This window comes from Triticum aestivum, chromosome 4D (assembly GCF_018294505.1).
Source record: "Triticum aestivum cultivar Chinese Spring chromosome 4D, IWGSC CS RefSeq v2.1, whole genome shotgun sequence".
In the NCBI taxonomy this organism is placed as follows: Eukaryota; Viridiplantae; Streptophyta; class Magnoliopsida; order Poales; family Poaceae; genus Triticum; species Triticum aestivum.
The window spans coordinates 158601629-158667310 of NC_057805.1; the positions used below are offsets into that span (position 1 = coordinate 158601629).

Genomic DNA, 65682 nt, shown 5'->3' on the forward strand with positions numbered 1-65682 from the left:
CATATTGGACGACCCAGATGAAGCTAATGGGCTTAATTCCGATAGGCCGTAAAGGGTCGTGTGTTAGCGGGTCGTAAATGGGCTATATACAAATAAGCCGTTAACAGGCTTTCCGTGGGCCGGCCCGTTACCTTTTGACCAAGACAAACAGGCCGGCCTTTTCACCGGAATGAGCCTCTGTTGGGTCGTGCCACGTGTCAACGTATGATAGGCGCCTCTTTTCCAATGAATGGATGACATCTGTCCCAATGGTGAGCCAACACGTGTTTCCTCCGGCCAATGAGAATTTTACACGTGGAAAATCCTCATTGGTCTAGGTTGTTAGCGGGTTATCGGATCCAAAACCGGACCCGTTAGCTTAACGGCGACCCGTCACGGTGGATGCCAGGTGTCGGTCACCCTTGACGAAAGCACATCCATGACGCGCCATTTATCATCATGGAAGTGGACACTTCCGTGATGATAATTTTGGTAATGTCATGGAACACTTCTATGACAGCACAGGTATGACTATCTTGATTCTGTCATAAAATCGTCATGGATGTGCATGCATGACAGAAAACGTGACCTACTGTGACAAACATGTATCATCATGGAAGTGTATTTTTTTTGTAGTGCAGGCACTGAAAATCATTGATACATTCCGGCTTAGAAAGAGAGGTAATAGCCTCAATTTTCTCTGGGTTAGCTTCGATGCCCTGCTCTAACAGCCAGGAAACCAAGAAATTTGCCTTTGGGCAAGCCGAAAACACACTTGGCCGGGTTAAGCATCATCTTGTACACCATCAGATTATCAAAGGTCTCCTTCAGATCCTCAAGAAAGGTTTGTTTCTTCCTTGACTTAACCACTATGTCATCCACATTGGCATGAACATTCCGTCCAATCTGCTTATGAAAGTAGTTCTGAACACAACGCTGATAAATCGCCTGGGCACTCTTGAGCCCAAAAGGCATAGACACATAACAAAAAGCTCCAAAGGGGACGATAAAAGTTGTATTTTCCTGATCTTCCACTGCCATCTTGATCTGATAATAACCAGAATAAGCATCCAGAAAACACAAACTCTCACAACCCGTCGTGGCATCCACAATCTGGTCAATACGGGAGAGAGCAAAAGGATCATTTGGACAAGCCTTGTTGAGATCTATGTAATCCACACACATACGCCAAATGCCATTTTTCTTGAGCACTAGCACATGATTATCCAACCACTGAGGATGAAAAACTTCAATGATTAACCCGGTAGCTAGGATCCGGGCCACTTCTTCTCCAATAGCCTTACGCCTCTCCTCGTTAAAGCAACGGAGGAACTGTCGAACAGGCTTCATCTTAGGATCCACATTAAGGAGGTGAAAAGGACATGTACCTAGGGTAGGGTCCCAGGCCTGACCTACATACCCTACCCAAGGTCATTACATACAAGACTCCTAGACCTACAAAGTTCGAAAGGAGGGGCCGACTAGAATGACAGCAGCGTACAAGTCACTCGGACTCAGGATCCACTCAGTAACCTCTACACCACTCGACCGTCCTTTCTCACTCAGAGTACCAAGAGTCACTCGAAGATAGAAGACCTAGAGCCACCTAGGGATGTAAACGGTCGGGCAATCAGTTCCTTGCCATAAAGATCATCAAATATAGGCGTTACCAGTAATGCTAGCACCTTTTACTTATCCATCGAACCCTTGGGTAACTGGGCATTCATAAGGAGCCACAGAATCTATATAAGCCGCCCCTCCACTCCTGCACAAGGGTTCGCACCCCTGTAATTCAACACACCAGATAACAAAGCTCCCGCAGCACCGAGATGTAGGGTCTTTACCTCTTCTGAGAGGGGCCTCAACTCGTAAATCCGAGTGTACAACCTCGCCATAGCTAGGCTCTGCCCTTATATACGTACCCCTAGCCTCTACTGTCATATCTTTTCCCACGACAGTTGGCGTCCACCGTGGGGCAGGCGTCGAAGCGACTTCTGGCGTGGTTGCGTTCTTCAAACTTCTTCATCATGGTTTCCGGCGGTGGACTGTCCCTGGGCCGCGAGATCCATCTCGGCACTCTCAGGTTTGTCGCTGACGACTCGGCATGGCTCCAAGAAGCCCCTGTGGACGTAGAGGCACTCCCAATTCATAGGGAGGCGCACTTCCCTGCAAGTTCTTGTGGTGTCCTCCTCCGACACTCATCAACTCAATATCAGTTGGCTCTGGTGGCATGTTCCCTCCCCATTGCTCACTGCCGCAAGCGATCCAGTTGCTCTCGGCGGTGAGTGAGACACGCAATGGCTCGTCAGCCCTCCACTCCGCAGATCGCGGAAATCAAGCTGGATGCGTCCCTCTACGGCTTGTTTGATCCACTGGTTGATCACTCTGATGCACCTTCTGAGTGTGAGAGCAACGACCCGGCGGCGGAAGTCCTCGTGATTGCCTCCTAGCTTAGCCCACCAGGATTTCCCTGTGGTGGTGGTGAGAGTGGTGGTTCGTCGCATGTCAACGACGAGTATTACCCACAGGCCCTCACTGAGTAACAGAGGGAAGAACTGCTATGCAGGAATGAGCAGGTCCTTCAGACTCCCATCGCTGGCGCGACGGCCGAGGCCCAGGCTTTGGAGGTTGTGGGCATGGCCACTCTGGTCGAGCGTACGCGTCTGGAGGAGCTTCAGAAGTCACTCGAAAACTGCACTCGCAGGCAACCCCCAAGTTCCACTCAACAGCAGTGGCAACTGTTCCCGGATGGATCACAAAATGAGTATCAGGTATTCCGCACTCTGATCCAAAATGTTGCGGCTGCTACGCGGATTGCAGATTCCATCCAGCCATCCCTATTCGAAGATGGAGAAGGTTTTTGGCAGATCCGAGCATTGCTCAGAGTGGCTAGGGAAAAGAATTCAGGCATTTCCCAGTCACACAACAGAATTCACAGCAGATCTGTAAGGGCGGACACAGTCCAGTCGGCTGACAGCCCAAGATCGCCTCCGCAACGCGAAGATCGCGGTTATCACCAGGATCAGTACCTGGATCAAAGCCGCGGTCAGTTTGCTCCTCGTCAGCATCATGATGACCGCCGTCATGTGCCAACGCCCCCTCCGAGGAGTGGATCATATGCACCCCAGCGGTACGACGACAGGCGCCCATACAGCATTGAGCGGAGAGAGCCAATCGATCCTGGATTAAATGCAAGGTCAGTCCTCGTGTAAAATCTAGTTGACAGAAGCAGAGCTCAACGAGACGGTTTGGATAGAGATCAACCGAGTGGAAGTGGCATGTTTATCTTTGGGCCTGAGTGTTTCAGCAGGGCCATATGGGCTTCTGAGATACCACCCAACTTCAGGTTGGTCATGACACATCTCCGTCGTATCTACTTTTCCAAACACTTTTGCCCTTCTTTTGGACTCTAACTTGCATGATTTGAATGGAACTAACCCGGACTGATGCTGTTTTCAGCAGACTTTCCATGGTGTTATTTATGTGCAGAAACAAAAGTTCTCGGAATGACCTGAAACTCGACGGAACATATTTTTGGAAAATATTAAAAATACTGGAAGAAGAATCCATGTCAGGGGGCCCACACCCTGTCCGTGAGGGTGGGGGCGCGCCCCCTACCTCGTGGGCCCCCTGACACTCCACCGACCTCAACTCCAACTCCATATATCCATGTTCGGGGAGAAAAAAAATCAAAGAAAAAGATTCATCGCATTTTACGATACGGAGCCGCCGCCAAGCCCTAAAACCTCTCGGGAGGGCAGATCTAGAGTCTGTTCAGGGCTCCGGAGAGGGGGATTCTTCATCGTCGTCATCATCAACCATCCTCCATCACCAATTTCATGATGCTCACCGCCGTGCGTGAGTAATTCCATCGTAGGCTTGCTGGACGGTGATGGGTTGGATGAGATCTATCATGTAATCGAGTTAGTTTTGTTAGGGTTTGATCCCTAGTATCCACTATGTTCTGAGATTGATGTTGCTATGACTTTGCTATACTTAATGCTTGTCACTAGGGCCCGAGTGCCATGATTTCAGATCTGAACCTATTATGTTTTCATGAATATATGTGAGTTCTTGATCCTATCTTGCAAGTCCATAGTCACCTACTATGTGTTATGATCCGGCAACCCCGAAGTGACAATAATCGGGACCACTCCCGGTGATGACCATAGTTTGAGGAGTTCATGTATTCACTATGTGTTAATGCTTTGGTCCGGTACTCTATTAAAAGGAGGCCTTAATATCCCATAGTTTCCATTAGGACCCCGCTGCCATGGGAGGGTAGGACAAAAGATGTCATGCAAGTTCTTTTCCATAAGCACGTCTGACTATATTCGGAATACATGCCTACATTATATTGATGAATTGGAGCTAGTTCTGTGTCACCCTATGTTATGATTGTTACATGATGAACCGCATCCGGCATAATTCTCCATCACCGATCCAATGCCTACGAGCTTTTCACATATTGTTCTTCGCTTATTTACTTTTTCCGTTGCTACTGTTACAATCACCACAAAACCCAAAAATATTACTTTGCTACCGTTACCGTTACTTCCATATTACTTTGCTACTAAATACTTTGCTGTAGATACTAAGTTATCCAGGTGTGGTTGAATTGACAACTCAACTGCTAATACTTGATAATATTCTTTGGCTCCCCTTGTGTCGAATCAATAAATTTGGGTTGAATACTCTACCCTCGAAAACTGTTGCGATCCCCTATACTTGTGGGTTATCAAGACTATTTTCTGGCGCCGTTGCCGGGGAGCATAGCTCTATTCTTTGAGTCACTTGGGATTTATATCTGGTGGTCACTATGAAGAACCTGAAAGATGAGAAAACAAAAATTTATCCCTCAACTACGAGGGGAGGTAAGGAACTGCCATCTAGCTCTGCACTTGATTCACCTTCTGTTTTGAGTAAGCTTGCGACACCTAAACCTGCTTCTGCTATTCATTCTGATATGTCGCATGTTATTGATGATGCCACTTCTGCTATGCATGATACTTATGATGAAACTACTTCTATGCTTGATACTACTGTGCCACTTGGTGAATTTCTTGATGAACAACTTGCTAGGGCTAGAGAGAATGAAATTATTTAAACTGATAATATTGAAGATAGTGATGATGAAGACTCTCCCCCTAATAAATATGAATTACCTGTTGTGCCTGAGGGTTATGTTCTGGATGAAGAATCTGCTAGAGCTATTTTAGCTTGCCATGATAGAAGTAATCTTAAGAAGTTATTAGCTAAATGGAGGCAGCAATCTCTTAATGCCAGAATGAAACATGACCCTACTTTTGTTACTTCACCTATCTGTGTTACTGATAAGGATTATGAACTCTATGTTGATCCTGATATAATTACTTTGGTTGAATCTGATCCTTTTTATGGCTATGAATCTGAAACTGTTGTGGCACATCATACTACACTAAATGATATAGCCACCCTATTCACTAATGATGAGAAATCTCGCTATCTTTATATCCTTAAAATATTTCCCTTCTCATTAAAGGGTGATGCTAAGATATGGTTTAATTCTCTTGATCCTGGTTGTGTGCGTAGTCCCCAGGATATGATTTATTACTTCTCTGCTAAATATTTCCCTGCTCATAAGAAACAAGCTGCTTTAAGGGATATATATAATTTTGTGCAAATTGAAGAAGAGAGTCTCCCACAAGCTTGGGGAAGGCTTCTCCAATTACTTAATGGTTTGCCTGATCATCCTCTTAAGAAAAATGAAATACTTGATATCTTTTATAATGGACTAACCGATGCTTCCAGAGATTACCTGGATAGTTGTGCTGGTTCTGTTTTCAGGGAAAGAACACCGGATGAAGCTGAAATTCTATTGAATAATATGTTGACAAATGAAAATAATTGGACACTTCCTGAGCCAATTCCCGAGCCTATTCCTAAACCAACTCCGAAGAAAAGAGGTGTTCTATTTCTCAGTCCTGAAGATATGCAAGAGGCAAAGAAATCTATGAAAGAAAAAGGTATAAAAGCTGAAGATGTTAAGAATTTACCTCCTATTGAAGAAATACATGGTCTTAATTTACCGCTTGTTGAAGAAACATATGATCTTAATCCATCACCTATTAAAGAAACTCATGGTCTTGATAACCCGACACAGGTAGTAAAGGTAATTTCTCTCTATAGATTTGATAAAGCTGAAATCCCTCCTACTAAGTTTGCTAGCCAATGTTTGGATGAATTTGATAACTTTATGGTTAAGCAAGAAGATTTCAATGCTTATTTTGGCAGACAGTTAAAACAAAATTCTTATATGATTGAACACTTGGGTGATTATATGTCTAGAGTTAAAGGTGAACTTAAACTCATTAGTAAAGATGCTTCTATGGTTACCACTCAAGTAGAACAAGTACTTAAAGCTCAGAATGATTTGATCAATGAATTGAATAGTAAGAATAATGACTATGCTGTTAGAGTGGCTACTAGAACAGGTAAAATGACTCAGGAACCTTTGTATCCTGAAGGCCACCCTAGGAGAATTGAACAAGATTCTCAGAGAAATAATATAGATGCACCTAGTCCTTCTAAAAAGAAGAAAAAGAAAATGATAGGACTTTGCATGCTTCTAGTGAACCTATTGCTGAACCACCTGAGAATCCAAATGATATCTCTATTTCCGATGCTAAAACACGATCTGGTAATGAACATGAACCTAGTGATAATATTAATGATGATGTTCATGATAATGCTCAACCTAGTAATGATAATGATATAGAAATTGAACCAATTGTTGATCTTGATAACCCACAATCAAAGAATCAACGTTATGATAAGAGAGACTTTGTTGCTAGGAAACACGGTAAAGAAAGGGAGCCATGGGTTCAGAAACCCATGCCTTTTCCTCCCAAACCATCCAAGAAAAAGGATGATCAGGATTTTGAGTGCTCTGCTGAAATGATTAGACCTATCTTTTTGCGTATGCGATTAACTGATATGCTCAAAATGAATCCTTATGCTAAGTATATGAAAGATATTGTCACAAATAAAAGAAAAGATACCGGAAGCTGAAATTTCCACCATGCTTGCTAATTATACTTTTAGGGGTGGAATACCAAAGAAACTTGGAGATCCAGGAGTACCAACTATACCATGCTCCATTAAAAGAAACTATGTTAAAACTGCTATATGTGATCTTGGAGCCGGTGTTAGTGTTATGCCTCTCTCTTTATATCATAGACTTGATTTGAATAAGTTGACACCTACTGAAATATCTTTGCAAATGGCTGATAAATCCACTGCTATACCTGTCGGTATTTGTGAGGATGTGCCTGTTGTGGTTGCAAACGTTACTATTTTAACAGACTTTATTATTCTTGATATTCCTGAGGACGATAGTATGTCTATTATTCTTGGAAGACCCTTTTTTAATACTGCAGGGGCTGTTATTGATTGCAACAAAGGCAATGTCACTTTTCATGTTAATGGCAATGAGCATACGGTACACTTTCCGAGGAAACAACCTCAAGTTCATAGTATCAACTCTATTGGAAAAATCCCATCGATTATTTTTGGAGGTTTTGAATTTCCTCTTCCTACTGTCAAGAAGAAATATGATATTATTATTTTTGGGGATGTGCATATCCCCGTTGAGGTAACATAGTGTTATTCGAAATTTCTCCGGTTCCATGTTATTCAGAAAGAGTTTGTTAACAAGACTTGATCCACCTTGTTGGTGGATTCCTTTTGATGAGCATGAGATGGATGAAACTAGAAAGCACAACCTTCTGTACCCTTCTTTTACTTTCTGTTATTTAGTTGAAATAAAGTAAAAATAATATTTTTCTGTCTGTTTTCTGATTTATCCGTGCAATATAAAAATACCCCAAAAATAAAAGTTCTCCAAATGCCCTGAAAATGGAATATGATTTTTTCTGGAATATTTGAGAATATTTGGAACTGAGAACATAGCAGGGGGAGCAAGCACCTGGCCACGAGGGTCCAGGGCGCGCCCACCCCTACAGTGCGCCCCCTGCCTCGTCGGCCCATGGTGGCCAGCCTACACTTATTCCTGCACCCACACACTTCTTCTTCCTCCCCAAAAAAATCACCATCCAGCTCAAGCACGAGTTCTAGCTCATTTTGCTCCGATTTTCGATCTCCTTGCCCAAAGCATCTCTCACAAAACTACTTTGGGTGATTGTTCCTTGGTATGTGACTCCTCCATTGGTCCAATTAGTTTTCGTTCTAGTGCTTTATTCATTGCAAATTTGTGCTGCCTAGGTGACCATGTTCTTGAGCTTGCATGTCAAATTTATATGGTTCCAAGTAGTTCTAATGCATGATATAGTCTCTAGGCACTTGTAGGAGTAGTTGCTATCAATTTTGTTGAGCTTGGTTCACTTTTGTTTGAAGTTACTAAAAAATTTCAGAAATTTTTCAAAGGATAAAATATGCTTAGGAAAATGTACCAAGGTGGTTCTTCAAGGAAGCAAGGACCCAGGCTTGCAAGGCGTGATGCTGACGATGAGCCACCAAGGGACGCTCCAGTGCGGCCTTGTGAATGGCCTTCAGAAAACTTTATGGATCGAGCGGGAATCAAGGAAGAATTTAACGCATATTTGCGTAACGCTGATCTTGTGAGCTTCGAGCAAGAAAAGTGCCGCCAGTACCACTATCTCACTAGTTCCTTTGTGAGGAGGTTTGAATTGTCATCTTCACGTAATTCTCCAACTGTCCTGTTTGATCTTTATGAAAAATCTTATACGATGGACTTAGAGGATTTTACCTTTGCTTGTAAACTTCCACAATTGGGTAGTGCTAGTGAACCTCGCAAATCTGAATCTAGAAATTTTCTTGCTAGTATAACTGTGGGGGAATCTAGAGGTATAGCACAAGCTACCATAGGGAGCATTCATTTTCCTGCTATACATTATTTTGCTCTCTTCATAGGTAGGTGCATAAATGGTAAAGATGAAGCATGTCATATGTGTGTCCCCGACCTCAGTATTCTTAGGAGTGCTGTGCTAGGAGACAAATCTTATAATTTGGGAGCCATTCTTGCACGTAGGTTGCGTCATAATAGATTTAATGGAGATTTCTTTGGCGGAATTTATGCAACCCGCTTAGCTGATTTTCTTGGTGTAACCATACGTAATGATGATATTCAATTGCCTCCTACTTATTTAGACTTTAATGCTATGGTTCACCACCAGTTTGTCGAGAGGAATGAATCACCTCTTCGGTATCGCTTATTCTTTGACAGACGTCGTGCTGTCCATATTACTCTCCCAGCTCCTGCCTTCTTTGATTACCAGGCAAAAGGAAGACATTTTATTACCAGAGAGGAGGCATATGAGTACGAGAGGAGGGCGGAGGCAGCTCGTAGCCACGCTGCAGCCCAGGAGGCAATAACCGCTGCATCGCAATACGACCCCAGCTACAACTATGGATATCCGCTAGGCCATCCGTGGCAATAAACCAACTTAGGCCAAAAGCCTAAGCTTGGGGGAGTACGTATTTCCCACCAACATTACATTTATGTTCACACACTCATTGCTAGATGTAGGTGCTCGTACTTTTTCAGTGTAATATCCATGCTAGTTTATTTTCATTTTTCTTGCTTTCTTCTTGTGTGTTTGAAAAATCTTAAGAAAAACCAAAAAAATAGTAGTAGCTTTTTAGCTAGTTTATTTTCTTGCTGTAGTAGTAATAATTAAAAAGAAAACATAAAAAGATTTCCCGTTCTTCTTTTGCTTGTTGGGAGCTTTCCCGTGTAAATAGTTTTATTTCTTTTCTTTTCTTTGGGGGTCGATTGGAGAAGACCATAATGAAATTGCTGAAGTGACTCTTATATGCATCATTATTGATTTAACGAAGAGCCCATATTGCCTTGTCTTCTCCTATTTATTGAATGCTCGCAGATTCTAGCTTAGTCCAATGCACGTGCACTCTCATTATTTTCACATCGTTCGGTCGTGCAAGTGAAAGGAAATTATGATGATATATGATGGACTGACTGAGATGCGAGAAGCTGGTATGAACTCGACCTCTCTTGTTTTTGTAAATATGATTAGTTCATCGTTCTTGATTCAGCCTATTATGGATAAACATGTTTGCCATGACAATTAGAGATCATAGTTGCTCGTGCCATGCTTGATTAGCTATGAGTTATAATGGTTTACCTTGCGTGCCAATATGCTATTAAAATGGTTGTGATGTGGTATAGTTGGGTGATATCCTCCTTTGAATGATTTAAGTGACTCGACTTGGCACATGTTCACACATGTAGTTGAAACAAATCAACATAGCCTTCACGATATTTATGTTCATGGTGGATTATATCCTACTCATGCTTGCACTCAATGTTTATTAATTTTAATGCATGTTCATGACTGTTGTCGCTCTCTAGTTGGTCGCTTCCCAGTCTTTTGCTAGCCTTCACTTGTACTAAGCGGGAATACTGCATGTGCATATAATTCCTTAAACCCCAAAGTTATTCCACATGAGTCCACTATACCTTCCTATATGCGGTATCTACCTGCCATTCCAAGTAAATTTGTATGTGCCAAACTCTAAATCTTCAAATGAAATTCTGTTTGCTCGAATAGCTCATGTATCAACTAGGGCTGTCCGTATCTTCCATGCTAGGCGGGTTATTCTCAAGAGGAGTGGACTCCGCTCCTCACTCACGAGAAAATGGCTGGTCACCGGGATGCCCAGTCCCATGCTTTATGCAAATCAAATCAAAATAATTGCAAACAAAACTCCCCCTGAGACTGTTGCTAGTTGAGGCACTCGTTGTTTCGAGCAAGCCATGGATTGATGCTTGTTGGTGGAGGGGGAGTATAAACTTTACCATTCTATTTGGGAACCGCCTATAATGTGTGTAGCATGGAAGATATTGCCATCTCTTGTTTGTTATGTTGACAATGAAAGTATGCCGCTCAAAATATTATTTATCTCTATTTCAAAACTGAGCTCTGGCACTTCCCTCTGCGAAGGGCCTATCTATTTACTTTTATGTTGAGTCATCACTCTCTTATTAAAAAGCACCAGCTTGAGAGCGCTGCTGTCATTTGCATCCATTACTGTTAATTTATATTGGGTATGACTGGATCTCTTTTACCATGAATTACAATGTCTAGTCAGTCCTTGATCTTCAAAGGTGCTCTACATTTATGTTTTGCGGTCTCAGAAAGGGCTAGCGAGATACCATCTTATTATATCATATTATGATTGTTTTGAGAAAGTGTTGTCATCCGAGATTTATTATTATTGCTCGCTAGTTGATTATGCCATTGATATGAGTAAACATGAGACCTAAGTGTTATTGCGAATGTGGTTAGTCATAATCATTGCTGAAAACTTGAATGCTGGCTTTACATATTTACAACAACAAGAGCAAACAGAGTTTGTAAAAGTTTTTCTTTATCACTTTCAGTTTATCAACTGAATTGCTTGACGACAAGCAAAGGTTTAAGCTTGGGGGAGTTGTTACGTCTCCGTCGTATCTACTTTTCCAAACACTTTTGCCCTTGTTTTTTACTCTAACTTGCATGATTTGAATGGAAGTAACCTGGACTGAAGCTGTTTTCAGCAGACTTTCCATGGTGTTATTTATGTGCAGAAACAAAAGTTTTCGGAATGACCTGAAACTCTACGGAACATATTTTTGGAAAATATTAAAAATACTGGAAGAAGAATCCACGTCAGGGGCCCCACACCCTGTCCACGAGGGTGGGGGGGCGCCCCCTGCCTCGTGGGCCCCTGACGCTCCACGGACCTCAATTCCAACTCCATATATTCATGTTCGGGGAGAAAAAAATCAGAGAAAAAGATTCATCGTGTTTTACGATACGGAGCCGCCGCCGAGCCCTAAAACCTCTCGGGAGGGCTGATCTAGAGTCCGTTCGGGGCTCCGGAGAGGGGGATTCCTCGCCGTCGTCATCATCAACCATCCTCCATCACCAATTTCATGATGCTCACCGCCGTGCGTGAGTAATTCCATCGTAGGCTTGCTGGACGGTGATGGGTTGGATGAGATCTATCATGTAATCGAGTTAGCTTTGTTAGGGTTTGATCCCTAGTATCCACTATGTTCTGAGATTGATGTTGCTACGACTTTCTATGCTTAATGCTTGTCACTAGGGCCCGAGTGCCATGATTTCAGATCTGAACCTATTATGTTTTCATGAATATATGTGAGTTCTTGATCCTATATTGCAAGTCTATAGTCACCTAATATGTGTTATGATCCGGCAACCCCGAAGTGACAATAATCGGGACCACTCCCGGTGATGACCATAGTTTGAGGAGTTCATGTATTCACTATGTGTTAATGCTTTGGTCCGGTACTCTATTAAAAGGAGGCCTTAATATCCCTTAGTTTCCATTAGGACCCCGCTGCCACGGGAGGGTAGGACAAAAGATTTCATGCAAGTTCTTTTCCATAAGCACGTATGACTATATTCGGAATACATGCCTACATTATATTGATGAATTGGAGCTAGTTCTGTGTCACCCTATGTTATGATTGTTACATGATGAACCGCATCCGGCATAATTCTCCATCACGGATCCAATGCCTACGAGCTTTTCACATATTGTTCTTCGCTTATTTACTTTTTCCGTTGCTACTGTTACAATCACCACAAAACCCAAAAATATTACTTTGCTACCGTTACCGTTACTTCCATACTACTTTGCTACTAAATAATTTGCGGCAGATACTAAGTTATCCAGGTGTGGTTGAATTGACAACTCAACTGCTAATACTTGAGAATATTCTTTGGCTCCCCTTGTGTCGAATCAATAAATTTGGGTTGAATACTCTACCCTCGAAAACTGTTGCGATCCCCTATACTTGTGGGTTATCAGGCAACAGGGGTGAACAAGTTCACTTGCGAGTCGAAGCCAGATACATGGTTAGAAGATTACTGAGTGCCTGTGCAGATTGGCGGAGGCAATGATTATGTTGCCATGAAACATTTGCCCTTGATGCTAGAAGGATCTGCCCGGGCATGGTTTAACCAGTTGGCTCTTGCTAGAATATACTGTTGGGAAGACTTGGCTAGAGTGTTCATTATAACATTCGAAGGAACTTGCAAGCATCTTGCTGGGCTGACTGAATTGCAGCACTGCGTTCAAAAGCTGAATGAAACTTCGAGAGAATACATAAAGCATTGTACCAGGCTTCACCATGTGGTGGAGAATGTTAGAGAGCATCAAGCGGTTGGTGCCTTCAAAAAAGGTGTCAGGTATAGAGAAGTCATCCTGAAATTTGGCCGATCTGGAACAAGAACCGAATGATGGAGATTGCCACTCGGTACGTGAATGGAGAAGAAGAAGATCGTGTCCACAGCGGCAAGGGAAAAGCTAATGAGCATGACCCCAACAGCACTAATCCCAGTCGGAAACTGAAGCTCAAAGCTGAAGCTACTAGTCAAGCAGAAGCAGGCGCCGTGGCTGCACAAGGCAAGTTCAAAGTGAAAGTCAGAGAGCAGTGAATACCCGAAAAGAATAGGGATCAGTCGGGGCAAGATGTCCTTGATCTGACGTGTGCCATTCAGACCAAGAAAGACAAGAAGGGTAACCTGACTTTACCCAATCATACCACTCGATAGTGGAGGTTGTTGATTCAGCAGTTCCGTGAAGATCAGTCGAGTGAGAAGAGCCCCGAAGATGACAGTGAAGAAAAGGCTGAGGATTACCCCAAGGTCAATGCCACTCTGGAGATTTTCACTAACGTCGAGAGCAAAAGCTGACTGAAAGTCATTAAGGGAGTGGTGAATATGGCTGTTCTAGCGACTATGACATATCTCAAGTGGTTGAAAACCCCCATAACTTCCGATCAGTCAGACCACCCAGCTCACGTTGCTACCCCTCGGCGACAGGCGCTAGTGGTTTAAACAGTTGTGGGAGGCACTCGGTTGCGTAAGGTCCTCATGGATGGTGGGAGTGGTTTGAACATACTCTATGCTGGGACCCTGAAGGAATCAACATTCCGATGTCCCGACTCAGCAAGAGTAACATGTAGTTCCATGGAGTCATTCCAGGGAAGAAGGCAAACTCACTCGGTTAGATTGCTCTCAATGTGGTTTTTGGTGACTTGAAGAATTTTCGGAAGGAGAAACTGACGTTTGAAGTGGTGGACTTTCATAGTGCCTATCACATTATCCTTGGCCGACCGACTTATGCGCGTTTCATGGCCCGTCCATGTTACGTATACCTCAAGCCGAAGATGCCCGGACCCAAGGGTGTAATCACGGTTACGGGGAATAGGCAAAGAGCCGAGGAGTGTCTTCAGCAAGGATCCAAAATCTTTGATGAGCAGTTGGCAATGTTGGAATTTGAAGAGTACAAGAGAAATGCTGATCCAACTGATTTTCTTTGATCCAAGAAGCCAGCCTATGATTTCGCTTTCCAGTCGGCGGGATTGACAAAACAGGTCCTCATTCACCCGTGGGCTCCTGCGGCATCTCCAACGAACATCTCCACAACACTCGACAGCAAATAGGAAGCCATGCTCATCTAGTTCCTCCGTGAGAACTAGGACATCTACGCATGGAAACCATCTGACATGCCAGGTGTTCCCAGGAGACTGGCTGAGCACCGTTTGAGAGTTGATTCGCAGGCCAAGCCTGTTAAGGAGCATCTTTGTGGCTCAGCTGCAGAGAAGAGGAAGGCGATCGGCGAAGAAGTGGCTCGGTTACCGGCGGCTGAAATCATATGTGAGCTTTACCACTCAAAGTGCCTCGCCAATGTCGTCATGGTTCCCAAGGACAAGTCACTCCTTATGCACATCGACTTCAAGCACATCAATCGGCCTGCCCAAAGGATCATTTCCCGCTCCCCTGAATCGACCAAATAGTGGATTCCACTTCGGGTGTGAGTGTTTGTCTTTTCTTGATGCGTACTCCGGGTACCATCAATTCCGACTGTATGGACCGGATGAAATTAAAACTGCCTTCAGCACCCCTTTCAGGTGTTTCCGCGATGTCACCATGCCATTCGGTCTAAAAAATGTCGGCGCTACCTTTATGCGCCTGATTGAGAAGTGCTTGCTCACTCAAATCAGTCAGAATGCTGAGGCTTACATGGATGATATCATGGTGAAGTCACGTGCCGTGGCGGAACATGATCACCTATGGGTCCCTTGGCCCCTTGTGGTTCGGAAAGGGGAAGGGCATGTTGCATAAAGAGCGGAGACCGTAGGTACAACATGCCAATGGTGACACGGTGGTTTTTACCTAGGTTCGGGCAGCTGCAAAGCGTAAAACCCTACTCCTCCTTTGGTGGATTGGATGGAGGATCGTGATGAACATGCAGCACTCAAGCCGGCAAGGTCGCCTCGGGGAGAGCAGCTATGTGCGTAAGAGTGTACAAGGGTCCGAATCCTAGTTTAGGTCACCATGGGCCTCCTTTTATAGGCTAAGGGGTTACCACAGTGGCACATTAGTCATTATGCACTGAGTAGATAGAAAACTTTGCTATCATACCTAACTCTACAGACAGGACAAGGCGCATTAAATGCGCCGCTTAGTGTCACGTCGTGAAAGTAGTCCCGCAAGCCTTGCCGCGCTACTTTAGCTGTCTCTCGCCCTGTCTGCCTGACACGCCTTTGAACGGGTGTCATGCAGGGTGAATCTTCTCCCCAAATGGCTGCCACATGCCAGATGATAGCCACTTCATCACTCGGGGGGCTCGACACCGCACAGATAAGTGACTTGAGTCACTGTGCGGTGGAGCGGTAGTGTCTTGGCGGGGTGATCCGCCCTCGGCGTCCCCGGTAAGCCTGCCGAGGGAGTCTTGAGACTTGTCTTCGATGTGGCCTCGACCGGGCTCTCCTGCCGGCAAGGGAGGTTTTTCCTTAGTGATACATTGCTCTTCTGTCTTGTCTTGTTGTTCATGATCCGCAGTTTGATTCCTCAAAGAGCTATCTCCTTATCTTGGTATTGTCTTGCCGTAGCAACCTTGCCTCTGTGCCTGTGTACAGTCTAGGCAACATATGTCAAGGTTTCTTGCACCGATAGGAGCCCCCAGGCCTGGCCGGAACATGCTGCCGAGCGTCTTTGGGGTAGGCCCTATCAGGTACATAGGCAGAGGGCTTGTGGTAGCTCATTTTTTATATTTCCCTTGCTTCTTTATTAACCTATGCTTGAGTCAGTTTCCAGGTTTTTTCGCGCATCGTGCAAGACATTACGGGGGAGATTTAAGCCATGATCCGTGGTCTACCCACGTCCAGAGTTCACGGGGTGATAACTGCCATTCCACTAGCTTCCCTGCTCCTGGTGCCTTCGCCACGTGTGTTGCATGCATTGTGCAGGGTTGGTGGCGGACGCGGAGGGCGCGGGAATGAGCGCCATGGTAGAAAGCCAGGCGTCGTGGATTGGCGCTAGGGGTTGGCCTTGATTCCATGCATCGTTAGTGGCACAGAGGAGTCAGATTGGCAGAATGGGGCGGTCGCCACCTGGGTGAGGAGCCATCCCCCGGCTCCGCTCGCCTATAAAAGGGAACGTGAGAGAGGCGCTGACTCACACCAATTCCTTCCTTCTTTCTTTTGATATCATCTCTCTATCATGGCAAGGGGGAGAGGGTGCAGTGGTGCTTCGGCGGTGGCGACAAGGGTTTCTACTTGACAATGCCTCCCTCCTCCCGCTGGGGACGCGGAGGTGGATCCCGCCGCAAGGGGAGGTGGTAGAGGATGCGGACGTGGCTATCGTGGCGCTCAAGGATAAGGAGGGCGAAGTGGCGCCCTGATCATGCCTCCCCCGTCCATTCAGAACCCAAATGAAGGCCACGTCGGGGACCAGCCGTTGGAGTTTATTGTCAAGCTGCGCGGGCCCCCGCACAGCCGCCTTCGGCTCCCTACCATATTCGCGAGGGTAATGGAGATCGAACAACCACCGGGACTGAGGCTGGACATGAGGGGTTGTTGCAATGGCAGCATTCGGGCGGACGTGGAGTTCCCCGTTCCCCATGTCATGTTTCTGAGGCATGGCTAGAAGACCTTCGCACGTGCCCACAGCTTGGCGGCGGGGCACATTCTCCATTTCAAGCTAATGGACGCCACCTTGCTCTCTGTCAAGGTCTTCGGGCTTTCGGGTGCTCACTTAGGGTGCTGCACGGGGAGCTCGATCAACGATGAAAGCTCCTCCTCGAGCGATAGCGACGAGGAGGACAGTGACGGCACATCCAATGGGGAGGACGACTGCTCCGACTCCGACTCCAGCTGAACACCAGCCACACCGTCACTGTCAGTCGGCAGCACCACCATCTGCACCTGCATCTCCTCCCCGGCAAGGCGATTTGCTTGGGAGTTGGATGTTGAGGTGTGGATGGTGTCTCCGGCTCCTCCAGCAGCCTTCCAGCTGGGCTCCAGTAGGCTTGCTCGTGGGCTCCAGCTTTGTTCAACCTGCCGCGTCCTGCTGGCCCTGGTGGCGGTGACCAGGGGATCCCTCCGCTGCTCTCTTCACCATCACCTTCGTCCGCACCCTCCCAATCTTGTCAGGCTCCTTCCGATGGGCCTATCGGGGTCAGGCTGGGCTTCTGCCCAGGCGCTCGTTTTGCCCTCTTCACCTCCCACCGTAGTTCCTAGGAGTAGAGGGACAAGAAAGGGATTACAGGGCACTTATCTTTTTTCAGTCTAAAACATTTAGGCACTTGCCAAATTTTAATCTAAATATGTAATCTATTTTATCGATGTCTGTGTTCTCTAAGATCTGTACTTGCTTCAACATATTAATGAAAAAGACAAGCCTTGCCGGGTACTTCTACATGTAGCATATCCATGCAAAGGATGGGCACCTTCATACTTTTAAGTAAACAAGTTTCCTCGGCAAGCTATCTTGCCGGTGCCCTCCATTGTTGACACAAAGGCGGGGCCTGCCGGGCTTAAAAAATATGGAGAGGGACCGGCTCCTTGTGAAATGCCACTATGACCTTCCGGACCGAAGCAACGTTCGGGTCAAAGGATGGGAGCACAAGTGCTTCGAAGGAGACAATGTATGTCTATGCACAAGTTTTCTTCTTACAGAGGCACGTATGGATAAAAAGAGAAGTTATTTGTTTGGCTTGTCGTGGCTTGATATGTAGGCTTGTACCCTTTTCTTTGTTTCAGGATCGAGTCCGCGGCAAGAATCCTTCAGTTAGTGCAGAGGGAACCAGTAGCAACATATGATCTCAGCTACATGCTCATGGCAAGTTCATGTTATGATATGCTTGCATGCAAGTTTTAGGGGGGCGGGACAACGCTTCATTTATTTATCTACTGCTCAGGGTCTGCGCTTGCCTTTGTACAAAGGGTTACATGCAGCATCGGCAAGGCTTGTACAAAAGTGTGGCTGCCGGGGCAGGGCCCGACAGCCGCGCCTTACAGGTTGAACTTCTGAAGATGCTCAATATTGCATGAGTTTTGCACCTTGATGCCATGTTTGGTATCTAGATGGACTGCGCCAGGTCTGGTGTCTCATACTACCCGGTAAGGGCCTTCCCACTTCGGCATCAACTTGTTGGAACCCTTGGCGGACTGAACACGCCTAAGGACAAGGTTGCCTTCTTCAAGACTCTGGGCATGGACCCTGCGGCTGTGATAGAGACATAGGGCCTGCTGGTATCGTGTAGCACATACGGCAGTGAGGAGACAGTTCTCCTCAAGTAGCAGAGCATCGTCACGCCGGTGTTGTTCTTGCGCTACTTCATCATAGGAAAATACTAGAGGTGACCCGTATATGAATTCCGTGGGGACCACTGCTTCTGCCCCATAGACTAGGGAGAAGGGAGTCCGGTCGGTAGCTCGATTTGGTGTCGTACAGAGGGACCAAAGAACCACCGGCAGCTCGTCAATCCATCGCCTGCCACACTTATGCAGCCTATCAAATGTTCTTGTCTTGAGTCCTCACATCACTTCAGCATTCGCCCACTCAGCTTGTCCGATGCTTCTGGGATGGGCAATAGAGGCGAATGAAATCTTGCTCCCGAGGGCATGAACGTATTGCATGAAGGCGCCACTTGTGAGTTGGGTGCCATTGTTAGTGATGACTCTGGCAGGTACTCTGAAATGGCACACCAATCCCTTCAAGAACTTGATAGCTGACTATGCGGTCACCTTCCTCACGGGCTCCACCTCCGACCACTTTGTAAACTTGTCGATTGCAACGTACAAGAATTCAAAGCCCCCGGGGGGAGGGGCCCAAGATGTCGAGCCCCCAGAACGAAAATGGCCATGACAAAGGGGTCGTCTGGAGAGCTTGAGCAGGCTGATGGATATTCTTGGAGTGGAATTGGCAGGCTTCACATCTGGTGAATAGTTCAGTTGCATCTTGGAGGGTCGAGGGCCAATAGAAACCTTGCCGAAAAGCATTCCCAACCAAGGCTCATGATCCAATAAGAGAGGCGCACATGCGTTTGTGTATCTCTGCCAATAGCTCCTTTCCTTTTTCCGGGCAAACGCACTTTAGTTTCACACCGTTTGGCCTCCTTATCTATAACGTGTCATCGACAAACTGATACATACTGGCCCTCCGAGCTACACTATGAGCTTCTTCTTGCTCTTCGGGAAGTTCTATAGTTTGAAGGTAGTGGACGATGTGTTGCTCAAGAACTAGAGCCAATGGCACCTCCTCACTTGTGGGAGTGCTTGCCTCGACCATAAAGACCTGAGGTCCTGCGCAAGAGTGCGGCTCGCCAAGCGAGGTGGAGTCATCGCTGGTAGCCCCCTTACCAGGGACCTCCGATGGTACTACCGGTGAAGGCTTGCTGGAGTCCAGCTTCCTCCTCTTCCTAGCCATTGTCAATGGGAATACGGATGGCAGAGTCAAATGGAGGACAAAGGTTCCTGGTTCCATGGGGAGCTTTTGTGTAGCACACATTGACAGATAATCAGCAGTGCTGTTTTTCGCACGTGGTACGTGCTCTGTTTGTCCGTCAAAGTGTTCCTCCAACTTCCTCACATCTTCAATATATGCCTCCATTAACGAGCTCTGGTAATCCTTGTTCACTTGTCTCACCACAAGCTGTGAATCTCCACAGATGATCATCTTCTTAATCCCCCACTCTATCACAATCATGAGCCCGGCAAGGAGCCTTCATCCTCTGCAGTGTTGTTGGTAGCCCTTTCTGGGGGAAAGTGCATTTGGACAACATACTTCAAGTGCTATCCGGTGGGTGTGACGAAGAGCACACCAACCCCCGCACCCTATAGTGAGAAAGCACCATCAAAGCACATGATCCACTCTTGGGGCGCTTCCTCGCCAGGGATGACTATTTCCGGCGTCTCTTCATATGGAGTTGGTGTCCATTCCGCAATAAAATCCGCCAGTGCTCTGCTCTGAATGGTTGAGGTGCTTTCGTACTTCAGTCCAAAGCTTGATAATTCAGTGCCTATTCAACTATCCTGTCGGTGGCTTCAAGGTTCCTCAATATGCGTTGCGGAGGAAAACGAGGGACAACTGTGATGTCGTGGGATTGGAAGTAGGGGCGCAACTTCCCTCGAGGCCATGATGAGGCCGAAGATTAATTTCTGTACCCCAGAGTACCTTGATCTAGCCTCCTGTAACAGGGAGCTAACAAAGTAAACTGGTCGCTGCACTACCTTCTTCCTTGCCATGGTGTTGCAATTGCTTTCATTATCCTGCTCTTCTTTCTCTTGATCTACGCTCAATCCTGCCGCAACTGGTTCACTTCCTTCTTCGGAGAGGACAGTAGCTACAACTGCTCCTTCTTCCACTTCCCGTTGTGCCACCGTGGCTGCACTAACCACTTGATTGGTTGCTGCTAGATATAGCAGCAACAGCTCGTGTGGTTTGGGAGCGACCAAGGTGGGAACAGAGGAACCGTGGGTTTTTAAGTCTTGCAGTGCTGCTTCTGCCTCCAGGGCCCACCTCATGGGCGATGCCTTCTTCAAAATTTTGAAGAATGGTAGGGCGCACTCGGCAGACTTGGAGATGAACCTACTCAGCACAACAACAAATCCAGTTAAAGACCTCACATCCTCGACTGTGTTGGGTGCTTGAATCTTCTCAATTGCTCTAATCTTGTCGGGGTTGGCCTCTATCCCTCGGTGAGACACAAAGAAACCAAGTAGCTTGCCAGAGGGAACGCCAAACACACACTTCTCTGGATTAAGCTTCAAGTTGATCTTTCGCAGATTTGCAAAGGTCTCTTCCAAATCATGAATGAGAGTTGATTTTTCCTTGGTCTTGACAATGATGTCATCCATGTAAGCTTCAATATTCCTATGCAGCTGAGGCTCAAAACCAATCTGCACGGCTCTTGCAAAGGTGGACCTGGCGCTCTTTATCCCGAAGGGCATTCGTACAAAGTAGTACGTGCCACATGGGGTTATGAACGTGGTCTTCTCCTCGTATTCCTTGGACATGAATATCTGGTGGTATCCGGAGTAGGCATCAAAGAAAGAAAGCAGATCACATCCTGAGGTGGAATCCACAATCTGATCGATGCACAACAAGGGGAATGAGTCCTTCGGGCATGCATTATTTAGATTTGTGAAATCTATGCAAAGTCTCCATTTCCCATTTGCCTTGCGCACCACAACTGGATTTCCCAACCATGTTGGATGGAATACTCCTCTGACCCAACCAGCTGCTTCGAGTTTCTTGATTTCTGCAGCAATGAATTGCTGCCGCTCCAAAGCTTGCTTCCGGACCTTCTACTTGACGGGCCGGGCATGGGGGCAGATAGCAAGGTGGTGCTCGATTACCTCCATGGGAACGCCGGGGATGTCAGATGGTTGCCAAGCAAACAAATCGACATTCGCTCACAGGAAGGCAACGAGCGCGCTTTCCTATTTGTCATCAAGGGCGGAGCTAATTGTGGACGTACCATCAGCACCAACCAGCCCTGCCGGGACCTTCTTCACAGCAGGTGCAATAACAGTTGATCTCTTGCTATTGGAACTTTTTGGCAAGTCATTGACAGGTCTAGCACACTCTGGAGAGGCACGCTTCCCGGATTCCTTGCTGGTATCCTTGCTAGCTTTTTTCTTTTGCTTGTCTTCCTTGATGGGGACTGCGGCTTCCGTGGCCGCGGCAGCGACCGCCTCCTAGTACATCTTATCAACGCATATAATTGTGTCTTTCTTGTCTAGCGGGATGGAAATGACACCTATTGGTCCTGGCATCTTCAAAGTGTTGTAGGCATAGTGGAATGCCTCCATGAATTTTGCCAAGACAGGTCGTCCAAGTATCCCATTATACGGCAATGGAAACTCGACCATGTCGAACACAATCTTCTCAGTCTAGTAGTACAATTCTCCTCCAAATGTCACTGGCAGCATGATCTTCCTCTGTGGATGACTCCTGCTGGGGTTGATCCCTTGAAAGGTGCCAGTAACCTTGAGCTCTTCTTCTATTATCTGCAGCTTGCTGATGACCTTGGGAGAAATCAGATTCAACCCAGCCCCGCCGTCGCCAACATCTTTGTGACTTCGAGGTTGCGGATCATTGGTGAAAGCAACAACGACAAGCACCCTACCGCGGTGGTGCGGTCAGGGTGATCCTCTTCATCAAAGTTGATAGGCGTGCGGGACCACTTGAGTGGTTTCTGAGAATCTGCCGTTGGCTCCACAACATTGACCTCACGCGCCCACCGTTTAAGTTGGCGGTGAGAGGAGTACAAGGATGCGCCTCCATCAATGCACAGGGCGTTAGTGGCCTTCTGAAACTCCTGCTTGCTGGTTTCCTCTTCATCCCCTTCGTCGCTCTCTTCATCATGTTCCTTCTTCTCATGGCCTCTAGAAGTTTTCCCTTGATGTTGAGGGACCCTGTCAGGGCGGCTTCCTCTGCCACCTCGGCCCTTCTCGCCATTGCCATCTTGGTCTCTTTCCTTGTCATGCTTCTTGTACTCAGCTTTCTATTTCTTGACGAGTTGCTCAACTTGATGACACTCTTGGAGATCATAGCCCTTGGTCCGATGGATCTTGCAGTACGGCCCATCAGCCTTCCCAGCCTTCTCGGCCGCCGCAGCTTCCCGGCAGTCAGTGCACACGGCAACTTCCTTACCGGGAGCTTCGGTCTAGGCCTTCTTGCCTGTACTAGGGACGCCAGATCCCTGGACAGCTAGTACTATTTTCTCCTTGCGATTCTTGTTGTGTTTCTTGTTCTTCTTCTTCTGATTGGTGGCAACATCATGGTCTTCTGTGTCTACGTCAATGCCATATTCTTCTTCGGGGAGTCGCCTCCCTTCCTTTGTTCGGGCACACTTATCTGCCAAAGTATACAACTCATTCACTGTCTTGGGCAACCGGACGTTCATCTTGTAAGGTATCACGCAGTTGCGTACGTTGGACGAGAATGCAGCAATCACAGCTGTCGGGTGGATGTCTGGAATGTTCCTGTGCACCCGGTTGAATCTCTGCATATACTTCTGTAAACTCTACCCTTCCTTTTGTGGGTGGAGTTGCAAGTCGCTGGGCCGCCCTGGTTCTTGATGGCCGCCCGTGAAGGCGCCAACAAACTCATTGCACGGGTCAGCCCAGGTCGAGATGGAATTCTCCGGCAAGTGCATAAGCCATGACCACACGTTCGGCTTGAGTGCCAAAGGGAAGTAGTTGGCGAATACCTTTTCATCTCTTCCTCCAGCGGCTTGAACGACAATAGTGTAAATGCTTAAGAACTCTGTCGGGTTCAATCTTCCGTCATGCTTTTCTAGAATCTCTGGGTTGAACATACGGGCAGATGGCCAACGGACTTGCCGTAGCTCACGAGTGAAGGTGGGACACCCAACCTCGAAAGGCAGGTATCCGTCTCCACTGGGCACGGGCTCGTCGACGTCAGGGCCATTCCGCCTATCAGACCAGCGGCGGGTTTCACGGCGTTGTTCTATGGTGACGCACGCGTCTTCCCTTCGCCTGTCTTCCAGGACCTGCCGCTGGTCTCGACAAGCTCAAGGATCAAATGAAGCCATCGACACCTCATCGGGCTCTTGGTCACATGGCTCCTGCTAAGCCCCTGCGCTGGCTGCCATGGAGGGGACTGCACCGTAGGAGTGCCCCCTTCTGTATGGCCAGCGGCTCGGGCTGTTGTCGCTGCCTGTGTAGGCCATGGCGGGCCTACCCGTTGTGATCCTCCCACCTCAGCGAAACTAATCAGGCTCTGAATGGTGGCTCTCCACTCATCCATTTGATTGTCCGTTCGCGGGAATCTCAATAGGAGCTCGGCTTGTGCCATGGCTTCCGAAGTGGTTCTTGGCATAGACGATGACATAGATCGCGATGTCTGCTGACTTCTGACGGTGCCGGTAGTGGTGGCGTCGTCTTCTTGTTGCCGCGAGCTGGTCGCCAGGGTGGCGTGTGATAACCCACAAGTATAGGGGATCACAACAGTTTTCGAGGGTAGAGTATTCAACCCAAATTTATGGATTCGACACAAGGGGAGCCAAAGAATATTTGTAAGTATTAGCAGTTGAGTTGTCAATTCAACCATACCTGGATATTAATTATCTGCAGCAAAGTGATCAATTGCAAAGTAGTATGATAATTTTGATAACAGTAGAAACAACAATAGTAACGGTAACAGTGATAGCAGTAATTTTGTAGCAAGTGCAATAGTAACGATAGCAGTAGTAACTTAGCAAGATCAATATAAGGAAATTCGTAGGCATTGGATCGATGATTCATTGGATTATATTCATCATGTGACAGTCATAACCTAGGGCGATACGGCACTAGCTCCAGTTCATAAATATAATGTAGGCATGTATTCCGTAAATAGTCATACGTGCTTATGGAAAGAACTTGCATGACATCATTTGTCCTACCCTCCTGTGGCAGCGGGGTCCTATTGGAAACTAAGGGATATTAAGGCCTCCTTTTAATAGAGAACCGGAACAAAGCATTAACACGAGGTGAATACATGAGCTCCTTAAACTACGGTCATCACCGGGAGTGCTCCCGACTATTGTCACTCCGGGGTTGCCGGGTCATAACAAGTAGTAGGTGACTATAACTTGCAAGATCGGATCTAGAACATGGATATAATGGTGATAACATAAATGGTTCAGATCTGAAATCATGGCACCCGGGCCCAAAGTGACAAGCATTAAGCATGGCAAAGTCATAGACATCAATCTCTGAACACAGTGGATACTAGGGATCAAGCCCTAACAAAAATAACTAGATTACATGATGAATCCCATCCAACTCCTCACCGACCAGCGAGCCTACGAAGGAATTACCACTCCCGGTGGGGAGCATCATGGAATTGGTGATGGAGAAGGGTTGACGAAGATCGAAGATCCCACTCTCCGGAGCCCCAAACGGACTCCAGATCTGGCCTCCCGATGAAGAACATGAGACGGCGGCGGCTCCGTCTCGTGGAACGCACAATTCTTTCTTCCTGATTTTTCTGGAAAAATAGGATTTTATAGTGTCGGTTTCAGGGTTTGCGGGGCCACCAGGTGGGGACAACTCCCCCTCTACTCTCTTGTAATGGATTGAATTTTCCCTTTGAAGTTATCTTATCGGATTGAGTCTTTAAGGATTTGAGAACACTTGATGTATGTCTTGCATGTGCTTATCTGGGGTGACAATGGGATATTCACGTGATCTACTTGACACACGTTTTCGTCTTGACTCTCCGGTAGAAACTTTGGGGCACTCTTTGAAGTACTTTTTGTTTGTTTGAATAGATGAATCTGAGATTGTGAGATGCATATCGTATAATCATACCCACGGATACTTGAGGTGACATTGGAGTATCTAGGTGAAATTAGGGTTTTGGTTGATATGTGTCTTAAGGTGTTATTCTAGTACGAACTCTTGAATAGATCGATCCGAAAGAATAACTTTGAGGTGGTTTCATACCCTACAATAATTTCTTCATTTGTTCTCCGCTATTAGTGACTTTGAAGTGACTCTTTGTTGCATGTTGAGGGATAGTTATATGATCCAATTATGTTATTATTGTTGAGAGAACTTGCACTAGTGAAAGTATGAACCCTAGGCCTTGTTTCCTAGCATTGCAATACCGTTTATGCTCACTTTTATCACTTGCTACCTTGCTGTTTTTATATTTTCAGTTTACAAAAACCTATATCTACCATCCATATTGCACTTGTATCACCATCTATTCGCCGAACTAGTGCACCTATACAATTTACCATTGTATTGGGTGTGTTGGGGACACAAGAGACTCTTTGTTATTTGGTTGCAGGGTTGCTTGAGAGAGACTATCTTCATCCTATGCCTCCCTTGGATTGATAAACCTTAGGTCATCCACTTGAGGGAAATTTGCTACTGTCCTACAAATCTCTGCACTTGGAGGCCCAACAATGTCTACAAGAAGAAGGTTGTGTAGTAAACATCAAGCTCTTTTCTGGCGCCGTTGCCGGGGAGGTTAGTGCTTGAAGGTATATATTTAGATCTTGCAATCAAATCTTTTAGTTTCTTGTTTTATGACTAGGTTAGTCTATAAAATAAAACTACAAAAAAATGGAATTAAGGTTGCCTCATATGCTTCATCTTTTTAATGTCTTTCGTGAAAATGATGGGAAGGAAAATTGTGCTCAAGTACTAGAAGAAGAATTACAAAGAATGCTTGACATAAAATATGTGAATGATGAGCATGATTGCAATGTTGTGAGTATGAATTCGTTGAATACCCATGATGCTAATGATATGCAAAGCCACAAGCTTGGGGATGCTATGTTTGATGAATATGATATGTTTAGTCCCCCATGTTTTGATGAGCAAATTTATTATGATGAAAGCATGCCTCCTATTTATGATGATTATTGTGATGACACCTATGCTATAAAGAATGAAGATAACAGTGAAACTTGTCATCATGATTTTAATTTTCAATTGGATTATGCTTCACATGATAGTTATTTTGTTGAGTTTGCTCCCACTACTATTGATGAGAATAAATTTGCTTATGTGGAGAGTAGTAAAATTTCTATGCAAGTAGATCATGAAACGAATGCTTTATGTGCTGGTTATATGGTTGAACTCATTCATGATGCTACTGAAAATTATTATGAGAGAGGCTCATAAGCTTCTACATATTGCAATAATATCAAGTTTCCTCTCTATGTGTTGAAAATCTTGAAGAAATGCTTGTTTTGCCTTCCTATGCTAGTTGATTATTGTTCCCATAAGTTGTTTGATCACAAAATCCCTATGCATAGGAAGTGGGTTAGACTTAAATGTGCTATTCATATTCTTCATGATGCTCTCTTTATGTTTCAATTCTTATCTTTTATACGAGCATCATTGAAATCATCATTCCTAGCTAAAAAGGCAATAAAGAAAAGCGCTTGTTGGGAGACAACCCAATATTTACCCCTACTGTTTTTGTGTGTCCGCATGATTAAGCTACTGTAGTAATCATTTTTATAGCTTTTGTTTCCATAAAGTGCCAAGTAGGACCTTTAGGATAGCTTATGGTGATAGTTGTGTTGATCCTGCTGAAAATCAGAAACTTTTGCGCCCATTAAATTAGTTTTGATAATTCACAGAAACATGCTTTTGAGCTGATTATTTTTGATCTGGATTGGTACACAAATTGCTCAGGTTTTCCTAATTTGGTAGGATTTTTAAAGTTCCAGAAGTATTCGAATGATACAGATTACTACAGACTGTTCTGTTTTTGACAGATTCTGTTTTCTATGTGTTGTTTGCTTATTTTGATGAATCTATGAGTAGTATCAGAGGGTATGAACCATAGAGAAGTTGGAATACAGTAGATATTACACCAATCTGAATTTAAGAATGAGTTCACAACAGTACTTAAGTGGTGATTTATTTTCTTATACTAACGGAGCTTACGAGTTTTCTGTTAAGTTTGTTGTTGTGAAGTTTTCAATTTTTGGGGAAAGAGACTAAGCTTGGGGATGCCCAAGGCACCCCAAGGTAATATTCAAGGACAACCAAGAGCCTAAGCTTGGGGATGCCCCGGATGGGATCCCCTCTTTCGTCTTCGTTCATTGGTAACTTTACTTTGAGCTATATTTTTATTCACCACATGATATGTGTTTTGCTTGGAGCGTCATTTTATTTTATTTTGTTTTGCTTTCTGTTTGAATAATATACCAAGATCTGAAATTCTTAAATGTTTGAGAGTCTTCACATAGTTACATAATTATTCGACTACTCATTGATCTTCACTTATATCTTTTGGAGTAGTTTGTCATTTGCTCTAGTGCTTCACTTATATCTTTTTAGAGCACGACGGTGGTTTTATTTTGAAGAAATAGATGAACTCTCATGCTTCACTTATATTATTTCGAGAGTCTTTTAGAACAACATGGTAATTTTCTTTGGTTATAAAATTAGTCCTAATATGATGGGCATTCAAGATGGGTATAATAAAAACTTCCATATACAGTGCATTGAATACTATGAGAAGTTTGATACTTGATAATTGTTTTGAGATATGAAGGTAGTGATATTAGAGTTGTGCTAGTTGAGTAATTGTGAATTTGAGAAATACTTGTGTTGAAGTTTGCAAGTCTCGTAGCATGCACGTATGGTAACCGTTGTGTGACAAATTTGAAACATGAGGTGTTCTTTGATTGTCATCCTGATGAGTGGCGGTCGGGGATGAGCGATGGTCTTTTCCTACCAATCTATCCCCCTAGGAGCATGCGCGTAGTGCTTAGTTTTTGATGACTTGTAGATTTTTGCAATAAGTATGTGAGTTCTTTATGACTAATGTTGAGTCCATGGACTATACGCACTCTCACCTTCCATCATTGCTAGCCTCTTCGGTGCAAACTTCGCCTGTACATTGCCCTTTCTCACCTTGAGAGTTGGTGCAAACTTCGCCTGTACATCCAAACCCCGTGATATAATACGCTCTATCACACATAAACCTCCTTATATCTTCCTCAAAACAGCCACCATACCTACCTATTATATCTTCGCGTGCACACGCCGTGGCCCAGCCAAGCCTTCCAACTTATTTGCCTGCACAGGAAGCTACAAAAACTCTATTTGACGCCCAATGCGGCAGATAGTCAGAGCTTCACAGGCAGCCCAAAATTGTGCCAGCCCGTTTGGGTTTTCCTTTCAAATTTATTTTTTACCTTATTTCGTAATTAAAACTTTTCAAAAAAAGTTCAGTTTTTTTTCAAATTTACGAAAAATGTTCAGAAATAAAATATTGTGTTCTCGTTTTTATAAATGTTTGGAAAAAATAACTTTTTCCTTGTTCCAATTTTTTTTCGAAATTCAGGACATATTCAATTTTTTTCCAAAAAATATTTGTGTTTCCCAAAATTGTTTGGATTTCAAAAAAATTAATTTTAGAAAAATTTCCAATTTTGAAAAATATTCATATGTCAGTAAATTGTTCACAAATTCAAAATAATGTTCGCATTTAAAAACACATTTTATAAAATGGTTCTAAATGTCCAAACATGTTCCATTTTCAGAAGTCGGTCACTATTTCAATTTTTTTTGTATTTTCATAAAAGGTTCATGTCTTCAGAAAATGATGTCGTTTCAAATTGTGTTCATGTTTTTTTTCAAAATGGATGGAATATCAAAATCGTTGTTTGTAATTTCAAAAAATGTTCATTTTTCCAAGAATATTCGGCAATTCATGTTAAAATAATATTTTATATAAATTTGACATTGCAGTATGTTCCTAAATATTCATGCTGGCCATTGGTTAGCAGTAGGTGTTTGTTGCGATGGCTAGCAGCACGTACTCGAGTCTTTAAGGTCATGTGCTCGATCGTTCAACCCGTCCTTTTTCTGGATTATTATCGTGCCTTCCTAACAAAGGTTATTTCGGTGCCTGCCAGTAGCTGGCCCAGATGTGATTGGTTGTGCGTTCCACACGCTATTTGACGTAACTAGCGTCATATAGTAGCGCCCACACAGCTGCCCCAAGAAAAGCAAAAATATACGTATATATGTTGTTCCCTCCATTCCACACGTAGTTCCCCATTTTTTTTGTTTATCCCCAATTGGGCCTACCACATTTCTTTTTCTGTCACAATGACAAGCAGCAAAAAATAAAGGGCGTGAGGGGATTGAACTATGACCTTCCCTATTGTGTTGACGGACAAAGCCAACTCAGCTAGCTTGCAATTATGGAATAGTCCCACCTTGGAATTTTATACTAAATCACACCGGTTTTTATATGTCCCTAAGTTATCTGGAAATAAGAAGGTTGCGTGAGAATAAGGAAGTTGTCCCGAGAATCATGTGCAAAATGAGGTACTCCACAAATTATTGTCGGAGGTAACTTGCACGTGTCAGTAAAAGACAATATGCTGGTTGGCTATAGCCTATAATTGAAAAAATTGTGGGCACATGCTAATAAAAGAGAATATGCTGATTTTGCTCTAATTAATAAAAATTGTGGGCACTTGAGCACAACAATAGTTGAAGAGAATAAATCCTGATAATGAAGGGATATTCATGCCTGGTTATGAGCTAATTATGCCAATCAAATAAAATTTATGCACTATAATTAGTAATCCATCCGGTTACATCATCGTAGGAGAGAGTGGTTGAAGCAACCATGCCTCGAAGGTCGCCTTCTAGCAACAAAATGAGGATGCAACCACAACTCCGACTAGGTCAGAAACAATGTATATGACTATTTTAGAATCATGCCTAGGTCTATATTTTTGTAGAAAATTTTCTTGCAAATTATATTTGCGGCACTGACAACAGCTCGGTTGATGAGGGAGGTGACTATAGGCGAGGCGCTAACCAACGACACCCCGACGCGGCAGAGCACTACTGCCGACTATCTCCTCCCATTATTGACGGCCGCCGCCCACATCGTTCCACTGACACAAGGTTGAACTACCACTGCTGACGATGACAGGAAGGAGGATAAGCGACAATATAGATCGTGTGTTGTGTTCACATAGAGGACATGGAAGAGTGTGTGTGGGGATGTGGGGAATGCTGAGATATTATTTTCTCATGCTGCAACGCACGGGCATATTTCCTAGTTATATTAACTCATATCAATGACAAAATCAACTAGCGAGCAATAATAAGATATCTCAAATAGCAATGCATTATCAAAATCACCATGATATAATAGGACAATAGTGGTATCTCGCTAGCCCTCCAAAGTTCAAGCAGCGGCTAAACATTGTAATTCATGGTAGAAAAGATCCAGTCATGATGCACCCAACATTAGCTACACACAATGCATCAGCATGACAGCAGTGCTCTCAGGTTCTGGCGCTTATTTTAGAAGGTGATGACACAACAATAAAAGTAAATAGATAGTCCCATCGCAGATGGAAGCAGTGATTTGCTGAGGTGCCAGAGCTCAAGTTTTTAAAACATGGGTAAATGAAACTTTGAGAAATGCACCCTTCTTGTTTACTTCACGACCATCAGTTATCAATATCTTCCATGCTAAACACATTAGTAGTGGTTCCCAAGCGATAAAGTACAGGTTATGACTGCGTAGGAGTTTTTGTTTGATTATTTGTAAGCTCTTTTCTGTTTGCAGTTTGGGACTGGGAATCCCTATCACCGCTCCTTTCTCGTGCAATGGCGAGTGAATAAACACTTGTCCTGAGAATAATCCACTTAGCATGGAAGATACCAATTACCTCCTGTTGTCCCATGAACAATCCAGGCACACAAAAGGATATTTATTTGAAGTTTTAGAGATGGCACATGCAAATTTACTTAGGACGACAGGGTAATACCGCATATAGGTAGGTATGGTGGACTCATCTGGAATAACTTGGGTTCAAGGTTTTTGATGCACGAGTAGAATTCCGACTTAGTATGGATGAAGGCTAGAAAATAGGTTGAGAAGCGGCCAGCTAGAGAGCAACAACGGTCATGAACATGCATTATGCATAAGTAACATTGGACACTAGCATGAGTAGGATATGAACACCATGAACATAAATATCATAGAGGCTATGTTGGTTTTGATTCAACTACACGCATGAACATGTGCCAAGTCAAGCCACTCGAACATTCAGAGGAGGATACCATATCATCATACTACATCACAATCATTTTAATGCAATGTTGACATCCAAGATAAATCATTATCCACTCCTAGCTACTTATGCATGGCATGAGAAACTATAATCTCTAATTGTCATTGCAAATATGTTTAATGATAAGGACTTGAATCATGGATACTAGGTTAAACCTATTTACAAAAATAGAACAAGTCGAGTTCATACCCGTTTCTCTCTGCCATGGCCAGTTCATCAAATATCATCATTATTGCCTTTCACTAGCACGAACGAACGGTATGAAAATAATAATAGTGCAAGAGTGTCATGGACTAAGTTGGAATATGCAAACATTTTATTCAAAAGGAGAAGACAAGGTAAAATGGTCTCTTTGTTAGATTAACAATAATGCAAATGAGAGCCACTCAACATTTTCATCGTGGTCTTCTCCTCGATACAACCCAATAAAAAAGAAAAGAAATTAAAAGAAACATACTGAAATATTTTTGGAGTTTGTTGTTTTCTTGGAAGAAAACAAATAAAAGGGGAAAACAAAAATGAGAAAAACTATTTACACGGGAAAGCTCCCAACAAGCAAAAGAAGAACAAGGAAATGTTTTGGGGTTTAGAAACACTACTAGGAAAAGGCTAATTAGTGGCGCACCTGTTTTGGCTATTAATGGTGCACTATAGGTGCGCCACTATTATCACGCCATTAGTAACAAATAGTAATGGCGCACCTCTGGTGCGCCATTACTATCCCAGGTTGTAATGGCGCACCTTTGGTGCGCCATTACTATCCTAGATTGTAATGGCGCACCCATAGTGCGCCATTACAATGCCTATCTGGTGCACCATTACTATCAGACTTAGTAATGGCGCATCACATAGAAGTGTGCCACTCACAATTTTTTTTTCAAAATTTTTTCCAGAATTTTTTTTTTCAAAATTTTTTTTAGAAAAAAATTTCCAGAATTTTTTTTCGTTATTTTCTTAATCTCGGGTCAATATGCTTAATCTCAAGTTTGGCTATTAGTGGTGCACCTGTTTTGGCTATTAATGGCGCACTATAGGTGCGCCACTATTATCACACCATTAGTAACAAATAGTAATGGCGCACCCATAGTGCGCCATTACTAGCTGACTTAGTAATGGCGCATCACATAGAAGTGCGCAACTAACAATTTTTTTTCAATTTTTTTTCAGAATTTTTTTTGTTATTTTCTTAATCTCGGGTCACTATGGCTTAATCTCGGGTCAATATGCTTAATCTCAAGTTAAATCGCACTCTATGGTCAAACTTCCCGGAAGGTCACCCATCCTCACACTACTCCAGCCCGAGCACGCTTAACTTGTTGATATATCTATCATATCAATCCTATTAAACCTTGTTGATGTCTAGGACTTTGTTCATGTTCATGAGTGTGATGAAATTTTGAAAAAAAAAATCAAACTTCCCGGTCATATTACGTATCATATTAAAAAAATTCCAAAAAAACATTTTTTTAAACGAATTTTTTTTATTACTAGTGGCGCCACTAGTAAGTTTGAATTTTTTTTCATTTCCCCCCTCTAGATCTTAAAAGCCCCATATCTTTCGTTCTGTTAGAGTTTTGGGGATTTTGAAGATGTTCAACGGGGTTCCCCCCATGAATTCGGATGTAACTTTTCGAGTAGATAATTTTTCATATAAAAAACTTTTTAATCCGAGTTCGTATGCAAAAGTTATGCCCATTTTACTAAATTTCAGAGAGGTTTTGCAAATAAAGTCGAAATTCATATTTGTAAATTTTCCCAACAACTAGACCACATATCACATGGGAAACTTCTTTTCTTTTATTTTTTGACATTTCCATCATTTTCTTTTATTTTTTCTAAAACTGAAAAGGCGGTCCACAGGGGGGGTGCATTTAGCACCAGGGTTACTAATGGCGCACCTGGTGTCTGGTGCGCCATTAGTAGTTTTGAAAAAAAATGTTAGTAACTAGTAATGGCGCACTGTCCAGTGGTGCGCCACTATTAACATTTTTTTTCAAAACTACTAATGGCGCATGGTGGGTGTGGTGCGCCATTACTATGTCAACTAGTAATGGCGCACAATCCCCTGGTGCGCCACTGCTAACAATTTTTTTTCAAAACTACTAATGGTGCACCACACACCAGGTGCGCCATTAGTAATATGTCAATAATGGCGCACCTGTATCTGGTACGCCACTGCTATATAGCAGTGGCGCACCACATACATGGTGCACCATTAATGTCCATATTAGCTATAGCCCTTTTCCTAGTAGTGAAAGAAAAATCAAAATGAAGATTGAAATATTTTTGGATTTTCCCAAAGTTTTTCAAACACACAAGAAGAAAGTGAGAAAATAAATTATGCATGGATAATACAATGGAAAAGTGTCGAGACCGACAACTGAAATGTGTGAACATGAATGTAATGTCGGTGGAAATAAGTACTCCCCCAAGCTTAGGCTTTTGGCCTAACTTGGTAATAAGTAGTCAAAGAAACCATGGGGTCCCATTTTGAAATGCTGAGGAGTGGGCACCTGTGGACCCCACTGCTGAGTCTCAGCATGTGCTGCAACTAGGTTGTTCCGGTTGGCGATGATGTCCGCAGGCATAATCCTGTATCCACCCCTGGCAATAGGATCAAACAAAGCAGGTGCTGGCAATGGAATAATATCACGTGTTTTCACACTGAAAACTAGGTTATAAGGAATAGTAATGTCAGGGTAATCGACTGCAATAAACTGGTGGTGTTCCATGGCCGCGCGATCTAGGTGAACCTTGGGCAACGGATAATCATGCTGGCGTATCTGAATGTTAAAGCGATTAGCCAAGCGGGTAGCGTAAATACCACCATGTATTTTGCCCTTGGATTTATTAATGTGGAGGCGGCGTGCCACAATAGCTCCGAAGCTATAAGTGGTGTTGCCTTGGAGTGCACGGCGTAAAATAGCAAGGTCTGGGGCACTGAGTTTACCCACCTTCTCTCTAGCAAGCAAGCACTTTGCAATGAATAGAGCAAAATAATGAACGGCAGGAAAATGCAAGCTAGTAGCGGTGACACTTGAAACCCCTCTCTCATCCCCTATATACAAAGTACGATAAAGGCCTTCAAAGTCTGTAGGCCTAGGCTCTGCTAAACTCCCATCGGAAGGGATCATGCATATGTCACAAAATTCAGTAAGCGGTATCTGATGGGGTTCAGCGTACAAATTAAATTCTACCGCAGGGGGATTATTCCTAGGAAGTAAATTAAAACTTTGCACAGAGAGTTTGTGAGGATATGATACTATTCACATTCAGCTGTGACGAAGTCGGTGAAGCCGGCGTTAGCAGCATATTGTGCAAACTCTTAAAGGATTCCAGCCCCTTCCATGAACTGGTTATTGAACCATTCGCATGGCCGTATCTCCGCCATTCTCCGGGTATGGAGATCACTGTCAGATGATTCCCCAATCACTCCCTTGGAGTTTTTGGAAGCAAACTTCCTAAAGATACTCATGTTTTTCCTGTAAACAAAATTCTATAAATTTTACTCCACAAAATTTTCTCAACAAAACTTTACAAGATTTGTAGCAACTACTCATAGGGATGCATAGAGGCCATAGCAAGCATTCAAACTACTTAAAACTCTAAGAACTCAACATGCAAGCTCATCTACAGCAGCACCAAGAGTAGCTAATTATTCAAAATATAAACCACTAAAGCCAAAAATAATTGGACGAATGGAGGAGTCACATACCAAGCAACAATCCCTCGAAACAGTTTCAGAAACGGAGCTTCAAGCAAAGAGATCGAAATCCATGGGTTTGAGAGCAAGAACACAAGAGATTGAGAGAGAGGGAGAGAGCAATGGTGATTTTTTTCTGGAGGTAGGTGGTGATGTGGGATGAAGAGATAAGTGACGGGGCCCACGTGGGGACCACAACCCACCAGGTCATGCCTACGGGTCCTGGCGCGCCCAGGTGGGTTGTGCCCACCTGATGCACCCCCCTCTGATATTATTTGCACCAAAAATTCTTCAATATTCATAAAAAAAACTGTATTAAAATTCCAGAGCATTCTGAGAACTTTTATTTTTGGGTTATTTTTTATTGCACAGGAAATTCACAAAACTGGCAACACATGGCACTTTATTTTATTTAGCTAAAAAAACAGAAAGCAAAAGGTAGGGACAGAAGGTAGTGCTCACTAAATTCATCAACTTCATACCTCTTAAAAATGACCATTAATAAGGTTGATCAAGTCTTATTAACGACCACTTTCGATTAGCATGAAACCAAAGAACTTTCATAAAACACTAAGTTACCTCAATGGGGATATGAATATCCCCAACAATAAGCATTTCATATTTCTTTTGACAGTAGGTAAAGGTAGTTGAAAGCTTCCAATAGTGATTGTCGAAGATTTTTCAATAACATTAATACCATTCACTTGGAATTGTTTCTTCGAAAAGTGCATCGTATGTTCATTACCATTTATATGAAAGGTGATCTTGCTTTTATTGCAATCAATAACAGCTCCTGCAGTATTCAAGAAGGGTCTACCAAGGATAATCGACATGTTGTCGTCGTCGGGCATCTCAAGTATAACAAAGTCAGTCAAAATAGTAACATTAGCAACAACAACATCAGGCACATCCTCACAAATACTGATAGGTATGGTAGTTGACTTATTAGCCATTTGCAAAGATATTTCAGTGGGTGTGAGTTTATTCAAATCAAGTCTTTTATATAAAGAGAAAGGCATAACACTAACACCACCTCCGAAATCACATAAAGCTGTTTTTCACATAATTTCTTTTTATGGAGCAAGGTATAGTTGGTATTCTCGGATCTCCATGTTTTTTAGATACTCCATCTTTAAAAGTATAATTAGCAAGCATGGTGGAGATTTCAGCTTTCGGTATTTTTCTCTTATTGGTGATGATGTCTTTCATGTACTTTACATAAGGAGGCATTTTAAGGATATCAGTCAAGCGAGTACGCAAAAAGACTGGCCTCGGCTTCACCAAATCATTCAAATTATTCATCATCTTTCTTTTTAGTTGACTTAGGTGGAAAGGGCATAGGTTTTTGAACCCACGGTTCTCTTTTCTTACCGTGTTTTCTAGCAACAAAGTCTCTTTCATCATATCTTTTATTCTTGGGTTGTGCGTTATCAAGATCAACTGCAGGTTCTATCTCAGCATCATTGTCTAGTTCCTTATAATTAGTCTAAGTATCCTGATGAATCTCATCATTATCTTTTTCATTATCAAAACGTGAGTGTTCACTACCATATTGAGTTTAAGCATCAGAGATAGAGACTGCACTATCATCATCAGGAGGTTTTTCTACTTCAGGTTCACTAGAGGCATGCAAAGTCCTATCATTTTTATTCTTCTTTTTCTTTTTAGAAGGACTATGTGCATCAGGGGTGACTTTTTGAGAGTCTTGTTCAATTCATTTTGGGTGTCCATCAGGATAAAGTGCTTCCTGAGTCATCCTACCTCCTCGAGACATCTATTTATATATAAAAAGTACTTAATGGCCTCATCAGATAAAAGAGAAATAAGCTAGAAAATCCCACAATAATTAGGAATATTCGACCATTAGTTTAATAGATCGGAAAACCACAACCGCTAGATTAATTATAATTATTGAGATGAAGAAATTACCCACCAATGCCATGGAAGATAAAGTCCAAACTAATTTTACCTCTCTGTTTGGATCAAAGGCTGCCTCAACATCGTAGGAATTTTCCTATCAGCCGCCAGTCGCCTCGACACGATCCTACCGGGAAGACAACCCAGGAATTTCCATCGAGATCAACCCTAGGTACGTGTTTGCCAATTTCTATCCGGGCTCTTCAGCGGTGCAATCATCATGGCTAGCTAAGGATTGATTTTATTCTGTTTCCTAGGTATGTGTTTTTCTAGCCGGTGTGGAAGATCAGTCCAGTTGTTTCTTGTACATGCATGTCCAGTCGGACGCCAGTAAACATGGATCGAAGATCAATCCAGCTACTTGTTGATGGATCGATTAGCTTCAATGGGTTTCCACTAGCCGATTAGCTTCAATGGGTTTCCACTGGACAAACATTTACATGCACGTCGCTCTTATGTGCATGCGAGTCCATCCAATTGAGATCTATATATGCTTTGCCAGTTTGATTCGGTTCTTTACAAATGGTATTTTTTTTCTTTTGAGAAAATCTCTTTAGATAGCTGTCACCGGCCAAAAGAACTATGTGCAAAGTTACTATTCTCAACATAGATTAATGGAAAGTTGCATCTACATATACAGTGTAACTTACAATTAAAGCATCGCAACCAAGGGGTTGAGAAACAAACAGATAATTTGATATTTTACTGCCAAAACACCAAGGGAACAAAGTCTAACTTAGATTGATTTGTTGTCCTAGGCCGGCGGCAGCTACCTCGAGTAATTAGGGCGAGGCGATATTGCGAGAAGGTAATGTTGTGATTTATGAACTCTGGCAATCACGTTAGCAATGGTGCCAGGGCAATGAAACTAGTTCTACAAGCTAGCATCAAGTCAGTTTCAGCATGCCCCACAAGTCGGATCCCACCTTCAGAGCCCACTTTCGTCATCGTCTTCCTCCAGCGATCGGCACTTGGACATCACCTTCCTCCGATAGTTGCAAGTGCCCCAGTTTTCTCTGTTGACTCTCCTCGACTGTTATCGGCTCCGTCAAGCAATCACACCACCTCCAGCAAGTATCATGTGCATCAAATTATCTCCAGTATGTATCACCTGCACTAAGTTAGATAATTTGCACAGTTCCTCTATATGGCATTGATAAATTCGTTACTGATCATGGATCAATGAATTGGGTTGCTTACCATGATAAAACCAATTGATGAAGTACAGAAGAACAAACGGACAGGCAGATAGCAAACTTCAAACATCTGCAAGATGCAAGTCCTTTTTCTATTGTAAGTTATTTCAATTATGTAAGCAATTTCAAAATTATGTATGACTTTTTACATTACTTTTACATGGTCAAATTCTTTCACTAGTGAGAAGGTAGGGATCACTATACGGGGAAATATTTTAGCAAATATGGTAAATGGAAGTTTGGCACAAAAAACAGTCATGTCTGTCACTTCCAATTTAATTCAAGTATCAAAGGTGAGAACTTTAAACTATTTTTGCAATACCTCCAAATCCAATGTTTTTAATCGTTTATCCATAACTATGGTGATTATTGGACTCAATAAATGCATGTATAGTTACTGTCAAAAAGAAGGTGATTTTAAGAAAGACTACACCGAAACTTTACACATGTCAAAATTCTTACCAACAAGAAATTTAAAAGAGTACCTGCAAAAATAAGTTACACATGTCAAAACTTTACATTTTAATTTTAAGAAAAACAAATGTCCAATTTTATATTTTAAACTATATGGTATTCTACCTTACCTTACTCGAAGGACAGGACAAAAATCATGATCATTTTTGCATTGGTGGTACCAATGACATGGTACTCTAAGCTAAGAAAGAAGGTTCTTTTCTTTTTATGTTTGAACGGATATGCACCAGCAGCTTGGTGCTACAATCCCACATATGCATCTATCAACACATTTAGTTTTCTATTAAAGCTAGCTTAGCAGGGGAAATATATTATCCCTACTCCTAATGGATGAGTTGGTTGAATAGTATCCATGGTTTATTTTCGTCCCACCACTTTCGCCTGTTTTTTTTTCGTGTGCGTCGTCTGTACCCAAGTCAATAACCATGTGCATCACGCTGGATCGGATCAAGCGTCGCCCCTTCCGCCCACCTCACGTTCCTCTCTTCCAATGGAGCACCGCCGCCGCCGCCGCGTCCCCCATCTCACACGCAGGACTAGCTTGCTGCCCTCCACTGGTCGCTGCCACTCGCACCTCAACTCGGTCACCGCCAGCCTCCCCCTCCACTACATCGCCCCGTCCCGACGCTCGCCCATCTCCAATGCCCGCCCCTCCACTTGATTGACATCGGCAACGACTGCTGCTCACCATGCGCGGATCTGGCCTTCGCATAGTACTCGTGTGAACAACATCTCCACTTCTACACCTCTACCCAACCCTCTACTGGGCTAGCCACGAAGGGCCAACGCCTCATCGAGGATGCCACGAAGAGGACGTTGGGACAGCTCCTATCCAGGGTCGCGACCGCCATGCCGGGGGCGAAGGGTGAGGCCGAGTTCGATGAGGAGGCGTGGACACGAGGCCTAACTATCTACTATAAATTGGCTTTCCCACTGTCACTGTGAGATTGGATTGTTGTTCCCTTTTGTGCACATGATTGTTCCACTTGTGATTTATCATATATGAATTGCTCCTTGGCATCCTTTTGATCCAGCGTGATTTCTTCCTTCTTCTCATCTTGTTAACTACTGGTTGTGTTTGTTCTCTCGCGAAAAGCCAGGACTTGGAGTTGCCTGCGATGGTGGAGCTCGGCATGTTGGCAGATCTGACCGGACTGGTGAGCCCTCTGCCCACACTTGTTGAGGTCACCCTGCTTTGTGCCATGCTCGGTAACTCACCCTCGCTGATGGGGATGTTATGCACAAAATGCTGATGAAGTTGTGTACTGATTCAATGAACTAAATTTTAATTAGTTGATGGTGAACATATTTGTAGACAGGATGAGGCCTGAAGATGGTAAAATCTGACTGGGCACTTCAAATAATCGGCACCATTCCTGCCTTCAAAGAAGGTTGTTCTTACGTAGAATCAAGCAGCACATACAAGGTGAGCACAACAATTCAGTTATTCTATTTAATATATGTGACGTTGAATTACCTCCAGTTAAAGGTCTTTCAGTAAAGGCAGATGATGCTTCAAATACTCTTAATTCTCATAGGTTTGTTATATTTTTTCACGTAAATGAGGTGTTGCAACTAGGTCAACTCTGCAAGAGCTTGGGATATTTGAGGGAACTTCGAATCCATTAACTAAATTAGGATCTTCATATTCCGCCTTAGTTCTACAAAAATGAGTTATGCTCTAGTGTTTAGTCTGGAAAGCTCTGCCATAAGAAGTGTTATTCATCATTGCAAAATATTGATATTTCTGACAGTGTTTAACGCTCCGCATATACAGTTTTTGGATTTTGCGTGAATGATACTTTCTAAATATTTATGACCATTCCAGCATTCTAATAGGTATAGTATTTTGTACGTCTTCCGTAGTTGCTCAATTGGAGCTTGTAAACTGTATTTGCACATTTTTCTCCTCCTCTACGAATGTCTCACTGACCCCTCTTTTTTGATCTCAAAATTCAGATGAAACTTATTTTTAAAATCAGTACATCTGGTCTGTGTCCGTAGCTAGCTGATGGTTGATGACTGTGCATTCATATTGTTTATGTAGTTACTGAAAGGTCCTTTTAATGCATACTTTACATTGAGCTGATACCTGATAGACAAGGTAAAGTCTAGCACGTAATCATAGTAATTCATGAGGATACATGCAAAACCAGTATGCTCATAGGTCCTAACATTTTTTGTGATGCTTTTACTTGCTAAATAAATAAACTCTCTACATCTCTGTACTACATGAGATATTTGATTGAGAAGTCAAATATCGTCTGATAACCATTGAAACAACATATGCATTGATTTGTTAAACATAATGGAACACATGAAATGTATATACGGGCATGCCCTTATGTGAAATTGTATTAAATTGCTTTGATGCTAATGCATGACATTTGATACTTGACAACCTTGGATATTTACTGAGATAAAAGAACATAGGGACTGGGATATCACATCTGGTGAGAGATTGAGTATTCTAAAAGATTTTATGCGTTTCGGTCTCGAACACTCGGGCTCTGACACCAAAGGTGAGTCCTCTCATCTCTGAGAGTATGTAGAAATCGTGACATTTTCTTTGTCATTTTTTCATGGGGAGGGTGTGATTATTGAAAACTCATGTTGGGTGTGATATTGTACAACAAGGAAGAAGCTTTTCACTAGTTGAAGACAGAAGGTCTAGCCTGTCTCACCGTGATGTAGAATTGGTGTTTAATGGGGCATTACCAAGCTTTGAATAAAAACTAATTTTGCTTTCTTGGCAAGGACTCTCGGAGGGAAGGAGCTTCATGTTGTGAACATTGTTATTTTCAATACATAACTTTTTGTTGGTTAGCTGACATTTTTTGATAAAGAAATAGTCTAATGTTGTTTATGATGCATGAGTTACTTTTAGTGGAGCTGATCCGTTAAGAGTATTTGTGAAGGCTTTGGAGTTGGCAATCTGAGCAGCCTGTATGATAAATGGAAGTGTGTGCGTTCATCCAAAGCATTCACAGAACAAATCTTCATTTTGGCTACTGCAGAGTGCAGAGAACGAAATCTTTTACCTGATTAATTGGTATGTTTGCTACACCTAGTCTCCTATTTTATGTTTGAGTTTGCAAAGCATCGTCAGTCAGCTTACACTTTTTTAACCTGGTGATTAAATTTTCTTGCTTGGTTAAACTAATTGCGCATATGAGTACCATTGCCAGTCTTTATTAGTTCAGTTTTTTTCCGGTTGAGTATAAAGTTTCAGGTCGGAAGATTGTTCTTCACTATATAACAATATTAGTGACAGTGAGTGCTTACCTCTCTTTTAGTAAGCTCAGTTTTGCAGATACATAATTTGATGCATAGCTTCACTTGGACTCTAGCCTATATGATCGTATTCAGTGACCAGAAGATACGAGAGAATACAACATGTTATGTGCCCATATCCGCTTGAAGAGGATATAAAACATGATATGTCACATAGTTGCGGACACCATCCAATTTGTTACATAGATTTCTATTTCTTTATTTATTTTGTAGTTTTATTTTTGTACTGTTATATAAAGAAGGAATGTGCATTGTAGGAGGTTTGCTACATGCTACATATGTCTTATTAACTGGCAGTTAGTCAGCTTCTATTCCAGTGCTGAGAAATGGCACAATTATCTCATGCCATTTCATGGGAGCAGCAGAAGTGGCATAGATGCAATGGTGTGAAGCAAAAAACTATTCAGTTCCATAAATATGCACTTCCCAAGTTCCTTATGCAAATGAAATGGCACACTTTTTCTTATGCCCTCATATAGTGTGAAAATTGAAGATTAAAGAGTGAACGATAGCATGATATAACTCAAGTTCATTGTAGGTAAATCTTCTGCCATATGTATGTGCATATCCCTTTTTAACATTGATTTCATATGATGTATTCTATGTCAACAATCCATGTTGCTATTAATAGTTATTTTTATCTATGGTTTGCAGTTGTAAAAAATTCGTACGGGAGCAAGTATTGCGATCACAATTACAGACAAGATTCCTAAGTGCTTGACAATGTGAGTGCTCGAGGTAAACTTGTGATGTAATCTTTTCAATAGTTCCTTCAAGTTAATCATATATTATTACTAAAAGTGCATTAAGTCGACTAGAGGGGGGTGAATAGGCGATTTTTACAAATTCGTCACAGAGGAATTTCAAAGTGATGAAATTCCTAAGTCACGAGCAACTTAGCAGCGGAATAAGTACTCAGATGCAAGCATAACAGAACAGTGGCACAGACATCATGATGAAATGATAACAGGCACAGAGTACAAGAAGCGTAAACACAGGATAAGCAGGTTGAAGACAAACTGACTGAAGAAATTGAACTGAGGAAATTGAGAAAATCTTCAGTCAAAGTCTCCAAACAGTAACAATCAGGTACAGCAACACAGTAATGAGGAAATGGAAGGGTTGAGAAAATAGAACCAGTTAGCTCTGTGAAGACAATGATTTGGTAGACCAATTCCAACTGCTGTTACAGTTGTACGACTAGTTGGAGCGGCTACGTCTTTAAACCTGAGGACACACAGTCCTCACCGTATTCTCCTTGAGCTAAGGTCACACAGACCTCGCCCAATCACTCGTGGTAAGTCTTCAGGTGACTTCCAAACCTTCACAAACTCGGTCGCTCGGCAATCCAGAATTTCCTCTTGGATGCTCTAGACCATGATGCCTAACCGTCTGCAAGATGCACAGTCTTCAAAGGTAACAAGTGTCGGTTCCACACAGGAACAATCTCTTCAGTGATGCTCAATCACTTTGGGTTTGTAGGTGTTTGGGTTTGGGTTTTCCTCACTTGATGATTTTCGCTCAAAGTCCTCAGAGGATGAGATGCTCTCAATGACAAGTGTCAGTTTCTCTCGGAGCAGCCAACCAACTAGTGGTCGTAGGGGCGACTATTTATAGCCTAGGGAGCAGTCCGACATAATAAGACATAAATGGCCTTCAATGATATGACTGTTAGGTGGATAAGATATATTGGGACAGCTGGCGCATAGCACAGCAACGGTCGGAAATTTGGGTATCAAATTCTTCGGCGCTATCATGTTCCTCACTGGTAGGCAATCCGCACTGGCGAATTCCTAACTCCTCAGCCAGAACAAATTCCTCAGAGAACAGAAGAACTTCGTCTGTGTCACTGAAGAAATCGATTGAACTGTATGAGATTTCCAATGGCTTGACTCGAAGGGATTGGTAGGTGTAGGATTTTGAGATGAGCATCACTTGGAAACTTTTCCTAGTTTTACCTCAAACCTTGAATCGCTTGAATCGCTTGAATCCACTTAGGCTCCAGAAATGCCTCATCTACTTTGGTGGGCTCTGTGATCGAGACAAAAGCAAAGTGCCACAAAAGCTAGATAAATGTAAAGCCTTTGAGCGTGTGAGAGGACCTGGTGCATTGATGTCGTTGATGATTTTCTCGATCTGCACTTCATTTGCAACGCGAGGATGAGCGGGTTGGCGATGTTGAGTTGGCTCAACATTTTCTTCAGAGCCATTTTCTTCAGGTGTCCCAGCTTGTTGTTCTTCATGTTCTGGAATGACTTCTTCAGCAGATTCTTCAGTAGGTATGACATCCTCAGTAGCCTTGAACTTGGTGGTTTCCTCAGGTGACTTTTCATCTAACACAGGAGGTAAGTGCTCTCTTTGCGAGCAATTAGTTTCATCAAATCGCACATCTACAGTTTCAACAACCTTGTGATGAACGGTGTTGAAGACTCTGTAGGTGTGCGAGTCCTTTCCGTAACCAAGCATAAAACCTTCATGTGCTTTCGGTGCAAATTTAGAATTGTGATGAGGATCTCTAATCCAACATTTAGCACCGAAGACTTTGAAATAACTCACATTGGGTTTCTTGTTAGTGAGGAGTTTGTATGAGGTCTTTTTGAAGAATTTGTGAAGATATACCATGTTGATGATGTGGCACGCAATATCAATTGCCTCAATCTAGAAGTGACGAGGCGTCTTATATTCATCGAGCCTAGTGCAAGCCATCTCAACAAGAGTCTTGTTCTTGTGCTCCACGACGCCATTCTGCTGAGGAGTGTAAGGAGCAGATAACTCATGAGTAATACCAAGTTCATCAAGATAGTCATCAAGACCAGTATTCTTGAACTCGGTCCCATTGTCACTTCTGATGTGCTTGATCTTCACACCAAAGTTGGTTGAAGCCCTTGAGGAAAATCGTTTGAAGACTTCCTGCACTTCATGTTTGTAAGTGACGATATGCAACCATATATAATGAGAATAGTCATCAACAATAACAAAGCCATATAAAGATGCTTCATTGGTGAATGAGGAATAATGATTGGGGTCAAAGAGATCCATGTGAAGCAATTCAAATGGACGAGTGGTAGTCATGATAGTCTTTGAGGGATGCTTGGCCTTGGTCATCTTTCCAGCTTCACAAGCTCCGCACAGGTCATCCTTGAGGAATTTGACATCCTCGATGCCAATGACATGCTTCTTCTTCGCGTGAGTGTGCAAGTTCCTCATGCCAGCATGACCAAGTCGTCGACGCCATAGCCAGCCTTCTGAAGCTTTTGCAAGTAGACATGTAGCGGGTTGTGGTCCTGTAGAGAAATCAACAATGTACAATTCTCCTCTCCTAAAGCCTTCGAAGACTTTCGAATTGTCAGCTTCCATGATCACAACACAACGATACTTGCCGAAGACAACAACCATATCAAGATCACAAAGCATTGAGACAGACATGAGGTTGAAACCTAAGGACTCGACAAGCATGACTTTGTCCATGTGTCGATCCTTTGAGATCGCAACCTTACCTAGACCCAATACCTTGCTTTTGCCTTTGTCAGCGTAGGTGATATGCTTCAGATGCGATGGAGATAAAGCAGTGTCCATCAATAAGTTCCGATCACCAGTCATGTGATTTGTACATCCACTATCGAGGACCCACTTAGTGGCTTTGGGTTGATCATCCTCCAGATGATTAGTGCATCGTACGAACTCATATACTTCATCAGTGAAGAATATGACATCATATTCATCGGATCAATTTCATCAAGCAATAGAACAGATAAAACAATATGAGGACGTGAGAAATGAAAATTCATTTCTTTATGATTAGCTTGCGTCCTTTCAAGCATATTCAGGTCTCCAGCAAATTCTTTAGACGGTTAAGTTCGTCTGGAGACCTGACCCTGCATGAGAGATTAGTTCTTTTTCTTCACCACCCACATCTGGAGGGGTGGCGAAGAGTTCACCATTCTGCGAGCTCCATAAGAGAAAGGTGGCATAAATGCTAATCCACTTCGTTTCACATAAGAGGGGTTAGGGTAAGCATATGAATAAGCAGAGAAATTCTTCGAGGACTTATGAACATAATGATTTGAAGAATAATGCACATATTCATAACCCTTTGTCTTTCCCTATGAGACATAAGTGTTAGCATGATGATGTTCATATGAGGACTTTGAGCCATATGAGGAATTTGATCCACGTGAGGAATGTGGTCCATATGAGGACTTGGATCCATATGAAGACTTTGGTCCATATGAAGAATTTGATCTAGGTTCCTATTCTTCACAGGTGGTGTCATGATGACATTCACCTGAAGACTTTCATGGCACCTTTTGGGAACCCAGATTTTCTTCATAGGGGGACCGTTCCTGCAGTTAGTGCCATATCTATCAAATACTTCACCATTCTGATTTTTTAACAATTTATAATTGGAGTCAAATGACTCATCATAAGAATATGAAGATTCACATGTAAAACCAGATAAAGTAGATGGATCTACGGGAGGTCCCTTTGTAGCAACCCATGAGGTTTTGTGATACTGCTCAGGTTTCCAGTAGGTCCCATCAGCATTGAGTTTCCTCTCAAAGGCAATACCCTCTTTCCTAGGGTTCCTATTGAGGATCTGCTTTTTAAGCACATCACAAAATGCCTGATTCTCTTTGAGGCTTTTGTACATGCATGTCACATACAATTCCTTCAGCCCTGCATAGTCAGTGATACTAGTAGCATCCTCAGTTGAGCAATTTGTGATAGCAGAAACAATTGAAGAATTTGCAGCTGATCTTCATAACTCATCCTTAGCTTCTGAAGATCTTGCTTTCTTTGAAGAAATTCATAAGAAAGCTTCTCATGATCAGATAAGAGAGTGTTATGATGACTTTGAAGGTTGCCAAACTTAGACTAAAGTCTCTGAAGATTTTCATTCAAAGTTTTAATGCGATCCATTTCTTCACCCAACAAATCATCGCTCTCATCTAGCATGTTTTGAACTTTTTCCAAAGCTCTTTGTTGTTTAGTGGCAAGGGAAGCAAGTTTGGTATAGTTGGGTCCAAATTCAAAACCAGACTCATCATCACTAGACTCAGATAGGTAGCATTCAGTTACCTTGGCACCTTTCGCCATAAGGCATGTTGCAGAGGATGAAGATTCTGGTTTGAAAGTCATCACCTTGAGTGATTCCTTGAAATCCTCAAACCAGGGATCATGACGAGTTCGATGACCTTCATTGACCTCAGAGAGTCAGTCCTAGATAAGCTTCGCGTGGCAGAGGTGCATAATGTTCCTGAACTGATTTTGAGACACACAGGAGCAGATGATGTCCTTCGCCGTGAGGTTTAGCAGAGTGTACTTTCGAATGTCATCAGCCTCTGCCATCTTGCATAGATCGGTAAGACCAATCTGAGTGACAGTCCATAGTTCGCTATTCATCGCCATGAGGCGCTTCTTCATCATGGCCTTCCACTTGGGATAATCATGACCTTCAAAGATCGGACATGACACAGTCTTCATTCCTACGGTCGACATAACTAAAACTGCATGCAGTTAAACCAAAATCACACAGAACAAGGGAGTACCTTGCTCTGATACCAATTGAAAGTGCGTTAAGTCGACTAGAAGGGGGTGAATAGGCAATTTTTACAAATTCTTCACTGGGGAATTTCACAGTGAGGAAATTCCTAAGTCACGAACAACTTAGCAGCGACATAATTACTCAGATGCAAGCATAACAGAACAATGGCACAGACGTCATGATGAAATGATAATAGGCACAGAGTACAAGAAGCGTAAACACAGGATAAGCGGGCTGAAAACAAACTGACTGAAGAAATTGAACTGGGGAAATTGAGAAAATCTTCAGTGAAAGTCTTCAAACAGTAACGATCAGGTACAACAACACAGTAATGAGGAAATAGAAGGGTTGAGGAAATAGAACCAGTTAGCTCGGTGAAGACAATGATTTGGTAGACCCGTTCCAACTACTATGACATATGTATGTCTGGTTGGAGCGGCTAGGTATTTAAACCTGAGGACACAAAGTCCCGGACGCACAGTCCTCACCGTATTATCCTTGAGCTAAGGTCACACAGACTTCACCCAATCACTCATGGTAAGTCTTCAGGTGACTTCCAAACCTTCACAAACTAGGTCACTCGGCAATCCACAATTTCCTCTTGGATGCTCTAGACCATGATGCCTAACCATCTGGAAGATGCACAGTCTTCAAAGGTAACAAGCGTCAGTTCCACACAAGAACAATCTCTTCAATGATGCTCAATCACTTTGGGTTTGTAGGTGTTTGGGTTTGGGTTTTCCACACTTGATGATTTTCGCTCAAAGTCCTCGGAGGATAGGATGCTCTCAATGACAAGTGTCAGTTTCTCTCGGAGCAGCCAACCAGCTAGTGGTTGTAGGGGGCGGCTATTTATGGCCTAGGGAACGGCCCAACATGATAAGACATAAATGCCCTTCAATGATATGAACGTTAGGTGGATAAGATATTCTGGGACAGCTGGCATAATACTGCAACAGTCAGAAATTTTGCTATAAAATTCCTGAGGGCTATCATGTTCCTCGCTGGTAGGCAATCCGCACTGGCGAATTCCTAACTCCTCAGTCAGAAAAAATTCCTCAGGCAACAGAAGAACTTCGTCTCTGTCAGTGAAGAAATCAACTTAACTGTATGAGATTTCCAATGGCTTCACTCGAAGGGATTGGTAGGTGTAGGATTTTGAGATGAGCATCACTTGGAAACTTTTCCTTAGTTTTACCTCGACCCCCTTTAACAGTATGATGTTTCCTATGACTCAAGAAAAAAAGAAAATGAAACTACTAAAACAAAAGTCTTCACGCTTCATGTTCCTCGGACGAATATCAAGTCTTCAAGGTCAAACCAATTTCTTCACTTTCAAAGTCTTCAGTTGAAGACATTCATTTTTAGGGGTCGACTTTCTCTTTAAATATCAAACTCCTCATAGACTTATAGACCTGTGTACACTCATCAACACATTAGTCCCTTACCTATAAGTCTTTAATACACCAAAATCACTAAGGGGCACTAGATGCACTTACAGTTACAGTAGTTTCTTCTCCTTTATATTAAGACAATCTGCTTATGGGAGATATAACTTCATGCAGACCTATGACTTCGAATAAATTTGACCTATGGGTGACATGAACATCTGCGGTAAGAACGACAATGTGATGCTCATGGAAGTTGAGGTCAAGGAAGTGAATACACCGATGATGCATCAATAGATGTATAAATTGTGCTTGCATGAGCATATTGTGGTAACAACGGGGAGGTGATCAAGAGCATCAACAACCTCTTTACCGGGATCTTTCTCGCCGCAACTAAAAACAACAGTTATTACCAGCTTGTGGGGTAGCTCCTGGGGCGTTGGAACCTTGTTGAGAAGAAGAACAAACTGTTAATGGAGTTGTTCAACGAGGACGAGAGGAGCGGCCACAGCAAGGATCAAAAGAAGGCAGAGTTCGACTCCACTAGCTGCCAACTCCGACGGGGGGAGGAGAAGAAAAAAAGGATTGATTTAATGGTGAAAGAAACTTGAAAGCTTGTATTAACTATTAAATTATATGTGCCCCCGTTGCAACACACGTTAGATTAGTACACTGTCATATTTTCAGAAAATTGCAGAACTAGCGATACACCTGTCTCACAAATATTACGCCGATTGTTCAGTACTTTTTTCCAAGCATTCAGCTTTTGACTTCTTAGAAGAGAGTGCAGAGGAATGAATATTTAGTGATGGTGGCTAGGCATTGTGAGGTTGTTGAGGGGAGGGGGCATTTCTTGTATTTCTAGCACACTTTCTTGTTTTTCATGTATTTATAGACAATTCTTTTCAATACTATGATTGCCACTCTAGCTGTGTGCCTCACTGAACTATGAGTATTATCCTCTTTGATTGGAGCAGAATTGTCGTACAAAAAAAATTTATAGGTGATATTCGTTGTTTCTCCTCTTAACTATGTATATGGAACAATGGATCGCACATATTCCTGGAAGCTAGATTCTCTTCACATTTATGCATAGTCTTGCTGGGATGCAGTTTTAGTAAGAAGATATATTTCTTTCCATTTATGTATTCTTGCTTGGAGAGAAAAAAAGCCTGATAATAGGCATTTTTATATAAGTTTTTTTTTGCAAAATGGAACATAAACTAACTATCGTTTTTGTTTTCTTACTTGTAGCGCAAAATGTGAGAGCTTATATACTCACATAAAACAAGTAGGTGTTATGAATTCCATCAGTGTTGATGTTGTATGTCTAATTATTGTTGCCGTAGATGTCATCTATAAACAACAAAATTATTTTTCAACTTTTTCTTGAGTTAACTGTTAATGAGCACGGGAGCTCGGACGATGCCATACCATAGCTTATGCCACCTCATTATGATGCGCTATTTGTTTGTTTTTTGAATTTTCAAACGCGCGCACGGGGGAGGGGGGTCCCCTACCTTAATATGTTGATCAAAGTGGGCTACTTGTTTTACATAGATCCATAGAACCATTCAATTCTTCTACTATTCATGCTAGCTGCAAGTGGTGTTCTAGCATCTGCAGACCTTTATTTGTTGAAATAATGAAATAGCTTTCTATCATTACAGTTTTACATGAATCGGTGATGTCTAATTCAAATAGTATGTTTGTAGAGAACCAAGTGCCCTAACCAACACTATAAAGAGATCATGTGAAAGTGGTATTTGAGCAACAATAAACCTGTGTCATACATTTTGTCTTGTACCTAATATCTCCGATCATTGTTGTTTTTTATGTTAAAGTTTATCTGTATTGCATTATGATGGTCCATGTAAACATACTTGGACGAGTTGCCAACCCAATAAGAAGTTTGCTTTGTTTTTGTTGCTACCGCCTACTTTTTAAGCATTCGATGGGGATGACTAATGTAGTCATTTTACCTTCTTACTAAAATAGAAAAGAAAAAACAATCAATAGTATTTGCTTGCTTTAAGTCATCAAATACTTTTCGTTGTGATCTATAATTCATTTTTTTATTGAGTGCATGTTGAGGTAGCATTATCTTTTTATCTAGAAAGTTTGCTATAGGCATGTAGTGAATTACATCTGAAGGCGTTTTGCCACCCATGTGCCTTGTTGCTCACCTACCATGACGCACAGGCTCACTCCGAATACGAGTTAGTGGATTCATGATAAGAGTGAGGGTTGAGAGTGAGTGGGATGTGGGTTGGGGTTGGTCAAATGTGGTAAATTGCATTTCAGTAGAGATGGTTTTGTGGCAAATTGCATGAGCGAGTGCTCCATATTTTTTTCATCAAGTCATATAATTTTTTGGTTAGGATATAATGGTAAATGCATTGGTTGGTTCCTTCAAGAGTTAATAACGGACACAGTGGCGTATCAGTTGCATGCCCAACAACGGACATCATATTTTTGTTTCCTAGTAATGAACGACATTCAACTATATGTTACAACATGTCAATGGCTCAGGAGACATTGGATCTACCTTCTTCGCTCGAAAGGCATTACGGGTGGTGCACACCTCCTCCCGTTTGATGGCGACGGCGGATCGACACGAACACTGGGGAAGGGTATCATGACGTAGAGCGGGGCTGTTGGCGGGGGACTCCTGTCCATGGGGAAGTACAGTGTCAAGGAGATAGGGTGCCATGCCAAAGGTGCGGTGGGCGTCATCTAATTTTGAAGGAGAGGGCTCTAGCGAGAAATGTCCCGCTATGATAGAAAAGCGAGAGAGAATTGGAGGGTGACATGAAAATGGAAGAGTGCGTCGTAGGGCGGGTTTTTTGTGTTGGGACTGCATGTTGGTGATAACATGTCAGATAGGCCGGTAAACACATTTCTCTCCTACATATGGGCTAAATTGATGGAGCCTGCACATGCTTGGCTCTATGAGAGAGAAATGAGTTTCAACCTTGAAGACAACCTTAATTTTTTATTTTATTTATATGCATTGTAGTCCGTAGCAATGCACGGGCATTCTACTAGTTAACATTCAAATTTTAGTGAGAATGGATTCAAAATCTAAAAGAAAAAACGAAAAAGAAAAGGACAGAATGCAAAAATAAGAGAAAAAATCAACACAAGACATGAGGATTAGGAAACCACTCGAAGGAACACAGGCTAGGACGACGCATTAGCAAGTGCTAAACTACAAACTTTAATCCCGTTGGCTGCACTTACACAAATATATTCTAGATATTCTATATACTTGGAAGTAATCTGCATTAGCATACAATTGTGTTTACTTTAAGAGTCCATGACAACATGGTTTTAAATTATTATGTGTGCATGCAGACTTATCCAGTTTGGAGACACTCAATGTTTAGTCGTGCTCATCTTAACATTTAATTATGCAAATTATATTGATATTACACCGTCCTTTCTCATATGTACTTATATTTTTTCAATCTCGCAAAGAATTGAAAAAGGAAGCTTTTGTTTATGACGACAATAGAATCGAAAAAGAGGCATACTCAGTAGGTAATGTAGATTCGTAACAGGTCTGATCCACATACCCATTCCTGAAGATCACCAGGTCCTTATGATAGACCCGCGCCTCTTCAACCTGGATTTTCACCTAAATATTAGGACAAACACTCATAGAAACAACAAATGAATGAGACCAAAGAATTAGCTATCTAAAGAAGAGGTCAAAATATATTAGAGAAAGGAATAAAGTTACTAATAAACAAATAAAATGGTTTTTTAAAGGGGGGCATGCTATTAATGTCACACCCTGATTTTCATGCCACTACACTTAAGCTAATAATCATGATAAAATATGGTTTAACAAAAACTTTAAGTGTTTTGGACTGTGCTTGATTGGATTTTTGTCCGCTATTTGCAATTGCAAGTGCTCTAAAAATCAAATAAATTCTCCAACTCTTATACTCCTTCTCCTTGATCCAAAACCTTGCCCAATGACCATGCCATGTGTGTAGGACATAATAGTATTTTCTTACAAAAATAAGTTGGCCGAAAAGTATTTTCTAAATTAGGTTTTCCCAAACTCCCTGAATTGAGACTTGAACTACAAGTACTTAATTTAGGGCATGAAAAATCTTTTAAAAAAATATATTTGACTCCTATTAGATATAGGACGCCCAGAAAACACAAAAATATTATTTTAAAAGTTGTTTTGCTATTTTATTTAAAGGCTTTCTAGTAAGGCCAAAAATGGTCTTTAATAGGTTAAAATTATTTTAATGTTTCAAAAATATTTGAGAAAATTTTGGGAAGCTCACTGGACACATATTTTCCATATATATGAGTTTCAACACATGGTCATGTTCAAAATATTGGACAAAACCCTCCCAAACCATTTCTGTATATTTCAAGCATTTGAAATATTTCTGTATGAAATATTGTCAAATAAATCCAAGAAAACTCTAGCATGTCACATATGCCTAATGTGATGAACTTGGAAAGTTTCATTCCCATCCAAATAGTTTTGGTACACAAAAGTTCCCCAAAACCCTCTCTGTCCAGAACCAAGTTTGAACAATTCTACATTGCCAATTGCCTCCTTTTGATTCATATTTTTGTGGACGTGTTCAAATCCTAAAATGATGAGACCACACCAAGTGGTGCATCAAGGAGAAAATATTTGCATGACTAAATCTTGGAAAATCCATTTTGTTGATTTCTAGGGTTTGCCAAAGTTACATTGGCAACTTTCTCCAAATGGGCTCAAATCTAGTGATCAACCTCATTTATATATACCATTTGATCCTATTAATTCTGTCAAGTGGAATCCATTTGCTTGCCGAAAACTCTATCGAACACCTTCTGCCACATTTTTGTGATCACTGTTTGGAGCCCCAAATGAATTCCCCTTTAGTTCAAATTTTTACCAGAGCTCACCCTAGTCACCTCCTACCTCCAGTAACTTTCCCCTCGCCATTTCTCAATTATTGTTGGGAAAAACCTCCAATATTCCTCTCTGGACAGCCATGGCAGCATCTCTTTCCTCCCTCTATTTTTATTTCCTACCTCTCCTTTAGTACCTAAGCTACCCTAGGGCATCTCCATATGCCCCAGCAGCTAGTAGATAAGGCGGGACACACCCAGAGTGGGTGGGAATGCCGTGGCATGCCAAATGGGCGCTCTGGAGCGCGCTACAGTGTGCTCCCGCACTGTAGATGCGTCCTGCCCAAGGCTTCCGACCACCTCGAGCCTCCCCCACGCGCCAGTCGATGCTCCTCGACGTCCGCAACACGCCACACCCCTGTCCCCCTTCTCTTTCTTCCTCCTGCTGCCTCCTCCACACGCGCCCCAACCGCCTGAGAGCTCCAATGGGCGAGCTCACACGCGCGAAGCCTCTAGCACCTCCCTGCTCTCCCTATTCCTTTCCCTTGGCCTAGGCCACGCCTACAAACACCATGGACAAGGCACTGGGTGCAAGTTCAGCCCCTGGCATTGCATTGGCCGCGGCCGTGGACGCCGCCCACGGTGCGCCATGGCCCCGCCTTATACAGCCACCCCAGGTCCCTCTACCCTCTCGGTTCATTCCCTCATCCCCCAGCGACCTCCTCGAGCAGCCTACTCCTCCTCCCGCACCTTCCTTCTCCTCCTACCACCGCACGGCCGCCACTTCAGCTCGCTCAAATTCAAGCAACACCGAGCTCACCTCCGTCCCTTTCCTCCACCCAAATACTCCCCGTGGTCCGGCGACCCTCCTCACCTCCTCGAACCGTTGCAGGGATGCACGAATGCCAAGAGCCACGGATAGCCGACGACCTCCCCCGCCACCGTCAAAGATGCGGTCACGTCGGCCCCCTCCGGCGGTAGTGACCTGCACCAGCAGATGCGCCGCTCCGCGCTGAGCTCGCCCATAGGCGGAGCGCCGCGGGAGACAGCCGGAGGCGCCGGCTATCGCCGGACGAGCGCCGGCGTGCGCTCTGCCTCGAGCGGGAGGTTGAGGATGACCGCCCCGCCAGCTGGCAGGGGGCCCGCTCGTCAGCGGCAGAGGCGACCGAGCCGGCCCACCAGTCGGGTTAAGTTGAAACGGCTTCAGGACGATCCGCTAGCCCCGCTGGGTGGCGCCCTCTCGTAGTGCGCCTTCGGCGTCACCTCCTCCCTCGCGCAGCTGAGCCACTAGGCCGAGCCTAGTAGGCACTGTTTAGCTGGGCGTCGCCCAGTGCGCTTTATAAGGTTGAATTCTTTTCTTCCTTTTTCTTTTTCATAAATATTGTAAAATTCCTAGATAATTCAAATGGACTCCATATTTGATGATTCAAATTTCTATAAGTTCATAAATTCATGATCTATCACATGGTGAAATTTGCACATTTTCCATAAAGATTTTCTTCACAAACATTTATCAAATCTTGTTTTTCTATTTCTGTGATGAACTTTAGAAAATCACAGAGAGCACACTTTTTACCCAAATTCCATTTTTCAAATTCCTAGATACTTCTAAGTTCATAACTTAGTCTTTGCACATTTTTCCCAATACTTTACATGCCACATGAAATATTGGTCCATTTCTCCATATATTGACAACTCTCCAAATTCATAGAAAAATCACTTTAACTCAAAATCCAGTGACACCAACTCCTAGGTGCTTCTAAAATCATCCTTTGTTAAATGGTTGCCTCTACACATTTTTCAAAATAATGTTTCTGTACACTTCTTGCAAATCCATTAATCCCTTGATTCCATCGGATTGAAATGTTCAGAAATATCCGCTGATCCAAATCCAATGAAACCCTGGTTATTTTTCATATAACCAGAAAAGTCCTAGAAAAGTCAACTTCGTATTTTTAGAGCACTTTTATGTTTGCCTTATTGTGTTGCTTATTGTGTTTGTTTCCGACGTTAGTTGACGAAGTAGACGGAATACTTGGAGCTAGGCCAGAGATATTTGAAGACCTCGAAGACTTTGTTAAAACAGGCAAGCATCCCTTTGACCATGATGAACCATTTTACATCATAATGGCATTTTTGTTGTTTCATCGAGTGCGTGATATATCTTGAATGGCAACCTTCTAGGTTTGCCTTCGTTGCATATCCCGTTGATACTTGCATTGTTCAAGACTCTATCCTTGTTTAGAGTTGTGTTGGTGGGTTGTAGAAATGTGCTATAGTAGTTGGCTATGCAAATGGGTCAGAGTGATGCATGGAAAGAAACAAGTGTGGTTTGACATACTTGGTGGAGAAGTAGTGTACCGAGGCTCGATGAAAGTGTTGTTTACATAGACGGATTAGATTTAAGATTTGTTGACCGACCCAACCAAACATGTGCAACCACTCTACCCTTATATGGGAAAGGGCATTATTGATTACCTAGGCCGATACTAGCATGGTGCCCGCATTACTAGTGACGGGGGTGACACGAGGCCACTCTCGGGACGGGGTCGTGCTTGGATAGGTGGCCATGACTGTTTTCACAGGGCACCGGACACACCGTTGTTACCCCGTGCCAGTGGTATGTGATGAATATGGGAGCAAGGCTCCACAATTTTAAGATGTGAAATGTTGGGCACGGGGGTTACTACCAATCGAGTGGAATCTATGTTAGTGTCGTCTAGGAAAAGATAGTGATCGGGTGCTTACCCCGGGTACTTGAGGTACAACGGGTCGTGGATGACACAGAAGTTCCCCGGATCTTGTGGGTAAAGTGTGCAACCTCTGCAGAGTGTCAAACTATTCGAATAGCCGTGTCCACGGTCAAGGACAGTTGGGTGGTGCTGCTTAGACTATGTCCATATGTTTCTGACAAACAACACGGTTAGGTAATATTGTTGATATGATTCGTGAGGAAGTCACGATGAGCTTGAGCATGAGTTCATAACTCTTTCTCGAAGTTGATGTCTGTAACCTCCTGATACTTGTTACAAATGCATTCATGTCCTTGAAAAATGTTGATCATACTTGCATGAAAAAAACTAGCTTTCCGCAAAAATGCCAATTTAGCAGTAGAGCCTTGCATAATTTTTCTGTTATCACACTTGGGTTGCTTGCGAGTATATTCAAAGTACTCATTGGCTTGCCACGGGTTATTTTATTGGCCAGGCATAAAAGAACAGGATATGATGAAGAATACTTTGGTGATGAACATGCGAGCTAGGACGCTTCCCAGTCAGAATGCCTGTAGGGTTAAGGAAGATGGCATGGGTCCAAGTTGTCGACGAAGATTTCTGCTGCGATGATATACTCAAGACTTGGCCATAATGTACCTACTTGTGTAAGACGGGTTGTATGGATGTAAGGGCGTGTTCGGGAGCCCTCCAAATCCTGGCTCCTTCGGCTCCAACTCTGGAGTTTGACCGAACGCTCCAGCTCCTGGAGTATAGCGAGAGAAGCTGGCGGCGAGCGCAGTGTAGAAAACAAGGATTCAGGGAGCTGGACAAACCGAGCTCCCAGAAAAAGAGAAGATGGAGTTGATGGATATTACCAGCCCCTGCCACCGCCAAGTGAGTTCCTAACGTACCGGTTCGCTCGCCAAGTGAGTTCCTCACGTACCGATTCGCTAGCCGACCGGGCCTATGGGCCATCCCCAGGCCAAGTACACTAAACGAGGCCAGCCCAAACAAACAGGATGCTGGCTCTAGGTTTTGGTGCACCGAACAGATCGCTGGCTCCAGAATTTCACATGAGAAGCTGGCGCTCGGAAGCTGGCGGTGGAGTTCAGGATTTTGCGGCCACGGAGGAGTACACGAACACGCCCTAAGACTCTTGTTATTTAGCTTCTGTGTGTTCAGTGAGCATTGATCTCTGGGATCACTGTACACGTGCATTCGGTGATCACGACTTATGACTCGGGGTCCCCACAATTAACCTATTGAATAGCAGTATCCACGGATTTTAGGATTGCTGGAATCTCCATTGTATCGCGGTACTAAATGGCTCAGATAGTAAAACTCGGTAGGGCTTTACACATATTGTGCTTCACCGCATGAAACATGGAGATCTAGAACCAATTTCACTTAACTAATTATACATTATAAATTTGTAATCTATGGTGCCATCATCAATTGTCTCTTTGGGAATTTACAATATAAGAGGGGTTCATGCACTCAGGGCAAGGACATGTATACAGTACTCAATACAAACCAAAGGATTTGGCCAGACAGAAATAAAGATTTATTAAATGTGGCGCTACTTGCATACATATGAACTTGATGGGTATTGGGTTGAATGTTCGCCGGGGTAGAGGCCATGTCCATCGCCATGAACTAGACGGATGCTACCGGCCTTTTATATAAGAATAAATACGTGGAAAAATAGTACACTACAAACTATCTTCAAAATAATAACTGACTTATCTATGCTAAAAGATATGATAGGACGGATATGGTCTACTACTCTGCATAATTACTGGAAACATGCATCAACATTTGATGGAAATAGTTCAATAATGCCAAACATCAACACTCTATATCATCTGATATTTCAAGCTTATTACAAAGTACAATTCAACGGTGAGAGGATCCTAGCATCGTTATATATTATATGTAGCAATTAGACCTAATTTTACTATTCAATTATTAAAACATAAAGACAATATTTATTTCCTTAATTTGATGAAAATTAATGGGCGTAGGGGGTCGAACACTACCGATTCCAGTCCCGAGCTCGAAAAAAGTGGAGGGGACATAAACTAATTAACATTTTTCCTTAAGCTGGGTTAGGCGTCCAGAACTTACTATCTTCATTTGGTACGTGGACAAGAAGTCAATCTGGACGAAAATCACACCAAGTATGCATGTAGTACAAAAAACAGAAATGGTAACATTTGTCACTAACAAGCAGTACCTTAAAGTATATTGCAGGTGGAAGAATGCAATGCCGAAGCCGGGCTGCTACTATCGAGGATGAAGATGATGCGTCGGGTGCCTCGCTTGGGAACAGCAACGACGCCTGCAGCTCGGCGGTTGGGGACGGATAACACTCCCAGGACCCCCAAAATTGTGAAGGAGCTAAGGGAACAAGATCCACTCCTTCATCGCCTCCATGGACGCTGACGTGAAAGGCACCGTCGAGTTCGATGACCTCTCATCCTCCATCACGCAGTTGCTATTAGGGCCCTGCTACGTGTTCACCGGCCGGGAGATCGACGAGGCAGGCTGGGAGCCAAACCAAGCATCATCCCAACCACGAGGTGCGTGTGGTTAGTACCACAAAGTAGCAAACCGAGGGGAGACTCGGGCTTATCCTGAGATGCAGTGGATCCAATCTGGCTCAGCCTTTTGCTCCTTTCCATGGCCGGGAGCTCCGAAAAGACAAGAAGACTAGAGAAAGAAGCAAATGAATACGTGCTGATAGTGTGGAGTAGGTGAGAAGATAGTTGATTTCGGTCTGCTTCTGGTCATCTGGTGTAGTACGTGTTTTAAATTAACTCAATCAATGTCCATGAAATAATAATAAAAGCTACTCCCTCCTTTCATGTACGTTTTTCGAGGTTGCCTTTCACTATTGATATATTAGCAATACATGAGATGTATAATATGAAAATTATATCATTAGAAGCTTTTTCCATGTACGAATTTGATGGTGTGGGCATCTCCAAAGCCGATCCGCAAATGACTCCGGTATACACTACAAAAAAATACACTTCCGTGATGATACGTCTTTTTCACAGTAGGTCGCGTTTTTTGTCATGCATGTACATCCATGACGATTTTATGACAGAATCAAGATAGTCATACCTGTGCTGTCGTAGAAGTGTTCCATGACATTACAAAAATTATCATCCCGGAAGTGTCCACTTCCATGACGATAAATCGCGCGTCACATAAGTGCTTTCGTCAAGGGTGACCGACACGTGGCATCCACCGTAACGGAACGCCGTTAAGCTATCGGGTCGGGTTTTGGATCCGATAACCCGTTAACAGCCCTGACCAATGGGGATTTTCCACGTGTAAAATCGTCATTGGCTGGAGGAAACACGTGTCGGCTCACCGTTGGGACAGATGTCATCCGCTCATTGGACCGAAGGCGCCTATGATACGGCGACACGTGGCACGGCCCAACAGAGGCCCATTCATGTGAAAAGGCCGGCCCGTTTGACTTGGTCAGAATGTGGCGGGCCGGCCCACGGAAAGCCTGTTAACGGCCTGTTCGCATATAGCCCATTTACAGCCCGCTAACCCAGGGTCCGTTACGCCCTATCCGAATTAGGCCCAGTAGGGTCATCTGGGCCGTCCAATATGATTCAGCCCGTTTTAACTTTCGGCCCATGTGTGGCCCATGACTTCTTTCGGCCCATATGAGGACCTTTGTAACTCTTAGCCCATTAACGGCCCGTGGTGAAACTGGCCCGTAATGAACAGTGTATCACTTTATACCCATGAACGGCCCGTTACTCCATTTGGCCGTTTCCAGCCTAAGTTATCTTTCGGCCTTCTCAGGGCCCATTGATTCTTGGGCTCATTTGCAGCATTCGGTTACATACGGCCCGTTACTGTCATTTTCTGCTTGTGGGCCAAATTCAGCCCCTCGTTACGGTCGGCCCGTTTGCGGACCGTTAATACGTTGGGCCGTTTTCATTTAAAAAAACCAGTTGGGCTGTTTTCATAGAGTTATCATATACGTCCTATTAACGTCCCGTTATGGTCCACGAATAGTACGACCCATGATTGGCGAAATGATGATACGCCCCGTAGAAGGCCCATGGATCCTACGGCCCGTATGAGGCCCATGGATAGTATGGCCCGTAGAAGGCCCATGGATCGTACGGGCGTAGAAGGCCCATGGACCCTACGGCCCGTAGAAGGCCCATGGACCCTAAGGCCCGTATAGAAGGCCTATGGATCCTATGGCCGGACGAAGGCCCATGGATCATACGGCCTGCAGGAGGCCCATGGTTACAACAGCCTGTGTGTTGCCATGATTATTTTGGCCTAGTTACCAAAAATAGGCTATTGTGGCCACTAGAAAAAACAGAAAAAGAACAGCAGTGACTACAAGCAAACAACTAAACAAGACAATAAGGAAATAAATAAGCAAGCAATTAACGCTATCCTATTACCGCTATTACACATATTACATCCACTAGGCATCAAAGTTCGCCACTAGTGCAAATATAGGGAACAAAGCAGCACATTACATACACTGGCCGTCAAAATTGGTCACCAGTGCAAATAAACGCGGCAGCAAAACAAGAGCATAACTGAAATAACTTCAGAAGAGCTCAAGAAACGTTATCCTGGGTATCCACCATGCTGGCAATAAGCTTAGCAAGCTGATTAGCTTTGTCTTGTTTGGCGCTAAAATCCTCCAACGCTTGCTGTTGCACCAGAAAGTATGCATCTGAATGCTCCAGGGACTTCCGCAGTCCTTCCGCTTCTTGTCGCAGCATAGCTGATCGATGTCTTTCAGCTTGTAGTTGAGATTCAAGAAACCGAACTGATTCAGACAGTGAGTTTGAATAGCTTGTGCAAGCGGTAGTGGCTAGTAACTCGAACACTAAACCAAGATAGGACTTTGGGGTTGTCTCGCTGTCTTCAAGATAGTCTTCCTTAGCTGTTTTCTCAGCTTTGTTGAAGACCAACAAGGATGTGTCACTATCCTGAACCTTATCTGTATTACTTCCTTTACCATTGCTTAATAAGGCACTCTTCCCCAATATTCTGTCAGTATTCTAAAACAAGAAACAAGCAGACACATAACAAGTTTAGCATGTACTAGTATATGAAACTCATTTCGGTGAACCAGTTCATTAGTAAGGTGGACAGGATGAAACTACAAAGTCTTCTATTGCCAAGTACTAGTACATAATAAAAGCATCAAACAAACATATATCTATGTCCTATGGTCACTGCATTGTCTTGCCAAATCAAAATAGAGACACGGTTCAAATCATATCAGTTCAAGACAAAGCAGCGGTGAAAGAATACAAAGCGTGGGAAACTACACGGCACAACAAGATTTCAGATGGGTACCACGGGTCTACATGTACAACAACACTATTGGCTCTGTTGTGATGCTAGTAATGTGCATGATATGAAAGTCAACTGTATACACAATTAATTTTGAAATCAACAGAGCTATTGATAAGAGCAAACCTGTTAAAGAAACATGCGTGAACATACCAGCTGTGCCATTGGATTTTTATTGGATCCTTCAATTTAAAAATATGTTTGTATGAGTAAATATAGTGATACAAGAGCAAAGCAATCATAGTTATAAAAGACGTGCCTAAGCGAGCGCTTAAGCGCGCCTAGGCTCTAGGCGTTGGCAAAACGCATTGCGCATAACTACGCATAATTTGTGCATAACTACGCATAAGCATGCGCTTTGGTCAGTAAAGCGCAAGGCGGTGGCAAAACGCGCAATTAACGCCTAGCGCTTTTTTGAACTATGATAGCAATGGAATCTTAAATTAGAACAGTTGTTCTTCAGGTTTAGGAACTTGTTCTACATGAGCAGAGTACAGTAAGACGCATGAATATAATACTTAAAAATAGAAAATGAGCTCATAGACCTTACCACATTCTTTGTTCGGGACCAGTACAGAACAAGGTGTTCCCAGTCATTGTCCAGTAAATGTGTCTTAGGAGAACGTAACGGAATTTGATGAGTTTCTTTGCCGGCGAAGTACGTTTTCTTCAGGTAATTCCGATACTGCCACCAAGCATTCTTGAAGATAGCAGAGGTATTAGCACAGGTTACCTCATCCTGAGTTTCCAAATCGGTCCTTCTCTATAGAGAAAAATCGGAAAATTTGCTGTATTATAACCATCATGGAGGTTGGATGTATGGGACGAAGCAAAGTAATTGCCATGAATAACATTACTTACAGATAACTCCTGGACAAACACCTGCAACTGGCATTTTCCTTCATCTTCAGTATAATATTTCCAAGATGGGAGGATACGCACATACGATTTAACAACATCAAATGCGATAGATGCTAAACTACGACTAGCTGGTTGTGGTTCCTCCACAAGAATAGGCGTACTAACTGGTGGAGTTGGGGTTCGCCGTGATAGTACTGGCCCTTTGGGCACTGGAGCTGCCTTACTAACTGCTCTTGTTTGGGAGCTCTGTGGTGGAGATGGTGCTGTGTCAACAGGAACTGGGTTACTATCGGCTGGGGTTGGGGTTAGATTGGGTGAAGCTGGTTCTCTGGCCATCGCAGTAGGGGTACAATCTGCGAGAGTTTGGGTTATGTGTGGTAGGGCTGGTTCTTGTGCATGTACAACCGGGGTGCTATCTCCACCAAGAGGTAGCACTGTTTTATTTGAAGACCGTGTTTTTAGTCCGCTAGATACTGGCATCACCCGCTCCAATTCAAATGGCTGATAAACAAGAAACATAGTTGAATGTACAGACATTGTATGACAGACAGATGCAATAGATAGTGTGGAAAAAGGAGGGCATGAAATAGTTGACATGTATATTGTTTAACTAAAACGGATAGCATGACATAATTTCACATATATGATGTCTATCTAAACTGGATAGCATAGCATAACATAATTCAAAGATATGATGAATAACTAAACAGGATCGCATGACATAATTCACCTACATGTTATCTAAGTAATCAGGATCGCATCATTTAATTCACATATGTGATTTATATGCTAAACAGAGGGCATTCGATATGATGTCTGAACTAAGAACATGGTGTTGAATATTGTGTATATGATGTCTAAACTATGCAAGCAAGACACCGTATGCATGATATGAGCAGTATAACCGTGCCAAGTTAGAGCATACACCTCAGTGGGGAAATAGGACTGGTCATCTGTCTCTGAATCCATCTCTGAGGAGCTATTGGGACCTAACAAGAGATCTGCTTCGACAGGTAGCACTGTCGGCTCTGAAGGCCTTGTTTTCACTCCAGATTTTTCCATCTCCCACCCAAATGGCTGATTCATAGGAAGAGTAGTTTAATGTACAAACATTGTCGACAAATGGAAATGTAATGAAGAAAAGGATGGGCAAGATATCATTCAAATATATGATGCCTGGTTAAACAGGATGGCATTGCACATTTCACATATATTATGGCTGGCTAAAAGACATGAGACTGCATAATTCCCATATATGATATAGAAACTAAACAGGTGGCACTACAGAACATGTCTAAACTAAGCAGATGACATATATGATGTCAAAAGTAGGCATTGCAAGGCAACATATGCATGATATGACTAACATCATCATGCCAAGGTAGAGCAAACACCTTGGGGGTAAATAGGAGTGGTCAGCGGCGTCTGAATCCGCCTGAGAACAGATATCTTCCTCTGGATTACAATCTGGAGAGGGGTGGGGAGGGTTTGCCATTGAACCCACCATGGAGCGATGTCTGCATGACATTGTATTGCCGCGCAAAACTCTTCTCTTTTTCTCTACATGTTCAGCATGACTGTGTATAATATCTGACATGCATACGAAAAAAATATGGTGAGATTATGTAAGGAGAGCATGCAGATTTTAGAGTGATGGTAACAACCAGTGGATCGACGTTTTTCCGTTGAACCAAAATAGCCCTAATGGATCGACGTGAATGTATAGTAATAAGTGATGCAACAAGTGTACAACCTCTTTGCCGTAGCCGTGTCGACCTCAGCATCATTGGGTTGGTCGCTGAAGCAGTTGAGGCAGAGGTGGCTGTCGGAGGTGTGGAGGAAGATCTGAGGAATCTGTAGACGGCGTCCAGGGCACTGCTCTGTTGTGATGGATTGTTCTGTCGTTGGAGCAGCTCTGGTGAGCCGTAAGACGTCAAGGCTGAAGCAGCACAAGACAGACATCATCAATCTCAAGTGGGATTCTAATAGCATCTCCAATAGATGATGTAAAATGGATGTAAAATTAACATCACCAAAAACCACCTGACTACAACAGATGAGGTAAAAACTGTTGACTCTGAACTTAACTGCCGAAACTGAAATTTACTGTGGAATCTGAATGCTACTGTCGAAACTGAACGCAATGGTAGCAGAGAGGCAGTTGACATGTAGTTTAGGGAGGGCCTGTAGTTCATCTTCAACCTGCACCCCCCTGAGCCGCCAGCCACCACCGGCCGAACCGCCATCCCCAGCGCCGCCTCGCCGCCCCGAAACAACTCGCCACCGCCACCCCGGCCAGCCCTCTAGGCCCCCGCCCCCACCCTGAACCCTAAGATAGATAGTGGGGTACCTCTCCGGCGAGTCCCCGTCCCCGCTGCGGGTGGTTCTTCCTTAACTCCGGCGAGCCCCCCCCCCCAACCCCTGAAAATCGACTGACCCA

The 65682-nt window shown here is 43.2% G+C and overlaps 2 long non-coding RNA genes across 4 annotated transcripts; one reads left to right on the top strand and one right to left on the bottom strand.

Annotated features, from left to right (window-relative positions):
- Positions 1–38099: 38099 nt before the first annotated feature.
- On the bottom strand, positions 38100–59901 carry LOC123096994 (uncharacterized). The gene is made up of 4 exons (XR_006446841.1): positions 59257–59901; positions 53013–53062; positions 39196–39218; positions 38100–38803 (listed from the first exon to the last, which is right to left on the bottom strand). It is a non-coding gene; the product is annotated as an uncharacterized lncRNA (long non-coding RNA).
- On the top strand, positions 41546–50179 carry LOC123096995 (uncharacterized). Of its 3 annotated transcripts, XR_006446844.1 has the most exons (5): positions 41546–41729; positions 42126–42259; positions 42759–43039; positions 43156–43226; positions 49612–50179. It is a non-coding gene; the product is annotated as an uncharacterized lncRNA (long non-coding RNA). The 3 variants fall into 3 exon arrangements; XR_006446843.1 differs by having other exon boundaries at positions 41546–42259; positions 43156–43239; XR_006446842.1 differs by having other exon boundaries at positions 41546–42259.
- Positions 59902–65682: the final 5781 nt, after the last annotated feature.